The following is a 72,089-nucleotide window of genomic DNA, read 5'->3' on the forward strand; positions in this document are numbered from 1 at the left end:
GTCGTTCACGTACTGGACATCTTTCAATGTATTGTTTGAAGCGAAGTGAAGCTTCCTTCACTTTTTCGTGTTCTCTCTGTTTAAAAGCATATATTTGTGAGACCGTATTGTGCTTAATCCCTCGTTTTGAGAATTCCTCAGCAAACTCTCTTAGGAAATGGTCAATGTCATGGAATCCCCCTCTATTCAGTGGTTGAAACCATGTCAATGCTGTACCTTTTAGAGTAAGACCAAATCCCTCGTATTGTGTATGGAAATCTTTTATCTGCTCAGCTCTTAAGACTTGCTTAAAGAGTGACACATGTGCATACGGATCTCCTGAACCACCATACTTCTTTGGCATACACTTGGCTACTTGAGATGGTCTCATACGTCTATGGTCTGCTACCAATCTCATTGCTCCTGTGTCCCGGCTAAATCTTTCTCTAGCATCATGGACCTCATGGGTTACCCTTGTCGGTTCCCCTGCCGTGAATCTACTACTAGAAGGTAAATGTGATGGTTCCGCTTTGAACCTTGGACTTGGAGTGGTATATGTGGGGATTGAAACTGCACTACCTCAATTCGTATCCATTGACTCTCTGGAATGTAATGATCCCATTGGTCCGGGCTTCGAGTATTGAGGTTGACTGAAAGAGTCAGCAACCTGAGTTCTTTGTCCTCCTGTTGTCATTGGGTCTTGCACTCCATTTGTTGGTGCTGGTCTTTGTGAGCTAGAAGTAACATAATACTGATATAGTGGTCCCCCAAAGTATGTATATCCTTCTAATTCTTTCTTGCCCATTGTTGAGTATTGCCTCCCATACTTGTCGTAAGCGGCAATTTTCACTTCCGATCCCTCTGTGTAGGTAAAGACATAAAGTCTTTTTTGGTCTGTCAACTTTCCGGTGTAGGGTTCTTCACATCTATGATAGAGATCTTGCTCCCCATTATTATATTTTTATAGCCCCACATAGATGTTATCAGTGTTGATCCTTGTAGTTTCATTCTCTCTTCTTAACTTCGTATCAGGGAAGTTCATTATTGGTGCTTTCTCCTCGAGTTCTTCATCTACTTTGGCTTTGGTTCCCATCAATCCCCACTTGTCCACAATGTTAGGGTTTAGGACTACCAAGTACATGGTACCCTCGTCATCTAGATATCTATCTCCGCTATAGCTCACAGGAACTAAGTCCTTGAACTCACTAGGTCTATCTTCTATCTTTACTCAATAGCGGTCCATTCCATCTTTGTAGATCTTGGCACCTTGCTCATTGTCGTACTGATATTTTATGAACAATAGCTTCATTGTGGCGGAAGGGTTTGATGATCCTGCTGCCATATTTTCTCTGTTGTGCAGGTTCAAGTGTTCCAAGTGTTCGGTGAAAATCTCGTAAGATCTCTCCGAAGAAGTATCAGAAACACTTCCTTCAAAGATCGGCTCTAATGGTTGCACCCAACTTTGGTTTACACTTCCCTCGGTTGATATGACACTTGCTTGTTCCCCTTGTTTTGGTTGGTGATTCTGGAGATTCCCGCCCGATCTCAAATTCATCAATTCCCCTAAAGGACTTTAACTTTTCCGTCTCGGCAATTTGTTTTCCCAAGTTTTTGTGGTCAGAATTGATCCAAACTGATTGATACTTGGTCAATTGTTTAATCTTGTCAATTGGACAACTTCTGTTTCATCAAGTGAGAATTTTGTTGCAGTTATGCTGAAAAAGACATTATACGCGTATGATGTATTTTCTCACAGATTTGGACTATTTTGGTTATGCTCACTCTCAGTAGCCCCCTTATGCTCTGTCCACTCACAAAATTCAGTTTGAACTCTGTTTAAGCAAGTTATGGCTGATTTAGGCTTTTCTTGGCAATTTTCCGCTTTTGACTTGTTTTGGGTCAATTGTGATCCAAATGGGATGAAACTTGAAATATAACCTCTAGACAGCTATTAAAATGGATCTGTGTTGGAAAAGTATCAAAATATGTCCAAAATTAGGTCAAAGACATCATACGCGTATGATGTCTTTTTCATCAATTTAGGTCAAGACTTGATATTTATGCTTTCTACAGTGTTTGTAACAATCTTATCAAGTCAGATATAAAAAATAAGCAGTGGATGTGCTAAAAGACATTATACGCGAATGATGTCTTTTGTCCCAGATTTTGACTATTCTTGGTTTTAAGCCTTCTCCAATGTTTATAATTGAGTTTCAAGTGTTTTTGTCAGGTTTGAATGTAAAAACAAGATCTGAATCCAAAATTTCCTGTTCTTTGCGTTTCTTGGGCTCCGACTTGTCTTTTTGGGTTTCTTTGAGTGTTAATGCTCTTGTTTTAAGTTGAAATTAGGGTATAACCCCCCTTTTGAACACTCTGGTAAAGTCAAAATTTTTGTTTTGGTCTCTGTTTGGTCATTTAGACATCATACGCGTATGATGTCTAAAGTTGCAGATTTCCAGTTTTTTGGCACAGAATCCTTCCTAAAGCTTTCTCAAGTGCTCAGCAGCTCCTAGATACACAGAAAATTTCTCTGACTTTTGTTTATTGCAAGTTTCACTACTAACTCGACGGTTTCGTGATCTAACATGCAATCAACCATATCAAGCAAATACTCCAATGATTACTAGCTCTAGATCAGGATCAAATGAAGTCCTATCTAAGCTATTCCTAATCATAAAATGGGTTTGGTAATTGTGATTTTAAAGAGATCCACTGCCACTCACGGACTAGCAAATTCTTCTTCTATCAACAACTACTCAACACCAACAAAACAACAAACAAATCTAAACTAAACTAAAAATACTGTCAACACGGAAGACCCAAGAATACCCCACTTCCTAGTATCTCTCGAGATCTTTGGAGTCCACCACTCCTAGATCCTTTCTAACTAAAGCATACAAAGTAGTTTATACGACTCACCTCGTAGGCTTAGTCTAAGGTCACCTACTTAGGGCTCTCGTCCCCGGCAGCGGCGCCAAATGTTATGGCGGTTATGCCGCTAGCGGAAGCTAAATAGCGAGAACTCAACCAACAAGATAATTTGTCAGACCAGGACGGAGCTTGACATGCAGGCGCATGGAAACAACTAGGTGGGTGTCAAATCACCTACTCGACCTTCTAATGACAATCACTACCAAGGAAATCAAATCTAAGTTCTAAAATACGCAAGTGACTGAAATCCGTACTACGAACGAATGCTATACGAAACAGGATCTAAAATCATTGAATCGATATCAAACTCAAGGGGAAGTCTATACACTAGGTAAGAACAACACCCTAAAGACCTGAACTGCAAAATCAACCTATAACCACTCCGTGCGATAAACGCGTATGAAGACAGGCCAAAAAATACAGGTGATCGAAACTTGACCCCGATGGTACTAATGTGTAGCTCTACTCGTTGTGGTTCTATAGATATGCTGCACGCTCAATTCCGACACACGAGTTGGAAGAAAACTCACACCGAAGCTCGTAGGAACTTACCACACATAGAAGCCGATAGCGCGCACTCTTGGTATCTGTGTGTAGCTCTCGCCGTTGCTAACACAATGGCGGTGTCGCTTCTCCAATGGCAGCTCCGTAGCTCGCGTAGCAAGTAGATAAGACTCTCTCTCTCTCTCTCTCTCTCTCTCAGACACAGTCACGGCGCTCAAAAACTCACTTTGATTAATAATCCGCCCCTTAGGTTACAAAAACTTTGGCTTATATACCTCAGCCTTGGAGGTGAGAACATCTCTAACTAATTACATCAGCAAGTGAAATTACTTCGGGATTACAAGCTGGAAACTCAATTGAGCCCCATTACTTAATGAATGGCTCAAATCAAAATTAATGTCGGAAAGACATTTATTACAATCAATGGTTACAAAATGATGAGTGTGAGCAAAAATGTGGGTGTGATCCTCTGCTGGCTCAACATGAAGAGAGAGAAAAATAGAGCGCGTCCAATGAGCAGGAGGGCTATGTTACGTAGGAAAGTACGTGGAAAGACTCAAAAAATAGGAAAATAGCCTAAAAACTTTCACGAATTTAGGATTGTGGCATTGTAACTTCCTTGATTTTACCGAGTTGTTAGGTGCTTGCCAGTGGTCCCACTGCTAATATTCTCTTATGGTCATTAACGTATTGGAGGGTGACCATTAAGCCCGCACAAGATATTGGAATTCTAAAACACTTTCCCTCCATTAGAATGCTTTCAAAGTGAATCTCCCTCCACTAAAGCTTTTCTCTGAGAGCTATGGCTTCCACGTCTTCTCGCCCAAGAAGCTCTAGGTGTTTACTGTCTCTCACACCAACAACCAACAACTGCACTTTGCCTAGAAGGCCAAGTAGTAGCATATCCTCAATTACAACATCAACTTCAATAAGTGCAGAGAACCAATGGGTTGGACAAAGGATAAACAAAGGTTCATGGGTCCTCATGCAACCAAGAAGACCCAAGAGGTCTAGTGGTATCAATGTTTACCGCTCAGCATGGAAGGCCAGAGTGTTGAATTTCAAAGTTGAAATTGGCAAAAGATCTGTAAAGGAATTCTTCTTCAGCATGTGTTTACCCATCTAGACGTGATAGCAAACGATGGAAATGTATTAGATATACATCAACCACGTTGCAATTGTAAGTACTCTTGACATCTGAACTTCATTTGATTTGTCATTTCACTTATTGATACTCTCATTATAACTTTTCTTATATATTTTGCAACGTTTATCTCTCTTCTTATGAGCAATGTCTCCATTCTTCACAGCTCAACTACATTAGATTTTTCATTTTTACTTATTGATACTCTTAGTTTAACTCTTGTTATGTAGTTTGCAGATGTTTATCCCTCTTCTTATGAGCAATGGGAGCCTGTGGAGTGCATAATAGGCCTACTCCTTGTTGTTCATGCCCACATTGGTTCTCTACAGTATTCAGGGAGGAGCAGCAAAAGACTGGCTGATGAAGGAATATTTTTCTATGACCACTTCTACCAACTCAGATTAGGGAATAAGAATGGCATGTTGGTGAAACTGCCTCTACCAACCGATTGGAACACTGTGGACTGGCCAGTTCCCGAGGAAACAATGGTGGAGGCAATGCGAAGTAAGCTCTACAAGGATATACAGAGGTCTCTACGTAGCTCTATTCCCACCAAACTAGTTAGAATTGCAAACTTTTGTCCTGCTGCACTCTTCATAGAGTTGTTTCATAGTTGCAATATCCGTGTTACAAAAACTATGTTCATGTGCAAGTCATTTCAGCAGTCATCATGTGACAAACTTCTTGACAGAGGATGGTATGTAAAGGAAGAGATTGGCATACGGTGCGAGGTCACGCTTGATACTCTAGTGGTCAAGTACATGATTGCAAGCCAATCAATGTTAGTCTCCTTTTGGCATATGCGATCACAAATGCTCAAAGGTAAGTACATTCCTATGGACCAGGTTTCTGCAGGTTTGGAAGATAATCCTGTTGTGGATGTGGAAGTGATTGATAAAGAGCATGGCCTAATGTTGGTGGTTGCAATAAGGGAGCTATGCAGTCTTCCGCACTTGCGGCATGACATGATTGAAGAGTCAATGGACAGGGACCTTTCAGATTTTTCCTTTTTCCTAGCTGGCCATAAGCTGATGCGGCGAAGGGATAAAGATATTTTGTGCAAAGAGTTGGATGGTCGGGTTGAAATAGTGTCAATGTAACAGAGATTCTTGTGAACCCAAGTGTATACGAATGACTTTCAATACATGAAGTTTTTTGAGCTCATTTGTCAATTGTGCCCTGTGAATATAAGTGTTCTTGAAATACATTTCTTTAGCATGTCAAATCTTTCTCTCTCGCTCTCTCTCAATGTTAGACAAGACAAAGACATGATAGAAGAGTCATCTTAATTCATTAGAAAGTACAAATTCGTCCGTGAACAATGGACTGAGATACAATTTCTGTAAGTATGGAATCAGAATGTCTTCAAGGTAAAAATCAAACGAATGCCCCTCGAAAGAAGGTGGTGAGATAGTTGTTCCCGATGGATTTAGTTCTCCCTTTTCAGGAGTATCATCAATTAGTAGTGTATTAGTTTCATCAAAGGGGTACACCGATTTGGCTAAACGGTTTGTACAAAAGAGGTAAATGTGGTTTTTTAGGGTGGTAGTGGCCCTCGACGGTAACACATTTTCTTTGATCATACAAAAAGGCAAAATATGACGTGTGAGCGCCGCATACACCGCAAACTATTGTAACTAGTGGCGACAAGTTTTACCTTTGCATTGAAGACCATATGGCAACTCTGAAGCGCAGAAGAAGAAACTGAATAAATTCTTTGGTTCCTGGACAAACCACGACTCGACAAGTTCCCATCCAAAATGTTTGCAAATCCTCAAAGGGTTCAGTGTCACCCAGAGGCACGTGCATCAGCAGAAATCCATTGAGGTCCAAGATAATCAACCTCTGTAAAAGTTGACAAGTACATATAAGTAGTTAGAAGCTGAACATATTTTGCTATACTTGAATAGACATTACCGGAACAACCGTATCTACAGATAGCAAGGGTCCATACTGGGTCTCTGTAGTGTTGTTGTCGTTGGTTGTTGCTCTCCTCTGCTTTAGCTTCATCATTCACATCTTCATAGTCATCATTCACATCTTCATAAAGAGTCTCCCCCATGGATCTTTTTGCCTCATTCAGGGTTTCCTCCAAGGTCTTTTCCTCTGCCTCGGGTGGTCGGCTTGCATCATCCATAACCTTGTGCTCATCCGTATGCCTGCTTTCCTCATCCATCCTTGCCTCATCCATATCAGTTTGCTCATCCCTAGGCCTGTATTCCTCATCCATATCCTTTTGCTCATCCGTAGACCTGCTTTCCTCATCCAGGGTTTCATCCATATGCTCTTTTGGCTCCTCCACTGGCTTACTTGGCTCTTTCATTGTCTCCTCCATAAGCCCCTTTGGTTGTACACTAGCACCTTCCATATGCTCATTTGACCTTTCTTCATCCTCGGCTCTTTCATCTTCGGTTGATATGACCCCCTCGGCCCGTTGTGATTCCACTGTATCTGATGCAGGGGTTTGTCGTGGTGGCACGTCATGTATTGTCATTTCAATTGTGAGATGTCCAAGCCGCTATCTTCAGGCTCTCTGGGGCTCGACATAGTAAGCAGGTGTTGTATTAGACTTACCCGGTATCTTTGCAAATAATCATATGTGTAGTTTTTTAAAGCACTCTGCAAAATTGAAAGACCACATGGTGAGAAGTCTTGTATAAAGAAAACCAAAACTGACTGAATGCATTGCCAAATGGTTACCTTAGTCATGAAGGGTTTTAATGCAAAGTAGCTTTGCAGGAAATATTCTGCATGGAGAAGACATCTCCAGCCGCAAGAATTTCCATTGGTTTGATTTGGGATAGGTACATCTTTGATTGGGGCCTTGTATAGTTCATACCTTCCACATAGCTTGCCATAAGCAAGCAACAACCTCTTTATACAACTGCACAAAGCAGTATCAAGATGTTAGCTTGAGGCTTCAAATTTACATGGATATCTATAAGAAAGATACATAACACTTACAGCCTAATTTCAAGGTGGGTTCCTTTTATTGAATTGAACACCCACACTGCTGGTTGGTCAACATCAAGGCATATGAGACTCCAATGATGGTTGTTCTCATATGGAAAGATGATGACAGTTACTTCTAGCATAGCACAGTGGAGAAACCAACTCTCAAAGGTCCCAGATGGACTGTTCTTCTGTCTAATAATCACTAACATTTGTGGATCAAGAAGAAACACCTCCAGAGAGTATACCTGAGTTAGTAAACCTATGATCTGAGTTTTCAAAGTTAGCAAGATAGTAACACTTACTTAAGACAAGCATAGATAATTGTGACTGAGATCTGAGCATCTGGATTCAGTAGTAAATTAATGTCCACTTTTTCCAGAGCCAGCTTTCTGGCTCCATCTACAAATGGTATCTCTGCAAGCAAACCATCCTTCATTGAAAGTAGAGTTTCTTGATTGCTTGCCTCTATGGACAGGGTCACATTGCATTCTGTTGCCTCTGGGACTCCAATGCTACTTTTGATTTCTCCTTAAGCTCTGCTTCCCTCATGTCCTCTTTTTGGTGAGCAACAGTCTCTGCCCTTGCCCTTGTATTCACATCATGTGTGACATCTACAACTGTGAGTTGTGGCAATAGCTCAGGGGGGTATAACAAAATTTCCCTCATTTTCTTATCCCTGCAGACATTGGGGACCAGTAGTTTGTCTCACTATCTTTGTCCATTACAGTCACCCTGTGGGCATGGGCTGCTACAATGGTCATGTCACTGAAGTACTCGAGTAGGAAGTCCTATACTGCTTCTTGTAGAGCCATCAATGCCACCACCTTCCACCTTTTAGTAACCCAGTTAGCTTCTTCACATATGGACCTCACCATCCTCTGAAAGGGCAGCTTTGGTATGCACAAATCTACACATTTCTGTGCCTTTCTGATTTCTCTGAAAAGTCCCATGCAGCTCTATAACTTCTTCACCCTTGGACCTTTCAAAATTTTATTTGGTTTTCCAGGTCTCTTCTTTGGGGTTGCAGATCTGCTACTTGCCTTAGCTGCTAATCCTGGTCCCTTGCCTGCCTTCCTTGCAGTGGCCTTTGTTCTAGCCATTTCACTATATAAAAATAGAGGAGTCTCTCTCTCTCTCTCTCTCTCTCTCTCTCTCTCTCTCTCTCTCTCTCTCTCTCTCTCTCTCTCTCTCTCCTTTCTATAGCCTAGCATATTTAAAGAGAGAGAGTGAGAGACTCCCATTACTAACGGCGCGCGTGAAACATGTTTTAACCCCAAAATACATGTCCGTGCGCCGTTAGTATAAGAGTACAGAAAGAATCTCTCTCCCTCTCTTTCTCCCGCCTTCCACAGTCTCTACACTTCTTCCTCTCTCTAAAACACACACACATACACAGACAAAAACACACACTCATGGATACACACAGTACTAAAGGCGCGCAAAGAGACATACAAACCGGAAAAGCCTGTCTACGCGCGCCTTTAGTATAGAGAGAGAGAGAGAGAGAGAGAGAGAGAGAGAGAGAGAGAGAGAGAGAGAGAGAGAGAGAGAGAGGGGCTGTGTGTGTGTGTGTTATATTTATGTGTCTATGTGTTTGTGTGTATGTTATATTTGTGTGTGTGTGTGTGTGTGTGTGTGTGTGTGTGTGTGTGCTCAGATGTTATATTTGTGTGTCTGTGTGTTTGTGTGTGTGCATGTGTGTAGCTGTTAAATTAAATAAATAACACACCAATTGAACAAGATGTTCAAAAAGACGACTGGCTAAAGATGTCAATGCAAAGATATGTACAGAAACAATTCAGTCTTTGAATCAAAACTGTACAATATAGTAAGAATGAAGTATCATTCCAAAGGAATTTGTACAAGGGTATCAAAAATTATCCCAATTGCATCATCAAGTGCTTCCAAAGTCGGACTGCAGCAAGCTAAACCTCTTTAAGCCAAGATAGAATTCTCACGTGCATCCATATAGTCAAGACAACAGACATGTTAGACTTGGCTACATATGGCAGGCTTAAAAGAATCTATCAGTTGTTATCCATGTCGAACTTAAAAAGTTTTACTAGCTACTGTCCTGCACATTTAAAGTCTCGAGGATTTTTCATGCTTTATTTTTTTCTAGAGTTATTCATATATTTTGCTAGAGTCCCATTTCGGTAGCAGAACCAGTAGTGCTACCAAGCTTTTAAACATCAGATTTAACTAAGGTTATCAAAGTAGGATCCAGTCAGAAACTAATAAAAAACAAAGCAGTAGATCCAAGTAGGATCCAGTATGCAATACTCAAACCATGAACCATAAAGTAAGCTTGAGTAACTGTCAAAACTTTAAAATATCGAGCAACCCTTGCATCGGGAATCTACTTGTATCTGCTATATTTCAGCCTAGTAGCAGAGGATCAGTTAGTATCAGAAAGAGAAGAAAAAAAGCCTCATATACTGATGTGAACCAATCTGAACCAGAAAATGGCATACAAAAAACCAGTGTACCCTATGCAGTGTTCCTTTAGATTAAGCCTGAGTAACTTGCAAGTATGACCAGCTACTGATGTGAACCAATCTGAACCAAAAAATGGCATAAAAAACCAGCACCATCACTAGGTATTTAGCCAGGATAAGTTAGATGTTATATTCTAGCACAGTAGAGAATTAGAGTTAATGTATGCAGTCAGTATCAAGCAACAAGAAGAAGGCCCCATTTGTAAGGGTCAATTGAATCAGCCAAGCTCTGTTAAATGAAAAAACCAGACCCTGCTATTATTCAATCATACCAAAGATTAATGTAGAGACTGTGTAGAACTAGCTAGATTAGGCTAATTAAAAGCTCCCCCCCCCCCCTTTTTTTGAATGTAACATCACCAACTGCAGCTATCTCAGAATGGCATTATAACCCTCCTTCTATTACTCAAAAAAAGCATGTATACCTAGCAACTTACCAGGCTTTCAGCCTTAATATTCCCTCATCAACACCAAACATCATCCCATACTGATGTGGATATAATTGTACCTAGAAAATGGCAGCCAAAACTAGTGTACTATTTTGTAATTCCCTTACCAAACTGATGTCATTTTATGCCAAGCAACCAAAGACCTAGAGTAAGTAATTAGTGCTATGCATAAAGAAAGCCCCATCTGTATAGATCCTTAGATGTATTGTAGGAGGCCATTTTTAAGCCAGAAATCTAAGTAGAATTGTAAGTCAGCACCAGAGCCAAATCTGGCTATCCTCAATCGTTCCCAAGAGAGTATGATTATGTTTAGAAAAAAACCAGATTTATACCAGAAATTTGAGACCAAAAAACCAATTGGTGGCCAGTAACCAGGCAGTAAAGTTTACCAGTTAGTGGGAAAATCTTTACAGATTCCTTCATTCAGTGAACAGGACTGGAAGCCAGCAAAAAATTAATCATATTCTTTCACTATGTCAAAGTAAAACAGCTTGTCATCCTTAGCACCATCACTAGAGTTTATACATAACCAACACCATCACCAGGTTTTTAGCAGAGGATCAGTCAGTAAAAGAAGCCCAAACCAATACCATCACCAGAGTTTATGCATAACCAGTACCATCACTAGATTTGATGTCATCTTTTATCATTCAAGCATCCAAAAAAATGATCCTTTGCTGATGTGAAAAGACAAAAGAATCCCAAAAGACCAAAAAAAGTTAAAAAACTTGTTTTATATTTAGCTATCAGAGCATGAGATTAACGAAACCTGTGAGCAGTCACCATGCCAATCAATTTTCCAAGCAGCTAAGGAAGACCAAGCCTAAGTGAGGGGAAAACAGCCTCACCTTTTATAGTGGAGGAGGCAGGGATGCACTCCAACAGATACTCATTAGTGGTGGTGCCACGGCCGCCTAGCATTTGATGAAAGTAAGAGGTAATCCAGGTAGGATTCCATCCATGAGTGGGCAGTAGGGAAGCCAAGGCAGGCAATCTTTCATTATGCGAGATCATCTGCGCGGGGTAGTGACTCAATATGACTGTCGCGATAGCATGAAGAAGCCCTAAGTAAAAAATAGTGATGTTAAAAACCACCCCGGTTTTTGAGGAGCCAAAGAGTAGGTTTTTAGCTAAAAACTAAAACTGGTAGGAGGTAGATTAGGGGATGGTACCCATAGGGTAGCCAAAATAAGATGCTGGGAAGGTGTTAGCTTTATGGTAACTAGCTCTATCAACCAATGTGATCCAAATCAAGACTTTGTACAGCACAAGGTGCTACCTTATCAGGCAACATCTCAATTTAATCTCTTGAGCTCAGACAGTGATTTGGAGTGTATCCTACAAACCCCCTCTAGATGAGATGCTAGAGCAACCACAGCCCCAAGGCAGTAATTTAGCATGTAAAACATAAGGTAAAAATCCCTTACAGCCACAACTCAGAAAAATATTCGAGTGTTTGGAGGTCATATATTGTGGCCAGAAATGGCGATTTAGAACATTAACCGAGCCCCATAGATACTATCCAGCTCAGAAGTAGTTATGGTCAGCTGCTGTGACACAGTGTGTGTGTGTGCTTAGATGTTATATTTTTGTGTGTGTGTGTTTGTGTGTGTGTGTTGTATTTGTGTGTGTATGTGTGTGTTGTGTGTTAAGACAGAGCTAGATATACTCTGAGAGAAACAGAGAGAGAGAGGGAGTGGTAGAGGGACATATAGAGGGACGTTTTAGAAACAGAGAGAAAACCATAGCCTGACCTTTTGGAGAGAGAGAGAGAGAGAGAGAGAGGGCCAAACCTTCTAAGGACGCAGACCTACGTTATGTCGAAGACGGGTCAAGTCAATCTTACAGGTGGTTTCTGTCAGAGACGCAGATGACGGCTCTCTCTCTCTCTTTCTCTCACTCTCTTTGACGCGGTGTGGTTTTTCTCTCTCATCACCTTTATATGTGACGTACAAAAGTATACGGGCTCAATAAATGACCGCACGTGCGGTATCATGCAATTATATTCTATTTTTAAGTAACGCGTGGGGCGCCGCCGTGTGTATCTGTTATAAGTGTGATTTTGAGAGAGAGAAATAGAGAGAACCATAGTAAGAGAGAGAGAGAGAGAGAGAGAGAGAGAGAGAGAGAGAGAGAGAGAGAGAGAGAGAGAGATAGATAGATTTATTATCGTCCTCGGAGGTCAAATATGACCTATGGGACCAAAGTTACATGTGATGTAGTATGTGTATGGCTAATGAGTGACTCTCGATGCTCCAAAATTATAGTGATGAGAGTCGCAATGGAGAGCCCACACTTTGGCTGGGAGAGGAAAGTGTGTAGGTCTAAGTTATGGCTGAAAATGTGAGAGAAGCAAGTTCGGATGTGATCAAAAGCTGAGCACTCTAGTAGTGTGTGGTACTCAGACTCTCGAACTTGCAGTGAGCATAATGTGCACAATCGATTTGACTCTTCTCCATTGCCCCAACGCCCTATCTCGCATCGAAGGAAATGGGAGCTAAGCCGAATTGCTGCGATAGTGCGTATCGTGGACAAGGGAATAGGCTCAAGCATGTAAGTGTGAGTACGGTTTCCTCTCTCAGCGAAGAACATGGTTTTGTAGTTGGGGGCAATATAGGTGGTGTAATGTATGAAGCGTGACCCACCGGATTTCTCCCAAGCCGTAATACATTGGCGTTGTAGAAAAGCTTCATTCACTTGAGAGTCAATTGAAGCATCATGTAGCAAGTGTAATGCATCCCATCTCCCAAACCACTTCTTTATGTCTTGAATCCATCCCGTGCTCAAGATCTTGCTTTTATGCGTCTTTTGAACTTTTTTGCTTGCTTCCAATGCAATTGTAGGAAGTCGATGTGAGGGGTTTTGACGCATCTTTATCATGTACTCCACAACCCTTTCCATGCCCATAACCTCAATTGGAAGAGATCCCGACTCAAGAAGTAGGAGCATATATGGTGTTTGTGTCTTAACTTGGAGAAAGTTTGTACGAAAACGCTTTTGGTCATTCTCAAACTCTTTCCAAGTAGACTTTGAGATGCTCCCGCCCCACACTTCAACTCCATAAAGAAGAACCGGTGTCACCAATGCATCAAAAAGATACTTCTTGAGAACCCAACACTTGATGTTTCCCGCATTACACATGTTCTCAAATGCATACTATGCTCTCTTTCCCGCTTCCAAACGACGCATAGCACATTCATGCCACTTGTGATTGGATGAAACCTCAAGGCCAAGGTACTTAAATCTCTCAACAACTTCAAGTGTCTCGTTGTTGTACACAATGCATGGCTTCTCCTTATGGTTGGTTTTCACAAGCATAACGTTTGTTTTGGATTCATTTACAATCAGCCCACTATGCAAGCAAAAGTTCTCAAGGACAACCATAAGCTTTTGTGCATCTTCTAAAGTGTGTGCTAGAAGCACTACATCATCCGCATACAACAAAAGCATGACTACCGCATTGCAAATAGTGACCTCTTCAATGCCTTCTTCTTGCATAAAGTCAAGTACCATTTGTTCCAATTGATCGATGCATAGACCAAAGAGAGTTGGTGACAATGGACATCCTTGTTTAACCCCAATAGTGCTTACAAAAGTTTCTAAAATTTATCTTCCCATGCGCAATTGACAAATCACCTTCTCATAGATTCGAGAAACCGCAAGCATAAACTCACTTGGCACTTGGAGTTCTTCCATCCTTCTCCACAAATTGTTACGTGGAATCATATCAAAGGCTTTCTTAAAGTCCACAAAACAACAGTACAATCGCTCTCTCTCTCTCTCTATGGTTCTCTCTCTCACTCTGTCTCTCTGTATTTCCAACAATAGGTAGCAAATTGTGTGTGCGTGTGTGTGTGTGTGGAAACAAAGAAAAACCCATACTGTTGTTCAAGACACACACACACACACCTAAACAAAGAAAAACCCATACTGTTGTTCAAGACACACACAAACACACACACACACACACCTCAACACATACTTACATAGACAGACACACACACACAAACACTCTCTCTCTCTCTCTCTCTCTCTCTCTCTCTCTCTCTCTCTCTCTCTCTCTCTCCCCTCTCTGTCTGTCCCCATGTACTAACGACGCGTAGAGCCAACCAAACACTGGCTACGGCTCTCTCCGCGCGCCTATAGTACATTCATGACACCTGCCATCTCTCTCTCTCTCTCTCTCTCTCTCTCTCTCTCTCTCTCTCTCTCTCTCTCTCTCTCTCTCTCTCCCTCCCTGTCTCTCTCTCTCAATTGTACTCAAGGCGTGCGTAGAGAGTTCCAAAGAGTATGTTTTTGTCTATGCGCTCCTTTAGTACAAAGAGACACATAGAGAGAGAGAGAGAGAGAGAGAGAGAGAGTCTATGTGTGTTTTTTTTATGTTCTTTGGAGAGAGAGAGAGAGAGAGAGAGAGAGAGAGAGAGAGAGAGAGAGAGAGAGACGTGTCTGTTTCCATGATGAATAGGATTAAGGTCCAGTAGGCAGAAGAGGCTGAAACCAAACCTAGAGCTTGTGCAAGGATTTCAGCCTTTGCAGGCTCAGTTGCTTAATGTTTCTCCCAAAAGAACTGTTGACTTTTGTCAGGACATATCTGAAGAAGAGTAAATTGGTGAAGATGAGTCAGAGAGGTCACCAGGCCAAGAGGATCACTCACCCTACAAGGCTCCCTCATCCTCTACAGTACTTGTCAAGAAAAATACAAGAAAGAGGAATATAGACTTCTCAGATGATGCAGATGTCCCAGAAAGCAGTCCCTATGCAAGTAAAGGTAAAGCCAAAGAGGATGTTCCTTCTCTGGAAGACCCAGCTGCAACTGATGAGAGGCTGTTCGATTTTGTAGCATCTTGTGGTGCTGGGGACAAATTTGATCTATTTCATTCTATGTTTAACCCAAAATTTGACATTGAAGACCTTTTAGCTTAGCACAGTGAATTCTTGCAGTCCTACAGAGATAAATTTGAAGTGATGGTGTAGGTAAGGAGGGTTTTTCTGCCCAGTATGACTGTTGTGTATTTAAATGACTGTGGTGGAAAGGGACAGGGACTGAAGAAGTATAGGGAATTACCACCTGCCTGCCAACATTCAGCCTGCCCTTTGCAACAAAAAGAGTGCAAACTTATTCAAGAATCCTTTGGCTTTATGATTTACCTGAATAGCCTGTTTGGATTCCTCTTGCAGAATCCTGATGAGGTGTTAGAGGAGCAGGATGCAGCACCAGATGAAGAATGCGAGGAGACAACACATATACAAGAAGTCGAGGAGGTTGAAGATACAGTCGACCTTGAGGTTGAGGCAATTGAAGTACAAAGAAGTAAGATGCTCTTTGTGTGAAAACCACAGAAATCAAACTACCTTTGGATGTCAGTAACTTCACTGAGAAGCATGCTCAGATGATGCTTCCTGTTGTGCCTGACTTCACTATTGGAGATAGGACCTATATCTTTTTACATGATGTGCAAAGCATCTTTTATTTAAGGGAGGACTTCTCTCTGGCTATCATTTCCAGAGTCCAAGAGGAGAGGAGTGGATTTGTTTCAGAGGATAGTAGTGATGATGAGGCAATGGAAACATCCAGCTATCCAATGGAATGCCTCCGAAGATGCTTTGAGAAAGCTGAAAAATACAAGGAGACACTACCTGATGAAGCCACCTTCCAAGCAATAAGACAAAGCCTAAGACCATCAACAAGTAACAAAGAAGTGGAGGATTGGTTTAACCATTCAGGTCACGGGTCAGCAGGATGAGAGCTTCATGGTAACTTTCTCTCTCTCTCTCTCTCTCTCTCTCTCTCTCTCTCTCTCTCTCTCTCTCTCTCTATGTGTGTGTGTCACTTACTCAGACATGATATGTGCATTCTTGGATTGCTGACAAGGATGAATTCCTTTGAAGGCGGACTCGAGAGTATCGTGGAAGGGATGCGGCCCTAGCGCAATACCTTTCAAAGCTTTGCGAGTCGCCGATAGTAGTTTTTCACAATTCCATGTCACAAGAGGGTTCAATAGAAACTTACACATTAAAGACACTATCACGCTTCTTGGGTGGACCCATGCTGCCCAAAAGTGCAGATAAAGTCATTCTTGTGGACAAAGTGTTTGCTAGAGATTGTTTTGGTTACTGCCCGGGCTATACAGGTGGTCGGGCAGCGTATTACTACACTTACACAGCAATGGCACTAGCTCTTGGTAGACAAAACCCATATGAACTTTTAGAGTATGGCAAACATCTCATGATTCGTTACAAGGGTGATGTGCCAAAAAACAAAATTGAACCTTCAAAATCTTGATACACTTCAAGTAGCAATTGTATAAGATCATGTATTACAGAAATTTTGTACAATGTCATCCACTCAGAGTATCTTTCTCCACTTGTGGTTCACATACACCATTGTCTCTCTCCACCTTCGTTGACTTTCACGAGCACCGGAGTTGTTGTATGCCATTGATCTTTTAGCTTTTTGTTGTTGTAAATGTCTGATGGCTTGTGCTGTTGTTGAAGAGGCCAAGACTTCTTTTGCCTGCATTCGATGAATGATTCTACGATAGAACCATTCAAATAGTTCTCTCAAACTGTTAGCCTTGATTCGAGAGCCACCATGTCGTGTGTTCCTGAAATAAGCATTTCTCGCCATGTAATGAGACTTTTCCATCCCTTGGGTATTCCATATTGCCGGGTTCCCATACTTTTGTATAAAATATGGTAAATGATTGAAAATGATGTGCTGGATATGAAAACAGATTAGTTAGAATGTTTTACACTCACATAGTTGCACATAAAAGAGAATCAAGTACACCATAATACCATGTAGTGAGTAATCTAGGTGTCTATCCATGCTGTCTTGAATGATTTTTTGAGAAGGTTGAGATTCTCTTTGAACTTGTTCATATCACCTTGTGACCAGTCATCTTTGTCGCACATCAAAAATAGGATGTCTATTGATCGCCAAACCTCAGCCTTCGTGTTACGAGTAGTTGGTTTTTGGTCTTTGACTGCAATATGTAGCTTTTTCCAGCTCTGATACTCTACCTTGCTAACATAAGATGTGTTATATATTTTTCCATGTTTTGTTAGCTTCAGATCTCATATTCCTTGGGGTTTAGATAAAAACCTCCATGCCTTCACCCCACCGATGGATGGTTTGCATGGGACATCCTTCTCAACAGTTGATCTCTTTTCATCCCGCTGGATTTTCACATTGCCACCATGAAGCCCCATATCCGACAGTACCAATTCTAAGCACTGCAGGGCTACTTGTCGCTCTGCTAAGTTCTTAATTTTCCAAGCAAACCCGATATATAAGTAGACCAATTTCTCCACAATTCTACAAAGGGCATGCATTGTACGGATGTGGACATTCACACAAGTGGTATTTTCAAAATCGGTCAAAAAGCAGGGTCATCAATGTGACGTGCTGGAGCTTTTCTCCACCACTTTGGGTCCATGACCTTTGTAGGCTCCATGCAGAACAAACACGGCGACTTTGCCATTGCACCCATTCCACAATTATACATGCACTTTAATGTTTTGAGGTCACCTGCAAGATGCCACTGAACTTGAAAGTCTCCCCTTCCATCTAGACGTAGTACCTCTCCCTGGTTAGTCTGTCGATCAATCACCTCCGGAATATTAGTTCGATGGAACACCCAATATAGAATCTCATGATCTTCTTTCTTTACCTGCAACACAAAATAAATGAGACTTAAGTAGATGTGAACATTTGAGCTTACCTGAGAATTTCGCTTACCTCAAACGCACAAAGCCACCATATGTTAGATTCTGATTGAACACTAAAATACAAAGGATCATCACTGGGACACTTTGAGAGGGCTCTATTCATTAAAGTAATAGTAACACACTCTAGCTTTTTCTCTTTAACAAGCTCACACTCATCCAGTTTTAACACAAAATGTAATACCGCTTGTGACTCTTCAAATGTGATGTTGTAAAACTCCACCATTCTCTTCTGTAACATCTGCAGGTCCATAAAAATATTATTGAACTCATCATATGCCATGTTTGCTCCATGGCCACTGTAAGTTGCTTTAATATGAAAGGGCTGTCCAAGATAGTCTCCCTGTGCCTCGTTAAGCTGAAGCCTCTCTTTCCAAACACTTGAGGCTGATGGTAAAAGTTTGGATTTTATACCCTTATTAACAAAGATGGATGAGAAAATTTTTTGTATAGCCGAATATCCTCTTTTGCTTACACCAAGTGAATCAAGTGTGCCTTGTATCTCTTTTGCAGGCACTGAGTTCTTTGAAATAAAGCTGTCCACTACATTTCGTTGTAGGACCTTAAACTTCTTGTCATGTACTATATCTACTGCTAGGCTTCTACTTATAAGTGGCTTCAATCTCTTTCCTATATTGGCTTTGGGGTCAATGTTTTCCTTGTCAGGATAGATTGAATCTCTACATGAAGACAATGCATAAATAAATAACAGAAAATTTACTTCACTAACACTATTTAGGCACATGAAAACAATGCATAACAAGAAAAAACAAAACGATTAGTTAACTAAGACAATGTAGCCAACCAATGTAGCTTCCCTTGTAAGAGATTTACAATAACCCAGAAGGCCCTTTTCTCCATCACCAACAAAGGTCAATAAGCTTGTAGGATTGACAAACGGTGGAGACGCATTAGTCATTGGATTCTTAGGGTAGAGAGAGCCTCTCGTCCAGATATCTATGTGTTTAGCTCCCTGAGCTCTGAGCGTGTCTATGGATGTGGGAGGTATATGTGTGTTTGTTTTACTACGCTTAATCAATGGTTGGTACTCATTGTCCAAATCAATGTGAAGGTGATATTTGGCTCGTTTCTGCGTAACATTTGTGCCATTTGAGGAGTGCGCCATTAGCCAAATGTGCAGGTTTAATGGAAAGTGAGTAGCGGCTGTGCCTTCGTCCCTCCATGTTAGCCTCATTCCCTCCATATTGACGAGGTTCATCCAATGCAACTGAAAAGAAGATTATCCCTCAATCATTACGAACGAATCTTCAGAAGAGTAAGGAATCTACTTAAAGTACACTTTTTGAACTTTTACCATGAAAGAACCACCTCTATTATTTGTCATTTTTTCTAGAGAGAGAGAGTGCAAAAAATACATTTTCTTAGAAGGCCCTCCAAATGACCTCCGAAATTTCCTAATGTGACATTATCGAGTGAAGGTTTCCCACATCTAAAGTCTACTTTGCTTGACTCAATTTAGTGGCCTTACACACCAAAGAATTTTCTTTGTTTTCTTCCAAGTATGAGGATATGATTTTGAGTGCTTGACATTTGGAAAGGCTTGACTACTTTGATCCCCAATTTTTGTATCTATAGATTGTTTGTCCAGTTCCACGGGTGCATGGTCAAGCCTGCTTCTTCAGATGGAGCTAATCTCAGGGTCAATCTCCCATCAATAACCTCTCTTAACTTTTTCAGAGGTGTTCATCCCAATGTTCCTTCAGTAAGGGGACTCCCTCAGCCCATCTTCACTATATCTGGTACTATGATTTTAGGTTCCTTATTTTCAACTAACTCTTTAATGTCCTATACCTCCATCGGTTCTAGTTTTGTTGCATCTTTTGTTGGGTTCCCAATTGTTTCCATTTTTTGTTTTTGTGCTTTGAGCATGCTTCTTACTTATATGGTTCTAGTTTTATGCTTCCATATTAGGAGTTGGATAAAGTTTTCATTTGGTATCCATGGTTTGACCCACTTGGAAGGCTTCTAAGGTTGCATTGATAAGTTTGTAAATTTTATCTACAAGTACTAAGCCTCCCAATTTTGGTTTTGGTTCGTTGAACTCTATGAAAATTGACTTTGTTCTTTCTTGGAATAACCTTTACGCTCTCTCCTCAATTTTTTTCTTTATTTTTGTTTCCTAAGCTCATACCACTGTCGTCTCCCTTTCTTGGAATCTTTAGAGGATTTTTTTATTGTTTTTTTGACTCACTCACACTATTTGGCTTGTTCTCCTTGGCATCCGTACTTGTCACTGCTTTGACTAGAACTATTGGTTTACAAAGGAGCTAACTGGCAAGAAATTCACTATGTCTGTTATTTTTTTCCTTTATTTGATGGGTTCTTGGGACAGTCCTTGGGATAATGATCCCATTTTCTACCACATTGCATGCAATAAGATTCAATTGTCTTGGCATTTTTATCAAGTTTTGGGAGCTCATTGTTTCAATGATAATATGATCCATAATTTAGGAAATTTTTCATTCTTGGTTTAGGTATTGGTTCCATCATAGGTGTCCTAGTCCCTTGATTTGCAATCAAATACGTAGGTTCTACATCTAGAGGTTCTTGATAAATTGGCATTGCCATGGTAGTGGTTGGGGGTCCCATCGTTGCAATAGCTCCAATGACCAACAAAATTATCAATCCGGAATGAGCTACCTGGCTAGGGCATGGAAACACTCACACGGTGAGGAGCTAATTGTGGCAACACAAATGGTTACTCTACAAGGTGAGCTTCTCTGCCTATGGAGGATCTAAGCCGCAATGAAGGGCAATCTCCATATCCACCTCTCTTCACCTCTAATCAGCCCAATCACACACTAATGATTGCAAGACGCACACAACACTAATCGCAAGCACACACACATAGATCTATAGAGCATCACACTCCAATCAAACCTACATGCACACACAAGAAAAAGAGGGCAATCACACAAGATTAGAGAGGGATTAACCACTAATTAGTTGAGATCTAGTTAATCTAAGCATCATAGGCAATCATAAGAAGCATGAGAGAGGCATAGTGAAAGACAATGAATCATTGATTAGTGTTAATCAAGTCTCATGAGCAAGGACAAGCTCAAGGACTCCATAGCCACACACCTCAAGAGATCTCACCAAACAGTGCTCTCAACAAATGAGCTTGAGAACCCTAATTTATTTTTCACACTGCCTTATATACCTAGGGTAAAAGTATGCAATGTTCGGGCACCCAAGGCGTTTAGGGCTCCACCACTTACTGAATCTGCTACCTAGGGACACTAACTGACCTTTTCTTTACAGCTTGTGTTGGGGTATAAAGCCCAATGTGGTCGCCCAGGTAAGTGGGCGGGCGGCCAGGTATGTACACATATTCTTTTGTTAAAACCTAATAAGAACTCACTATGCTCTACACATTACAGTAGAGCGAGTTCACCATATCGTCGTGCTCTTCTTCTCGCACTCTCTCTCGCGTCGCACTTCCGCTCATACTCCTTTAATTGGTATCAGAGCTCAGATCGAGGCTCGGGACAGCACTGTAGGAGGCTAGAGTCACCAACTCAGATTGGAGTGAAATTCGACAGGCGATGACACGGTGTTGTCAGAATGTCATTCTGAGGTCATCTCGGTCACCGTTCGGCTTCGACAAAGGTCTGCGCAGGCCATTTTCGACTACGTGGTCTCGACGGGTGCAGATCCGACTCTGCAAATTTGGGATTTTCGGCCTACGACTGCAGGTGCTGAGGATATCGACACTCCCAGAGTGTTGATTTGTGGCTGTCTACATATCGAAGGACGGCTCACAGTTCTTGGAGGCATGTCACATACGACACGGGCGTATCTACACACAGACTGTAGGCGACATCCACTAGTTCATCAGGTAGCTTGTGTTTGCTGCTTGATATTCCATATTTCATCCTGACATTGCAGGTACTTCCACATGGGATGTATTGTCAGAGATGATGTATGTCTGTTGAGGGTTTGCTGGTTGTGAGTCACGCAGCAAACAACCGCCGCAGCGGTTACAGCATACAATGGGAAATTTGTGGATGTATGACTTTGTGGGAAGTCTATGTACTGTCAGATTTACTGTAGCCTTTGTTGAGGGTCGAGTGAGGTTTTATTGAGCTGGGGGATTCTCGAATGTTGAGATCCTTTCGGTGATACAGGTCTTGGAGCGATCCCTCGAGCACCCTTAGATAGGCAGCTAGGATGTATTGACTGTGAGTTAGACAGTTGGGATTGCATCTTTGCTTTACTGCCGTTGAGGCATTGTTGCAGTCTATGCTTACAGGACAGTGACAGAACAGTCAGAGACAGTATCGGTGCAGGACAGGTTTACCTGCAGCTTACAGTGTCAAAGAGACAGTGTTTTTTGAGCTGTTTTTTGGTCTGTTTTTGAGTACACCAGAGCCATTTTACAAAGGAGACTCTGCCAAAATTTATGCAGAATCTGAAGCTTTCTTGGTTCATTTGACAGGTTGATATTGGTTCAGAGGTCAGTTTACAGGGGAAACTCTGCCGAATTTTTCCCAGGAAAGTAAACCATTGTGAAGCGTAGCTATGGCTGGATCACAGGACACTGCTCTTTACAATATCAACAAGCTGGATGGAACCAATTTCCCATTGTGGAAGCAGCAGATTTGGCACGTGTTGGTACAAAAGAAGCAGATAAAACCTATAAAGCTTAAGGGGATAAAACTAGAAGATATGGATGAAGATGAATGGAGCGAAATGGATGAATTGGCACTTTCTACCATTATGCTGACTTTGGCAGAAAGCGTTTACTTCAATGTAGCAGACGAGATGTCGGCTTATCAAGCATGGTTAAAGCTGAGTGATCTTTATGAGAAGCAGAGTGCAGCTTCACAGGTATACTGGCTTAAGAAGCTTGTTGATTTGAAGATGAAAGAAGGGACACCTATGTCCAATCATCTGAATGAATTCAACACAATCTATAGTCAGTTGTCAGCTCAAGGTGTCAAGTTTGATGAACCTGTTAGAGCTATGTTCCTGTTGATCACATTGCCGGAAAGTTGGGACACTTTTCGCACAGCTTTGAGTAGTTTTGCACCTCCAGATGGTTTGAACATAGCAGGTGTAGAAGGAAGTCTGCTTATTGAAGAAACCAATAGAAAGACAATGGACAAAGGCAAAGGAACAACCTTAGTTGTCAGGGGAAGGACCAAAGAAAAGTACAAAGGTGGAAAGAGGAATCAGTCTCGTAGCAAGTCCCGCAGTGCTAACGGCAAGAGTGACATAGAATGCTACCATTGTGGCAAGAAGGGTCACATGAAAAGAGACTGCAGAGAATGGAAAGCAGAAAAAGGCAAAGAGAAAGCTGAAGACCATGGTGAGAAGAACAAGTCCTCAGTGAATATTCAAGAAATAAATGTGACAAACACTGTTGGAGAGGATGAAAGTCTAGTGTCAGGAGACATATACTTCTTGAAGAATACAATGGACTTAGCTCTTCTTACAACATCTGATGGAAATGCACTGAGTGACTGGATTATAGACTCAGGGGCATCACTTCATGTGTCTCCAAACAAGGAGTGGTTTACCTCTTATGTGACCACTAAAGATCATGTTCGGCTAGGCAATGGGCAGACATGTGAGATCTTAGGTGTTGGAGATGTTCAATTGAAGTTTCAGAATGGCTCTTCTTTCACGTTGAAGAATGTGAGACATGTTCCCGCAATTACAAAGAGCTTGATTAGCACAGGTTTACTTGATGATGCTGGCTACGTCACCACTTTTGGATAGAACATGTGGAAGATATCCAAGGGTTCTATGACAGTAGCACATGGAGTAAAGTCTGGAGGACTTTACATGATTTATGTATCAAATGTCTCTAAAAATGTAATCAATGTAACCGAGCAGCCGAACGTTTCTTTGTGGCATAGCCGGTGTGAGCGGGATGAAAACACACACAGCGCCTCTATAACGACCCGACACACACTCTTGGAAAGATACACACACACACACACTATGGGGCACCACTCGGCTTACACAACACACCTGGCCGAGACAGGACACACACCTATGGAGTGAGAGGAGAGAGACGATCCGTTTACCCACTCCACACAGAGAGATACACACACACAGACACCCAAAAAACTCAGCTCCAAAGGGGAGAATTTCTGATGTTTAGATACAATTGAGCTTGGTCCAACACCATTGGGGCAAATAGCTCACACAGTATGGGTAAAATAAGCCAGATATAATCACAAACTGGAGCAGAAACTTCGCTCATAGGAGAAACTTACACAGAAAAACAGAAAAAAAAGAGTGAGGAATTTGGAAAAATGGACAGCGCCATCGCGTCCGGAACAGCCCAAAACCCCAGTCTACAATGTCAAAATGCTCAAATCCGACCTCGGATGAGCAGTTTACGGCCAAAACAAGCTCCAAAATGAGCAAAAACACACCTGCGGCTGTTCCTCCTCTCTTCTCCATGTTTTTTCTGGTCTTATCTCTGTTTTTTCAGTTCCCACACTTAGCTTTATTACTTGGGCACCCTTGGCCTTTTAGATGACCTCAAACGGACCCCGAACAGGCCAAAAATTGACCTCGCAGTGCATAGTTGTCACCTTTTTGCATCATTTGCACACCTGGCACTCAGCTTTTTTTCAATAATGCATCTCACCACCACGTGAAGTGGCCCCAAAAAGTGGTCCTAATGATGACCTTTCTGCATAACTCTCACCAGAAAACACCCACGTTGTGTCCGTACTCATCCGCGTGCAAATATTGACCTCGTTCGCCCTCCTGACGCCACTAGATGCCATCTAACGCACCTGCTTACCTCATGTCGTCGGCCCGTGGATAGCTTCCTCGAAAAGTTTACGCGCTATAAACTCCTCATTATTGTAGAAAAAACATACTGGTACTGGTGATAGTGAAAATCGATGCACTATGTACACCCTGTCCTACCTGTACACATGTGGGCCCCACATAACCACCTGGCTAAGAAAAATGGGAAATCCTTTATTTGATGCACCATGCATGTGTATGTACATATGCGCAATCCCTTGCTCCAAAAAACTCCTGACATAATTTGCCCATCCCCTAGCCTGCTAGATCATTCATGATCAGCAGCAGCAAAGAGAGATATGAGACTCGCCGCATCACAGGTCTCCTCATCCCTCACCAACACTCCTTGATCCACAGACAGCTCATCTTGCTCCACCATCATCAATCTAGCATGATACAATTTAAGACGCAACCCATTTACCCTTGACTTATGTAGAACACCATCCAGGTTAGCCAGCTGATATGTGCCATTTGGAAAACACTCCACTACCTTGAAAGGGCCTTCCCACAGTGTTGTCCAGCTTACTGTTGTAGCGCAAAACCAAGCATGTTTCTTGATACCCTTACTTTTGACCTGTTCATTTATCTTTGCCAAAGCCTTATCCTGCATCTGCCCATAATGCTCCAATGCGCTCATCCTATCCAACTGGACCTCTTGTAACTGCAAGAGCCTCTCTTGGAATGCATCACTAGGCGGCCCAAGCAACTTCTCTAACATCTTGACCGCAGGCAACTCTACCTCCACCGGCAATAGTGCTTCCTTTCCATACACCAAATGAAATGGAGTAAACCCAGTACCTGTCTTCACCAAAGTACGGTAAGCCCATAATGCACTAGGCAATTCCAAATCCCAATTCTTTCCTTGGTGCTCTGTCACTTTAGAAAGAATTTGTACCAACTCACCATTGAATCTTTCATTTAAGCCATTACACTGCGGGTAATAAGGAGTGGTATGCTGGTGCCTAATCTTCATCTTTGTGCATAAGAAGTCTAGCAGTTTAGATCTAAATCCTGGCCCCTTATCTGAAAGTAGCTCTAATGGCACCCCAAACTTGCAACATATTTCATCATACACAAATTTTGCCACATCCTTTGCAGTGATCTGTTTTACTGCTAAAGCCTCTGCCCATCTAGAGAGATAGTCCACTGCCGTCAAGATATAGCTTTTGCCCCCGCTTGTGATAGGTAACGGGCCTATTGCATCAATCCCCCACTTTTCAAACACATCAAACGCCATAATGGTTTTTCGTAGCTCTGGCTTCAACACTCTCTTCCCAAATGCTTGACACCTATTGCAAGACCTACACCAATGGTGAACATCCTTGTGCAAACTAGGCCATACATACCCCTCTTGCAAAATCTTATGCAAGGTGATCTTTAGAGCAAAATGGCCACCACATGCGCCTTCATGATTCTCTTCCAACACTCTGTAAAGCTCCTCCCGCCAAGGTACACGTCTCAACACGAGATCAGCCCCTTTCATGTATAAGACATCACCAATCAATTTGTACCTGTATGCTCTACGCACAAAGCCATACTTCTTAGACTTCTGAATCTCCTTTGGAATGATTCCTGTTAGCAAAAACTCCTCTTCTTGAGCCAAACTTTCCCGGCCATGATAAAGAGGTAAATTGGTCCTCAACACGAATAGCTCCCCAATCATGCCTTGAGCTGCTTCATGTGCCTCTCCATTTAGAGCACGTTCAATGTGTCTGATGCTCCATGCTTCAAACTTTTTTAACAGGCCTTTAATTCTGAAGCACATTTCCTTCAATGAGGTGTTCTTGCTCTTCCACACACCCAGCAATTGCTTCACCACTAACAAGGCATCACCTTTTATGCTCAACCTTCGAACCCCATGCTTCAAACAAATGTGTAATCCGGCTTCCAATGTAGCATATTCAGCCTCATTGTTACTATGCGCATCCAATTTGAACCCTCTCTTGCATACTAGCTTCCCCTCTGGATCATAAAGTGCTATACCCCCTGAAGCTGCATCGTGGCTCTTTCTGTATGAACCATCAAAGAACAACACATGTGCACTGCTGATCTGTGGCACTTCTTCAACTACCTTTCTCACCACCTCTTCCTTAACAATAAGGGGATTCTCCTTGTAGTGAGGAGGTCCGGGGCGGGCAACAAGAGAGGCGACCTCTAAACACCCCTCAAGGCTCCCGTGCTGCTCAATTGGGGCTGGGGCAACCACAAGCACAACACAACAACAAACCCACAGCCAAAACCAAACAAGATAGGGGCACCACCTGGTTATGGTATGCGAACTAGGACGCAAGAGAGATTTTGGCACAACCAAGAAGATGCACCACACAACACACACAAACAACCTCACACCAAGACACACACAAACTAGACCAGAGAGAGCTAGAGCAAAGGGAAGAGAGAGAGAAAAGGATCTTGCGTAATACCTTATTTGTGACTTGCAAATGGAGATGGTTTGTTATGATGCTATCGTAGAACTTGTATAAACTCACTCAATGCTTAGTGATTGCTAAAACATTGCCAAAACACACACACACTGTCTTAGGGTGTGGGAGATCTCTCACCACAATATCCTCTTACAATGGACACAAAACTGGCAATGAAAAGCACACTAAAACACTTTCTAAAATCAAGATCAACCGATAAAAACTCAAATACACAAGTCACCTTGAATTCACCAAACCGTATTGCACAAATGGAAGGACGAAGATTTGAACGTCGAATCACGCCTTTGATGCACCAAACCTCAATTTATTGATGATGAAGGAGCATATACAATAGTGGTTTGAGGCTTGTGGAACTCACGCTCTCTCACTTGCAATGTGTAGCCTGAAGGCTTCTCTCACACCAAGAGTGAAGCTCACAAGTGGTTGCTACACCTAAGTCTCTCCTCACGCATAGAGTGTTGGGGTGCTATGTGAGATGTTGGAGGTTGTTTTACAAGAAGGAGAGGGGCCTATTTATAGGTTGGAGACCCCTCATTAAGATTATTGGAAATCCTAATTTACAAGCTAACAAATCAGGATTATGATTTTTTTGAATATCAAAACATTGTGGGCCTTCTTTGTCTGCTTGAGTCATGGGTGTGGGCTCAAAAATGAGCATTATTGATGGTAGATAAGGTGAAAGTAAGTAAGGAGAGAGAGAGAGAGAGAGAGAGAGAGAGAGTGAGTGAGAGAGTTACTTTGTACATGTTTTGAGGTGAGGTGTCTTTTATGGTTAGGTCAATGCTATTTTGTGTTAGTATGTTAGTGGTTAGTGTTAGTAATCACTAGAAAGTTAATGTTACATTTACAATGGGTAGAATGAGGTGGATGGTTGAATGAAGTGAGGAAATCCTTGTGATGGTGAAGCTTGAAGATGTTTTGGACTTACTTGTGTAGGTTCTCAAAATGACTATCGATCTTCTTCTTCGTCTTCTCTTCTTTACGCCACCGCCGCCAAGGTTGATTATCGTGATGAAAATGGTAATTCCGTTGATGAGATCTCTTGATTTGCAGAGGTTAAGCATGGTACACATGCTGAATTTATGTATATATATAAGGGTTAAGATGGAATTGTACTTTGGAAATAATAGAGAGAGGTATAGAGATGGTGTATGTACATGTGGAGCTCATATGAGAGCTATGGAAGTAAGTGGGGAGGTTAATGGTGAAGAAGGTGAGAGAAACCATTGAAGGTGCAGGTTTGAGTGAGGGATTGAGAGGAATGTGTGTGTGTGTGTGTGTGTGGAAAGAGGTGAGAGAAGACTAAAAGCTACTTGTGAGAAAAGTGGGCAGACTGGGGTCCACTCAAAAAATCATAGCTCACCGCTGGTAGCTCCAAAACTCATGAAAAAATTTGAGGTGATTATTCAGGGCGTGGGCTACATTTTCTCTTTTGACCACCATTCCAAATTCGGAGTGGAGATAGGTGTCAAAATTCTCACCAAAAAACCTGTTTTTTATGCCTGCAAAAGTCTTTTAGTGGCCCCCTCCTTTGTTGAATTTGTACAATGCATCCAAGAGTGAGCCCCTCCTTTGTCATATTATAATACAAAGCATCCAAGTTGCTCTTGACCCATGCATGGAGGAGGATTATTGGTGAATAAAGAAATATATACATGGTGGGACTAGTGTATGGACTATTCATGGACTTTAGCTCAATGAGCACATGGTGTTAGAATAATGAGTAAAAATAATAATAAAAATATGGAGGAGTTATGGATATGGAAAGGTATTGGAATCATATGATATGGTCCCTCCTTGAATTATTTTGGGTGAAAGAGGAAAAGGTATGCAAGTAAATAATATAATAAAAGTAGCCAATGAGTAGAAATCAATTTTTTGTTTTCACGAGGGTGAGGGTGAAAATGTGGGAGTGATTTGTATAAAAGAAAAATATGAGGTTAGAGTATGTACAATATTGGCAAAAAATATAATTATGGTGTAAGAGAATGAAAGAAGGTGTACATAGGTTTAATAAAACACACACCTAAGTAGAATATTTAAATAAAATACCAAAATAATTATTAAAAATCCCTATATTTAAGCCATATATACAATGAAATATTTACACACAAAAAGGCCATAATATACTTTTATTTTTTTTATTTTTTTTATTTTTTTGGCTCAACTAGCCCAGTGAGTAGCTAGCTGAGGGTTTTTAAGAGGATATGGTAAAAGCCCCCTAACTCACACACGCCTATGTACAGTGAAATGGTAGGGATAGCCATTGCGTTTGGGTCAATTTGGTAGGGTGGAGTAACTTACTATGGCAATTATGGAGAGCCAAAAAACGGCTATCATTGGCCCTCCCCAGGATGATGGTATATTCATGTACCATCATAGAGCATCTATTCCAAAGAGAGTCCTCAGTGGGGGCACCAATTTGAGGCGGTCCGGGGCGGGCAACAAGGAGATAAACCTCTAGACACCCTTCAAGGCTCCCGTGTTGCTCAATGGGGCTGGGGCACAACACAACACAAACCAAAACAACAAACCCACAGCCAAATCCCAACTACACAAGGGGCACCACCTAGTTTAAGAGCGAACTAGGACGCAAAAGAGGAGAATCGTTAGAGCAACCCACAAACAAGCCACGAATTTACACTAACCCTAACACCAATGGAACACTCTCACACACTAAAACACGAGAGAGAGAGAGAGAGAGAGAGAGAGAGAGAGAGAGAGAGAGAGAGAGAGAGATGGTGCTCGGGCTGCTTTGAAGTGTATCGTTAATGATCAAGCAAACATAAATATATATATATATGTAAGAAAGAGAGAGAAGGGGGAAGGGGGTGCTTGTTGCACTAATGCCTTCTTACAAATCTGTCATGACCAATCAAAGTGAGATTAGTATTTGTTCAACATAGCCTGAGTAAATTACACCACAACACATCACAAGAAAAAAGCCACCCCAATCACTGTCTTAAGGCCAGGGGAGTCCTCTCCACCCTGTCGCCCTCTTACAGCATGTGGGATTTATGGCTAAATTGATAACAATACCTGGAGACAAGCTATCAAGAACTTAAATAAAACACCAAGACACTTACACATCATTATTGTCCATGACTTCACGTTGGAAGGGAGACAAGGTATCCATGCTTAGTCCAAATTCACCCTCCTTGATTCAGCAAATGTTGGGCTTACACTAGTAGGAGAAATGATAGTTTTCCTACTCTCAATTTAATGATCACTCTCTCTTACAATGGCATAGAGTTCCCTTGCTAATCACCCCTAATACAACACACACATATGCCTAATGCCAATGAGATTCCACTCAAGAGCTCCTTCTCAAGAGGTTGAGCTTGGCTTCTCAAGCTATAGCATAGTGCTCTTTCTTCTCCCCCCTTTTGTGCTAGCTACACCCTCCTTTTATAGCAATTTTGAAGGCTAGGGTTAATCCTCTAACCATGGTTGGGTTAGATTTTCAGCAATTTATCTAATTTCTTTTGCTTGGAATTATCAAGAAGTTGGTGGGGAAAGATAGAGGAGAGAAATGGAGGTGATAGGACTTTTCATAGTGGGTTAGTGTTGGTAGAGTTAGTATTAATTTACAAATGGAATTGGATATTTACAATGGGAGTATCGATGTAGAATACAAATAAGGAAGAAAAACTCTTAAGAGGTAAGAAAAGGTGGATTTCTTACAAGGTTGATGCTCCATGTGTCTTGAGTAGGGCCAATTTTGACGCTTGTTGACGGTCCACTAGCTTTGACGGTACATTTTTTCTCCACTCTTGACCTTCCTTGAGAGACAAGGTAATTGAAGCTGAGTAATCAACCACCATGATGCTGTCTTTTAAGAGAATAGGCTGAATTTTGTGGTTTTTTTGATAGATATGGGTAATTTGGAGGAGGAAAAATGAAACTAGGTGGTCAATTTTGGAATGGAATTGTGTGTGGGAGGTATGAGTGGAGAAGTGTGTGTGAAAGAGGAAAATGATAAAGTGGAAGAGAGAGTGTGGCTGCATAGCATGGGAAAACTGGGGTCCACTAATAAAGTCATAGCTCACAGCTCGTAGCTCAAAAAAATATGAAAAAATTTGTCTAAAAATATATGTACATGTCAAATATAAATAATATAGGTGGAAAAAATATAAAGGGGTCAAAATAAATCTCTCTCATCATAAGTCTACCATTAAAAAATGAATATTTTTTATGGTCTAACTTATGAGAGTAATAGAGAATAGATGTAGGAAGGAAAAAAATCACAATAGTGAAAAAATATACACATAAATAGAACTAGTTTTTTTGGTTTTTTGTTGGGATGGAGTTACACCAAAAATAAGAGAAGCTTGCATGAGATTATTTTTATATGGAATAAAGAGTATGCAAAATGGTAAGAAAAAATATGGTAATGGTGAGTCAATGTACATAGCATAAATAACACACCCTACGTAGAAATATTTAAATAAATACCAAAATAATTACAAAAAATCTTTTTATTTAGGCCTTATATACAATGCAATATTTACACACAAATGGGCCATAATATACTTATATTTTTTATTTTTTTATTTTTTTGGCTCAACTAGCCCAATGACTAGCTAATTGAGGGTTTTTTAAGAAGATATGGGAAAAGTCCCGTGACTCACGCACGCCTATGTATAGTGAAATGGTAGGGATAACCACAGTGTTTGGGTGATTTTGGTAGGGTGAGGTAACTCACTGTGGCAATTACAAAGAGCCAAAAAACGGCTATCAGTAGGTCAACAAATCAGCTAGGGTAGCCCTTGTACTATCTTCCACTAGAAAAGAGAACTCAAACTCTTGCAGCTCAATTACCCATTTCTTCACCACATTTGACATGTTAGTACCATTAATTAACTGTGGCAAAAAGGCATAACTCGTCAAGAAAACAAAAGGCCGTGGTAGCAAGTAATGACGAAATCGTCGACAAGCAAATATTACACTGGCCATCACTAGCTCTACTTCCGAGAACTTTCTCTCCGCTACCAACTTCACTCGGCTTGCACAATACACTGGCCTCATATAATGGCTGCCCTTCCCCTTTTGCAATAGCATGGCTCCAATGGCATCATCCCCTACTGATGGATTTACATAAAAAACTTTCTCCCAATCAGGAGCCTGCATGGCTGACAAACCCCCGAACACCTCTTTCACCTCTTGAAACACTTCTTCACACTTGTCATCCCATTGCAATGGATCATGCTTTGCCACTTGTTGTAATGGATACATAATCTGAGAAGACAATGGAATAAACCTTGCCATGTACTTCACTTTGTGTATAAAGGTTGCCAATTGCTTCGTACTCGTAGGTGATGGAAGAAGAATAATAGACTTAACCTTGTCTGGATCAGCCTCAATGCCATTTTCTGACACCATGTGGCCCAATAACTTCACCCTTGGCTGTGCTAGATGACATTTCTTTGGATTTAGTTGTCCTCCACATTCATCATATCGAGCCAATACCATCTGCATCTTCTCATGGTGATCAGCCCTACTGCTATAGACACAGAAGTCATCCATAAAAGCTTTAACACAACTACCAATGAATGGTTCCAACACCCAATTTGCTCTCTCTTGATAGAAGGAAGGTCCATTTGACAACCCAAATGGCAATACTGTGTAACAATAGCAGCCCCATGGTGTAATAAAAGTTGTCTTTGTGCGGTCTTTAAGAGCAATCTTCAATTGAAAATAGCCTGAAAAACCATCACACACACTGTACCTCTCATAACCTGCCACTGAATCCAAGATCTGATCGATGAATGGAAGAGGATATGAGTTCTTCTTAGTGGCTGCGTTTAAGGGTTTAAAATCCACACAAATTCTCCACTTCCCATCCTTCTTTGGACTGACTACAACTGGACTCACCCATTCTGTGGTCTCCACTGGAACTATGAACCCTGCCTTCAATAACTTGTCCACCTCTACCCGCAAGGCTTCCATTTGCTCTTGACCCATCCTTCTTAGCCTTTGCCGCACTGGCTTATGTTGGAATTAGGGTTGCAGAGAAACACACACAGCTTGGAGAAGACGAAGGAAGCTCAAGGCACACAATAGAGAGTGTGTTACTTAGTGTGCAATGGAAAGATAGATAGCCCTAGAGTGATGGGCGTATATACAATGCACGGGGGAAAAAACCTCCTAAAGAGGGAAAAAATGCCCCGGCGGTCCTAGTGTGTTCACACACATCACTACCACATGTATATGGTAACAAATCCCCCCTGGAGTGATGCGGTGAACGAGAGCTGGCACATGAGTAAGGGGAAGTGCCATGCCCTGAGGACAGGATCAGTCCACAAAGGGGAGTAAGCCCAAAGCTTTGCGGAAAGCTTCAAGCTTCTCACGAGACAATGCCTTTGTGAAAAGATCTGCAAGGTTGTCCTGTGTTGGCACATAAGCCAAGCTGATCTCTCCTTCTGAGAGCCTCTCCCTGACATAGTGGTAATGCACCTCAATGTGCTTTGTGCGAGCATGAAAAACTGGGTTCCTCGCAACTGCCAATGCGCTTTGACTGTCAGTGTAGATAGTGTTGGCAGTGTCCTGTCCAACACCCAAGTTAGCCATAAGGCGTCTGAGCCATACACACTCAATCGTAGCTGTGAAGAGTGCCCTGTACTCAGCCTCACAACTCGAAGTGGTCACAGTAGGTTGCTTCTTGCTCAACCATGATATACATGAACTACCAAGCATGAAACAAAAACCACTTGTGGACACTCGCGTGTCAAAACAACCAGCCCAATCTGAGTCCGAAAAAGCATGTAAGTCTGGCGGCAATGATCCCCCCTTGGGATAAAACAAGCCAAGATGTAAAGTGCCACTAAGGTAGCGGAAAATCCTCTTGACAGCCTGCCAATGCTTAGACCCTGGGCTATGCATAAATCTGCTGACCTGCGAGACTGCAAACTGAATATCTGGCCTCGTGTTGCATACATAAATGAGGCAGCCAACAGCAGTTTGGTAAAGAGTGACATCAGCAGGATCGCCAGCATCATGTAGACTCAACTTCAAACCTGTTTCCATGGGAGTGGCAATAGGTTTGCAATCCTCAAGTCCAAACTTACATAGCAATGTCTCTATGTAACTTTTCTGACACAAGGCAATACCACCATCACACTGCTTAAACTGTATACCCAAGTAATGATGCAACAGCCCCAAATCTTTCATCTTGAAAGTAGCATTCAAATCAGCCTTAAATTCAGCAATATGTCTCTCATTTGGTCCAGTGATCAGCAAATCATCAACATAAAGAACCACAATGAGAAATACATCATCCTCACGCTTTACATACAATGTGCTTTCTATTGGACTGTTACGAAAGCCTCGTTTAACCAAATGAGTGTCAGCTTTCTCATACCAAGCACGAGGAGATTGCTTCAACCCATACAAAGCCTTCTTACATTTGCACACTTTGTCCTCTTGTCCTTTTATGACAAAACCGCGAGGCTGCGTTACATAAACTTCCTCAAATATGTCACCATTCAAGAAAGCAGTAACAATGACTGATTGATGTACATCCCAACCAAAATGAGCTGCCAATGCACATAGAAAACGCACAGTAGTCATACGACAAGTGGGAGAAAAAGTCTCTTCATAATCTATGCCTTTTTGTTGTGCATAACCCTTTGCAACAAGTCGTGCCTTATGGCGATCGATCTCACCATCCGGCTTGCGTTTCAACTTGTAAACCCACTTCGTACCAATGGCCTTTTTGCCAGGAGGCAAATCACATAAAGTCCATGTGTCATTCTCTATAAGTGCATCATATTCTGATTTCATGGCAACAATCCAATTTTCTGAATTCTGTGCTTCATCAAAAGACAGAGGCTCCTCAACATCATGTAAACTAGACACAGCCAAAGCATAACAATCTGATGCATAAGATGCATGGCGAGAGCCTGAACGAGTACGACTAGATAAAGGTGCATCCAATTTACTGTCACGCAAAGTGTGCACCAGCCATTTTGGCATACCTCTAGCCTGCTCATTTTCAGCCCTTTCCTCATCAAGTACATCATGTACATCTGCATCAGTAATAGGCTGTTCTAAAACATTTTCAGAAACCCCCATAGGCTGTACATTTGCCTCATTGGAACTTACATTCGTATTTCCACCACTGAAAAGAGGCAACAAAGTGTCATAAATGTCCTGTGAGCTTACATTACTGTCTCTAGTACATGACAGCAAGGGCTGAACAGAATCTTCCACAAACACTACATCCCGTGAAACCAGAATACGTTTTGTTTGCGGATGATACAACCTGTAACCTTTGCTTTCAGCACTATAACCAACAAAAATACATTTGACAGCCTTATCATCCAATTTTCTGCGCTGCACTTGTGGCACCAAAGCATATGCCAAACAGCCAAAAACATGCATGTGCTCAATAGAAGGCTTTCTATCATGCCATGCTTCATATGGAGTAATAGACTGCAAAGCTTTCGTAGGACACCTGTTAAGTACATAAGTGGCACACATGATGGCCTCAAGCCAAAAAGAATGCGGCAAAGCTTGACTTTTGACCATACATCGTGCCATTTCCGTTAGTGACCTGTTTCTCCTCTCAGCAACACCATTTTGTTGAGGTGTATAAGGCACTGTACATTGGTGTTTTATCCCACGACTAGCCAGAAATGCATTAAATTCATGAGACATATACTCCCCCCCTCGATCGGAACGGAGGGTGCCCATAGTACATTTTGAGACATTTTCAGCCATAGCCAAAAATTGTTTGAAGCACATAAAAACTTCGGACTTCGCTTTAAGCGAAAATACCCATGCATGCCTGGAGTAATCATCAATGAAAGTCACGAAGTACAGGTAATTGCCCAAGGACGGAGTTTGCATGGGCCCACAAACATCACTATGCACAAGCTGCAACCTGCATGTGGCCCTAACTGAACCATCCTTTGGAAACTTAGAACGCTGCATTTTACCCAGAATACAGCCTTCACAAACATGTTTGATAGGTGCTTCAAGAGGCGGCAAAGAAGCAACCATATTAGATTTCTGCAAACGCAGCAAACTGGCAAAATTCAGATGACCAAAACGTGCATGCCAAAGTTTTGCATCTGAAATAGCCCTTGAATGTGCAACAGCATTTGCAAAATTTTGTCCACACTTGTCATACAAAGTGAGCTTATACAGCCCACGGCACAAAAGCCCAGATGCAACAATTTCATCACCAAAACTGAGATCATGAACTGTACATCTGTCATCCACAAATTTGACTACAAGTCCAAGTCTAGGAAGTGCGGATACAGATAAGAGATTCTTCTTGATCCCAGGTACATAAAGTGCATCAACAAGTGTGAAGGAACTGCCATTAGCAGCAGTGAGCACAATCTTTCCAACTCCCTGAACTAGATAAGAGGCGTTGTTGGCACAAGTGACTGAATTCCCATGAGGGACAGACTCGAGAGAGGTAAACAATTCACGATGTGAGGTAATGTGCTTTGTAGCACCACTGTCGAAATACCACACATGTGAATCTGCAGCAACTGACAAGCATGCATCATGGACAGCAGGATTGTAAGTGCACTCTGCGCTAAAATCCCATTCTGCATCAACATCAGCATCACAATCTCCTTTCACAGAAGACTCAACAATGGCTGCATTTGTAGTGGAACCAGCATTTGCAGTGGAACCACCCTCTTTCTTCTTAGCCTCTTTGGCCTTCAACTTAGGACACGACTTGATCAAGTGATCATTGGCTTTACAATAATGGCAACGCATCTTCTTTTTGCCCTTATCACCAGAATTGCTAGACGAAGTGCTGCCACCAGAAGCATTAGGAACAGAATTTTTGCCACTCGCAGCAGAACCATAAGAAGTGGTTGCATTACTGTTACCACCCTTTCTTTGAGAAGCAATAAAAGCCTGTTCAACTGCATGCTGCCTAGTCCTGTTTTTTCTAGAAAGTGACTCTTGCAACAGCAATGTGCATAATGCATCAAACTTGACAACTTCAGGATTTCCTTGGGTCATGAGTCTCCAAGTACTAGCAAAAGTCTGGTAGGAATCTGGTAAGGCATCAAGAACAGTCTGCACAAGGGAGCTGTCCGAAATGACTTCACCTGCAGAAATGAGTTGCTCATTGATATCCTTGACACTAGCAAGGAAAGTGTCCATATCATCTTCCTCATGCATAATCTTCGACTCTAGCTCTTTACGCAGCAAAGCAATTTTAGCCTCATTGCGGCTTGCATAAAGACCGCTAGAATATCCCAAGCCTGTTTTGCAGATTTTGTTGAACGGATGTGAGGAATAATGGTGCGCTTCACAGACAACGCAATCAATGCATGAGCCTGCGCATCCTTAACATCCCAACGAGCTTGTTCTGCCGTAGGCAAAACAACTCTAACAGTTGCAATCCTTGCAGCAAGACCTGCAACATCCTCAACATCGCCTACATCTTCAGAACCAGGACGTACATCAATGCCCTGCACAATGTTCCAGACACCTTTTGACACAAGAACATGTTGCATCATATAAGCCCACATAGGGTAGTTGTCCCCATCCAACCTGTCCTCAGCAGCAAACATCTTGAACACATCTGTGTTGTTGTTGTCAGCCATGGTAAATGCTGCACCTGATGTGAAAACTGCCCGAAAATAGGAGAAATGGAGGGGGAACAACTTGTGCTATATAGCACAAACCGTAGAAGACTATAAGGCACCTGTTATGCAGAAAACGGCACTGACAGAAAATCTGCACAAAATGACGAAATAGCCTGTGCAGTACTGCCCGTAGTGGAAACGGAGGCCGAAATGAGCCCAAATCAAAATTCTGAGCAGACCAAGCTCTTCGAGCTTACCCAAAATATTTGTCGACCTGCGAACGCTCGCCAAAGCTCACTGAAATCGGAGAAAGTGAGCAGGCGTGTGCTGGAGCAGCTGGCGACTAAGCCCGGGAGGACGTGACCTGCTCTGATACCAATTGTTGGAATTAGGGTTGCAGAGAAACACACACAGCTTGGAGAAGACGAAGGAAGCTCAAGGCACACAATAGAGAGTGTGTTACTTAGTGTGAAACGGAAAGATAGATAGCCCTAGAGTGATGGGCGTATATACAATGCACGGGGGAAAAAACCTCCTAAAGAGGGAAAAAATGCCCCGGCGGTCCTAGTGTGTTCACACACATCACTACCACATGTATATGGTAACAGCTTAACACCTTCTTTCAGCTCTATATGCATCTCTTCACCCTTGAACCCTCTGATCTCTTCATATGAAGTAATGAACAAATCAGGAAAACTAGCGAGCATATGCAAAAATATATCCTTCTCCATAGCTGAGAGGTCTCCACTAATCATTTGCGTCATTCATTCCTGCTTCTTTGACAACTCAACCTTGGTTTCCATCAGCCCTTCAATCACTTCATAAGGCCCTTCACTTTCATCTTCAACCTCATTCGCAAATGCAACTAAACCAATCTCCTGGATTTCTTTGTCCATCAAAAGAAATGCAACATCAGCATCCTCATCACTGCTGGTAGTGCTATCACTGTCCTCATCTGTCACCGTGGAAGAGTCTTCATCACTAGACTCATCCTCATCTTCATAAATCTCCTCTAATCATTTCCTTGTGTCCATATTATAAAGCTTCTTGGTACCTGTCTTTCCATAGAGGCTAATCGTACCATGTCGCCAATCTTGAATAGCTCCCACTGCACGTAACCATGGTCTGTCCAGTATAATAGGATATGCTCCCAACCTTGCTGGCATCACATGAAAATCAACCACTGCCTTTGCATCATATGCCTCCACTTCTAAGCTCTTTACAACACCTAAGCATTTTACTTTTTGATGGTTTGCCAATCTGATCCGAAAACCTGACACCCCAGCCACTGTGAGACCCATCTTCTCAACGCATGAGTGTGTTATGACGCATATTTGGGCTCCGCCATCCACATAACCTTGTCCCAAATTTTTCCTTTTATGCCACACATCTACTATTGGACAAATGTCTGGTAGCTCATCCATTGCCAACACCTTTATTGAACCTCTCTCTGGCTCTTTCTCCATTGGGTTAACCATCCTCTTCCACTGTCGCTTTAGCTTAGGCACCATCTCTATAAGCTGCCCAAAAGTAACATCTGCCTTCCTGCTCGTCAGATCCTCCTTCAAGTCATAGCTTAATTGCCCATCCCCTAGTGGAAAATGTGAAACATGAAACTTTCGACGAGCTCTGCTTTTCCTCTTGGCCTTGACATCCTCGCCTTCATGGCTCTTTCCTTTCTTCTTACTAGGACCTGGGGCACTTCTTCCTTCCTTATCCTCTGTGGTCCTCTTCCCAATAGGCATCACTAATGTATCCTCTAGCTTTGATGCCTTCTCCAAGGTGACTACACTTAGCACTTTTGTCTTTCCCTTTTCCTCCTGGGTCAGTCCACTGGTTCCTTCGTCTCCCTTAATTTCGATGCCATAATCATTTGACCTAGTTAGAACCTGTCTTGGCAATGGATACATGTCTCCCCCCATCCTTGGTGGCTTATCACATTGCGGGCTGATGTGACCCAACTCTCCACAATTATAACATGTGGGCGTCTGCCTCCAAAACCTACCATTTCTTTGTCCAACACCATTCCTAGGCCTTTCTTCACCTCCTGGCTGATTTGCAAACCGCCCTCGACCTCGATTATTTCCCACTTGACCTAGCATGTTTAGGCTGAGATTCTTCATCAAATCAACCACTTGCCTCATGTCTTGCCTTAGGCCATCATCTTGCACTGCTGTAGTGACCACTGCTAGCATAACCTGAGTAGTAACAGGAACCACTGGTTCATGATGAACCCCTGACATACGACCTTGTAAAGAGTCCATAGGCTGAAATTCAGACCTCATTGGCAAAGACTCCACCCCTAATTGGCTCATTTTCCTCAGCTTCCACTCTTTGTTCCTTGCTACCTCTAGTGCATCCTCATATGTCCTAGGCTTCTTTAGCTCCACTCTCCAACGTATATTCTCCCAAAGACCAGCCAAGAACCTATCCTTCTTCATCATGTCAGGCGGGGGTACCTGTGGTGCTAAAGCCTTGCACATTCGCTCCCATGCCAATGAAAACTTACGTATGTACGCATCTACTAGCTCACCTTCCTTTTGCACCAAAACTTGTACTTCTTGCCACACTTTGTCAGGATCTTCTATCTTCACAAACTCCACTTCCAATCCATGCCTTAGATTGTCCCAACTCAATCTTATAGGTGGATCTGCTGCACGCAACTCCTCTTCAAATGCCTTGGACCAAACTCGTGCATCACTCTTCAAACAAATTTGGAGAAGGCGTAACATTTGCGTAGGGTCATGAATCTGGTTGCTAATGCAGGCAACCTCCATCTTTTCCAGAAATTCCTCCACATCTTCATCACTTCTTCCATGAAACTCCAGAAAAGAGAAAGCCATGGCTAGAGGACCCCTTCAAACACACGTGCAAGAACCCAAAACTTTTTACTACCCAATCCCCAGAAACTTCAATGGAGCTCAGCTTTAGATGAGAACAAACACATGCACATCAAATGAGTTTTCATAGTTGATCATCGGAATTACAACAGGCAAAGGACATTCCAGGATCTCTCTCAATCTTCTTGGCCCAAACATAAAGACACTGCGCTGCTGAAAAAAGATCTTCCTGGACACATGAACATTAATCTGAATTCTTTGAGTTAAATGAAAAGAAGTGAACTGAGGGCCATTTTGATCATCCATTAAAGCCAACCATGAAGCTCCCAAGAAAGCACACCTGTCTTATCCTCTGATTTTGCCAAAATTTCAGCAGAATAACAGCATAAAATGGCTCAAAAGACCAAAAGACCAGCCATCATAACTTGGAAAAATTTTGACAGAGTTTCCCCAGAAGCAGAGCAATGAGAACCCAAAATATAGACTGTATCTGTATGCATAAACTGCCAACCATAGAACCCGAGCATCAAGTAGGACTCACTAGTACATAGCCTATGGCGAGGTCACAAAAAGGGTGCTCCAGCTACCTGTATCACCGAAAGGATCTCCACATTTGAGAATCCCCCAGCTCAATAAAAACCTCACGCTATCGACCCTCACACGAAGGCTAATGCAAATCGCATATAGTCAAGTCTCAGAAATGACTATCTTCCAGACCAAGTCTCAGAAATGGCTGGGACTGCCAAATACAACCAAGTATGGCTCCACAAATGCGTACAATGGCAGTTTCCACAAGTAACGTACAATCCAGCAGACAATGCGCTCAAATAGGCGCCAAGTGATGCATTCCCACAACAACTGCAAGTGACATCACTGCTAGTATATCACTGTACTCCAGCTACCTGTACCTGTGTTAATCACCTGTACCTGTACCTGTATCTATAACCTGTAACCTGTAACCTGTAACCTGTAACCTGTAGTCTGCAACCTGCAACCTGTAATCCCGAAGCTTGAAGCTTGAAGCTCGAAGCAGAAGGTACTCGAAGAAGATCCTCCGTGGGGGCACCAAAAGAATGTGAGCGGGATGAAAACACACACAGCGCCTCTATAACGACCCGACACACACTCTTGGAAAGATACACACACACACACACTATGGGGCACCACTCGGCTTACACAACACACCTGGCCGAGACAGGACACACACCTATGGAGTGAGAGGAGAGAGACGATCCGTTTACCCACTCCACACAGAGAGATACACACACACACACACCCAAAAAACTCAGCTCCAAAGGGGAGAATTTCTGATGTTTAGATACAATTGAGCTTGGGCCAACACCATTGGGGCAAATAGCTCACACAGTATGGGTAAAATAAGCCAGATATAATCACAAACTGGAGCAGAAACTTCGCTCATAGGAGAAACTTACACAGAAAAACAGAAGAAAAATAGTGAGGAATTTGGAAAAATGGACAGCGCCATCGCGTCCGGAACGGCCCAAAACCCCAGTTTACAATGTCAAAGTGCTCAAATCCGACCTCGGATGAGCAGTTTACGGCCAAAACAAGCTCCAAAATGAGCAAAAACACACCTGCGGCTGTTCCTCCTCTCTTCTCCATGTTTTTTCTAGTCTTCTCTCTGTTTTTTCAGTTTCCACACTTAGCTTTATTACTTGGGCACCCTTGGCCTTTTAGATGACCTCAAACGGACCCCGAACAGGCCAAAAATTGACCTCGCAGTGCATAGTTGTCACCTTTTTGCATCATTCGCACACCTGGCACTCAGCTTTTTTCCAATAATGCATCTCGCCACCACGTGAAGTGGCCCCAAAAAGTGGTCCTAATGATGACCTTTCTGCATAACTCTCACCAGAAAACACCCACGTTGTGTCCGTACTCATCCGCGTGCAAATATTGACCTCGTTCGCCCTCCTGACGCCACTAGATGCCATCTAACGCACCTGCTTACCTCATGTCGTCGGCCCGTGGATAGCTTCCTCAAAAAGTTTTACGCACTATAAACTCCTCATTATTGTAGAAAAAACATACTGGTACTGGTGATAGTGAAAATCAATGCACTATGTACACCCTGTCCTACCTGTACACATGTGGGCCCCACATAACCACCTGGCTAAGAAAAATGGGAAATCCTTTATTTGATGCACCATGCATGTGTATGTACATATACGCAATCCCTTGCTCCAAAAAACTCCTGACACCGGTTAGGACATATGTCCAAGAAGGGAATGGAAATCTTGTCTCGTTCTGGTTATTTGCCTGGCTTTTCATTTAATGATTTTGAATTCTGTGAACATTGTCTGTATGGTAAGCAAACACATCAGCCACATAAGCATAGAAGCAGTAGAAGAGATACACAATTGGCACTTGTTCATAGTGATTTGTGTGGACCTATGCCTAACCTATCTCTAGGGGGAGCTTCTTACTTTATGACATTTATAGATGATTACTCGAGGAAAGTATGGGTTTAGTTTCTCAAGCACAAGGATGAAGCGTTTAGTGTTTTCAAAACGTTTGTGACACTTGTGGAGGATCAGAGTGGCAAGAAGCTTAAATGCTTACGCACTGACAATGGTGGAGAGTATGTTTCAAAGGCCTTTCAGGACTTTTGTGAGTCAAAAGGTATAAAACGTGAACTTACTGCTCCTTACAATCCTCCTCAAAATGGTGTTGCTGAGAGGATGAATAGGACCATACAAGAGAAGGTCATAAGTATGTTGTCTAATGCACAGCTGCCAAATGGGTTTTGGGCTGAAGCTGTATCAACAATTGTTCATCTTGTAAATAGATCTCCTAGCAAGGTTTTGCAGAAGGATTCAGTGCCAGAGATGGTATGGTCAAGAAAAATGCCCTCATACAAGCATCTCAGAGTCTTTGGCTGTGAGGCATATACTCACGTTCCAAAGGAATTTAGGAACAAACTTGAGCCAAAGAGTAGAAAGTGCATCTTTCTAGGCTATGGTAATTCTGGTGAGATGGGGTACAGACTTTGGGATCCCGAATCCAGAAAGGTTGTCCGCAGCAATGATGTTCACTTTAATGAATCCAAATATCATTCTAAACCAGAGAGGGTTGAGGAGATTAGAAGAGTTGTCTTCCATGAAGATGGACCTGCACGTGCAAGACAAAATGTCAGGGCTCAAGAGGAGCAAGAACAGGATAGAGTAGAACCACAGGTTGTGGCTGAGCCTGAGCCACCTATTGTGCGTAGATCTGGACGTGTCACGCGACCTCCTGATAGGTTTGTTCCATCTATGAACTATTTCATGTTGACTGATTGCAATGAGCCTTCATGTTACAAGGAAGCAGTGCACATGAAGGACTCCGGGAATTGGCAATTGGCCATGCAGTCAGAGATGACAGCTCTGCATAAAAACAAGACATGGAAGCTAGTTAAACTACCACAGGGCAAAAAGGCTCTACCTTGTAAATGGGTTTACAGGTATAAGATCACCGCTCATGATAGTCAGCCAAAGTAAAAAGCAAGGCTTGTTGCCAAGGGCTTTAAGCAAGAACAAGGCATTGACTTTGATGAAGTCTTCTCTCCGGTGGTCAAGATGACTACATTGAGATGCTTTCTTGCATTGGTTGCCATATTAGATTTGGTGTTGCACCAAATGGATGTCAAGACAGCGTTCTTGCATGGTGATTTAGATGTGGAAATTTACATGCAGTAGCCAGAAGGGTTTGTTGAGAAAGGCAAGGAAGATTGGGTATGCCAGTTGTTAAACAGTCTTTATGGCTTAAAACAATCACCGAGGGCATGGTACCATAAATTCCACAAGTTTATGCTTTCTCAAGGCTACAAACATAGTGAGTTTGATCACTATCTCTATACAAAGAAGGCTAAGGATGGTAGTTGGCTGATCCTTATTTTGTATGTGGATGACATGTTGATTGCTGGCAAGCACTTGGAAGAAATTTTAGCTTTGAAGTCAAAGATGGCAAAATCATTTGACATGAAAGACATGGGTGAGGCAAGTCATATACTTGGTATGCGCATTGAGAGAGACAGATCAAAGAAGTTGATTTGGTTATCTCAAACAGAGTATATTGACAAGGTTTTGCAACATTTCAATATGGAGAAGGGAAAGGCATTGAGTGTTCCATTGCCACCATATGTGAAACTTAGCAAACAAGATTGTCCTGTGTCTGAGGAAGAACAGGCTGAAATGGATAAGATTCCATATGCGTGTTCAGTGGGTAGTTTGATGTATGCAATGATTGCTACTCGCCCAGACATTGCATTTACAGTGGGAGTAGTAAGTCGATACATGTCAAACCCAGGCAAGAAACATTGGGAGGCAGTGAAAGGAATATTGAGATACCTGAAAGCTACAAAGAGTATGTGTATATGCTATGGGAGTTAGGAGCTAAGTGTAAAGGGTTTTACAGACTCAGATTATGCAGGTGACTTAGACAACCGAAGGTCTACGTCAGGGTATGTCTTTACATTGGCTGGTGGAGCAGTATCATGGCGTTCTAGATTACAAGATTGTGTTACTCAGTCTACTACAGAGGCTGAATATGTTGCAGCATCAGAGGCATGCAAAGAATCAATTTGGCTTAATCGACTAGTAACAGATTTGGGAATCAAAGAAGAGATGCCTGTGTTATATTGTGATAGTCAAAGTGCTATACAATTGGCTCGCAATCCAGTTTATCACTCAAAGACAAAGCATGTGGATGTGAAGTATCATTTCATCAGGGAAATGCTCGAGGATAAGCAACTTCAGCTTGTCAAAGTTCACACCACAGAAAATCCTGCTGATCTACTTACAAAAGGACTTCCCTCAGAGAGCTTTGCGCATTTTCGCAAGCAGTTAGGTGTAGGGTAGTACATCACTTCTCTACATCTCTTGTATATTAGCTTGTATAGTAGCTTCTCTCACACTTAAAGTACCGCATTGGACTTTAAGTGGGAGGTTGTTGGGGTATAAAGCCCAATGTGGTTGCCCAGGTAAGTGGGCGGGCCGCCAGGTATGTACACATATTCTTTTGTTAAAACCTAATAAGAACTCACTATACTCTACACATTACAGTAGAGCGAGTTCACCATATCGTCGTGCTCTTCTTCTCGCACTCTCTCTCACGTTGCACTTCTGCTCGTACTCCTTCAGCTTGGAACTCCCATTGAGCCCGTAACACATAAAAATATTACAATGGCTTGAAATAAATCGGGAATTTATAATACGTGACCATTTTGGAAAAACGTGGAAAATGTGTAACTCCAATCTTTACTGCTTCTTCGTATTCATCCTCGATGTGCATCTGTACGTCTTTGGTCTTTAGCAGTTCCTATTAACTGATGTTGACTCAGTAAACATTCCCCCCTTTTGATTTTAGTGCCCGTCCTTGGGCACTATTGAAAAGTGTCCGTGGAGGTTGTGGAAGGTTTTGATTGGTTGTTGATGGGCTGATTGTCTTCATTTTTTGATGAGGTTCAATTTGTTGCATCATCTTCATTTGTCCTAATATGTCTGATGTGAGAGATGATGTTGCATTTGTTCGTTGTAATAGCATAATGATGAGTCTTATATTTATTTATGAAAAGTATATACAAGGGAAGTAGAATGATGAGGTTCTAAATTAGGATCTAATACCTGGATGACCAAAGGGAAAAAACCCAGTGGGAAAAAAGTGCCTTTATGATACGCGCACTATTGGAGTACTTATTAGCATGGTAAATATTAATAAAGAACTGAAGGGATTATTTACTAATAGTAAAACAATGTGACATCTGTGGAAGATTACTGGGCCAATGCCAATTTTTCAAGGTCAGCACCAAGCGATGGTGAGCGTTGGGTAGTCATAAAGCCTCTTATTTTCTCGGTGTCGACTCCACTATCGCATGTAATGATTTTAACCCCAAGGTCAGTACCGAGCGATGTGGAGCGCTGGGTAGTTCCCAAGAGTCCTATTCGCCCCGTATTGACTCAAGTTTTTTGTATGTAATGACTTTAAGAGCAAGTTCAACACCAAGCGATATGGAGCATTGGGCAGTCTCCAAGCTTCCTATTCGCCCAGTAGTGACTCAACTATATTTTTGTAATCACATCACCATGGTCTTGATCGTCGATTACACCAAGGTCAGCACCAAGCGATAGGGAGCGTTGGGCAATCCCCAAGCTTCCTATTTGCTCAATATTGACTTCATTGAATTTTGTATTTTTGTTGTCTCCTATCATTCCTCGAGGTCTTTTCGGTCGCTTTAACGGATTTAACATCAAGGTCAACACCAAGCGATAGGAATGTTGGGCAGTCCCCAAGCTTCTTCTTTGCCCGGTATGGACTCCATTGAATTTTGTTCTTATCGTTGTCGATTGTCATGCCCCAAGGTCTTTGCCGTCGCCTGTAATAGCTTTAACAATAAGGTCCACACCAAGCGATGGGGAGTGGCAGTCCCCATGCTTCCTAGTCACTCAGTATAGTGACCCCACTACATGACTTGTTGGTTAGCATGACATTGGTTTGTTGCCTGTTGTAGTCCACTCAAGGTGCATAGGTGGAAGCAAAAAGAGTGTCTAATGCATATGTCCAACAATAGGACATCCGATTTATGCATACAAAAAAATGCATGGAAAACAATATGCTGTACAAGAAAGATTTTGAGGGGTTCTTCAAAAAGATGGTATAGCTATAAAAGCATATGACATGGCTTTGCAAGCTGGCACCCCTTTAAGAATGATTTTTGTTGACAAGGATATGTGCTCTCATCTTACTGTGCAGTGTGCGTGAGTGTTGGACTCTACGACACTCCACCAATTGTAAATTAATAGACTTCGACTCTTCTGCTCATCTCATCCAGCATGAGCAACACGACTTAGATATACTCAACCCTTCCAGCTTGAGCAAAAGCCTAATAACTACGACTCTTAGTACAAAGTTTAATATGACTTGAAGCTTTGGGAATAATGCTTTGCTCATTTTATGGTTCAACAGCCCGACTCTGACTATGCGAAAGAGTGTTTTTTGCACCCTGGCAACTAGACTTTTTACATTTTTGTGCTTACTACAAACATTTCTTCAGGTAAAATTAAGCTTGAATCCTCAAAAACAGGATTAGTGAAGGACCAAGTTGGCATTGAAGGTTTCTTTTGCCATACCTATTTTATCATCTTTGAATTTGCATTCTCATTGGTTGGTTTGTCCTCATTCTCGTTGGTTGGTTTGTCCTTCTTGACTATGAAGACTCCATTATCTGTTTGATTCTCCAATTAGGCGTGTTGTAAGAAGTCTTTGATGTTGTTGTAGGCCTCTGTTGATCATCGACATTTGACTTCTGACTACGAGCATTGGAAGACTTAGCAATCCAAATCTCTTGAGGATTTTTGTAGCTCCTTTGTTGACTTTGATTTGCTCTAGGTCTTGTTGAGCTCTTAAGATCTTCATGCAGGTCTAGTGTAGTTGCAGTTGGCTTTTGGTTGATTGGTAGCCAAATCTTTTTATACCTTGTGTAGAATCCTTGTCTAAGAGGAAGATTCTTCATTAGGAGAAATATGAACCTTGCATGGGCCTTGTAAGGAATCCTAATTTTTAGGGATTAAGGATAATGGTGTGTAGGGTTAAGGGGACAAGGGCATTCAAGAAGCTAGTTTTGAGTAGGCTTTTCTAGCCTTTTTTTTAGACACATGTAGGATGTGGACCTAAGAGGTCACCTTCTCTCTCTAGCTTTTTGAAAGTGAAGGGAGTAAAGAGGTGTGGCCACATCATCAAAAACGTGGATCACTAAGAGCCAAAATTTGACTTTTTTAAAAAAAAGTTATTTTTGACTTAAAACTCCCCCCCAACATATATCCATATCAAAAAAGTATTTTTTGACATTTTTTTAAACTTACAAGCACTAAAAGTCCAAAATTTCAAAAAAAAAAACTCCCCCCAAAAAAAAAAACCTTTCTTCTCTCTTCCTCCTCCCTCCTTTCTCCCTCTCCTCTCCCTCCCTGCCCCTTCTCTCCTCCTCCTCCCCTCTCTCCCTCTCTCCCACTGTCCCCTTCTCTCCTCCCATGTTCCTCCCTCTCCCTCCCTGCCCCCTTCTCTCCTCCTTCTCCACTCTCTCTCTCTCTCCCCCACTACCCCCTTGTCTTCTCCCATGTTCCTCTCTCTCCCTCCCCCCTCTCTCTTTTCATCCTTTGCTTCCTCATGCAACAACTACCTCTAAAACAGTCTTCTTTGTTACATCTTGCAAGTAGGTGCTTCAAATCCATGTTTATTAGGGGTGGTAGTTTCATCCTAATGTATATTTTTATATTGTTTATTCCCAGCTAGATATAAATACTTGCAAATTTGTACAACATATACTTAACAAGTGTCTTCATTATATAGCTTGCAAATGTTGAATTCATACATGTTTTTGTTACAAGGTGACCTCTTGCTATGCTAGTTGTGTTAAGTATGGAGCCTGATTTACCCTTGTAATTTTCTGTGGTAAAAGCGCACATTTGTAAGGCCCCCATTATGAGGAGAAGCCATCGTGCGTGAAGGAAAATCACTCACCGAAAACCAAAATTTTCACGGACAAGAACCAAGGGCAACTTTAAAGGCCTCAGGGGCGGAGGCCCCCGAGACTTTTTTTCGCCGGAATATTATGGCTGGATGGCGGCCGGAAAGTGGTCGGAAAACAACCGGTCGATTGGCCGGTGGCCGGTAGTCAATGGTCGATGGCCGGTGGTCGGAAGTCAATGGCCGGTGGCCGGTGGTCGGAAGTCAATGGCCGGTGGCCGGTGGCCGAATTCAATGGCCGGTGGCCGAATTCAAGAGCGGACTTGTCTTCTCAAGGGAGGCCACACATGGGCGGATTGGAGGGTCCGATTTGGACTTATTCGCACAAGGGCGGCTACACATGGCTGTCTCTCATAAGAGAGGGCAGCCCTTTTGGCCTATAAAAAGAGGCCATTTCTACACACATTTTATAGTGTGTGAAGTTGATGCAACAAGGTGAGTGTGAGGTGGTGAGAGTGAAGCAAGGTGGGAGCTCCATTAAGGGTATAATCCCTTTGTAAACTACTTCTTATTTTGAAGTACTAAAGCCATTGAGTGGCTGCTTTCCCGTGGACGTAGCCCACATTGGGTGAACCACGTATATCATGTGTACTCTCTCTCTCTCTCTCTACTCTATAATCTCGTGTATATAAATCTGTCTCTCTCCATTAAGTAATCTACTCAATTATCTATTTAGCTACGTCTTATTTCCTAACAAGTTGAGTGGCGTTGTTTGCAAGAACGTCTCAAGGAACTGGCATAACATGAAGCTTTTACGGTGGCACAACGCTCTCCTCAGCGGCAATGTGGCTCCCACTACACCAAAAATCATTAGGCTGACATGAAGAGATCCCTAGTAGGACAATGCAAAAACTTTTCATCAGCAGCAACACACTCTTTCCTAACATGAGGGCACTCCTACCAAAGATATTTTTATGTGATAGGTCACTCCAGGAGCATACCATGTCATGGAATGGATGTAAGAACTATGACCACACTACTCCTTGTAAAGTGTTCACAGATGTATGTTTATCAAAGTTAATGAGAAGAAATTTGGACTTTTTTGTTTGTTGATGTGTAAGAGCACTCTAGGTCTACCATATTTTAGATTGTTTGATAAGTTAAATAAAATTTGTAGTCATTTAAAGTGTAAGTTTGTTTTTGTTTGGTAAGATTGTACATGAGAAGACATAATAAAGTATAAGAGATCTTGACGGAATAAGCCTCGATTAGATTCCTACCATGCACTTGTGACACCAGACCTCTCCTTGAACCTTTTGATTTCTATCATTGTGGGAAGTCTAAGGGTGGTCTATTTTCAAATTTTTAGCAATAAATTTTTTAAAAGGAAATTTTGGTTATTTTAAAGCTTGTACACAGTCTAGGAGTTCATTCTGATTGTTTTCCTTCAGTTTCAATTTTTGATCGAGGGCACTCCTTGGAAGCCACTTTTGAAGGTGTTAGGGTGAGATTTTGAGAAAGTTTTGTATGTAGGAAATGCAGTTCTTAACACAATAAAAAACATTGGTTCTCTGAGTATTTTCAGATTCCATGGTTTTAATGCCCGTTCGAGCCCGTAGATTAAGGAAAAAGTAAGAAATGTCTGTTTTACATCATTTTTTAAGAAATTGCCAACTGGCACGTTGATTTTTGGAAAATCCGAGTAGGATATGATTTTTTTGCATCACACGATAGTCGAAGAGCGCAACGAGATGAACAAATTTATGTGAGACAAGCCCAGACAGATTCAGAGCCAATTGAACACTAGAAGCTCTTGAAAACAGCCTAAAAGTCTAACACTTAAAAAAAAAAAAAACTTACCACTTGAATTATGACCATGCATAAAAATAAAGCCTATACTTGTCATTTTAGGGCCCCAGGGACCCTCAACATGAGGGGCCACAAGGGCGCGCAAATCGGCCATCCAATTTTTTGGATGGCCGATTTGCGCGCCCTTGTGGCCCCTCATGTTGAGGGTCCCTGGGGCCCTAAAATGACAAGTACAGGCTTTATTTTTATGCATGGCCATGAGATAGAATTGGGCAAATTGATGTATTCATAGCAAACTCCCCCCCCCAAAATGGCAAATAGCTAAACATTGTATCATGCCTTATTTTTATGCATAGCCATGAGATAGAATTGGGCAAATTGATGTATTCATAGCAAACTCCCCCCCCCCCCCCCCCACAATGGCAAATAGCTAAACATTGTATCATGCCATGCATAAAAATAAATCTTGTACTTGTCATTTTAGGGCCCCAGGGACCCTCAACATGAGGGGCCACAAGGGCGCGCAAATCAGCCATCCAAAATTTTGGATGGCTGATTTGCGCGCCCTTGTGGCCCCTCATGTTGAGGGTCCCTGGGGCCCTAAAATGACAAGTACAGGCTTTTTTTTATGCATAGCCATGAGATAGAATTGGGCAAATTGATGTATTCATAGCAAACTCCCCCCCCCCCCCCCCACAATGGCAAATAGCTAAACATTGTATCATGCCATGCATAAAAAAAAATCTTGTACTTGTCATTTTAGGGCCCCAGGGACCCTCAACATGAGGGGCCACAAGGGCGCGCAAATCAGCCATCCAAAATTTTTGGATGGCTGATTTGCGCGCCCTTGTGGCCCCTCATGTTGAGGGTCCCTGGGGCCCTAAAATGACAAGTACAATTTTGGATGGTTGATTTGCGCGCCCTTGTGGCCCCTCATGTTGAGGGTCCCTGGGGCCCTAAAATGACAAGTACACGCTTTTTTTGATGCATAGCCATGAGATAGAATTGGGCAAATTGATGTATTCATAGCAAACTCCCCCCCCCCCCCCCCCCACAATGGCAAATAGCTAAACATTGTATCATGCCATGCATAAAAATAAATCTTGTACTTGTCATTTTAGGGCCCCAGGGACCCTCAACATGAGGGGCCACAAGGGCGCACAAATTAGCCATCCAAAATTTGGCCACAAGGGCGCGCAAATCAACCATCCAGAAATTTTGATGCATAGCCATGAGATAGAGTTGGGAAAATTGATGTATTCATAGCAAACTCCCCCCCCCCCACAATGGCAAATAGCTAAACATTGTATCATGCCATGCATTAAAAAAAGCTTGTACTTATCATTTTAGGGACCCAGGGACCCTCAACAAGAGGGGCCACAAGGGCGCGCAAACTGGCCATCCAAAATGCTTGTACTTGTCATTTTAGGGGCCCAGGGATCCTCAACAAGAGGGGCCACAAGGGCGCGCAAACTGGCCATCCAAAATTTTTGGATGGCCAGTTTGCGCGCCCTTGTGGCCCCTCTTGTTGAGGGTCCCTGGGCCCCTAAAATGACAAGTACAAGCTTTTTTTAATACATGTCCATGAGATAGAACTGGGCAGTTTAATGTGTTCATAGCAACCCCTCCCCCCCCAAATGGCAGATACCTAAACCTTGTATCATGCTTATCAACCATTTTTTACTTCCTTGTGTCCATCCCCTGTTCTTGGAAATATCTTGGTCCCTATTTGTGCCTGGATAGGCATTCTACGCGCCGTTGTGGTCCCTCTTGTTGAGGGTCTCTGGGCTTCAAAATGACAAATAGGGGCTTTGTTTTAATGTATGGCCATGAGATAGAGTTGTAGTGTTTGATGTCCGGAGTATTCACTATGTCAAATTTTCCTATATCATGTCCGTTCACCACAATGGATTGAAAGTAGCCCTTATAGGCCTTACCTACACATGTTTCTGTAACTTTACAAGAATATAAATTCCCTTCTGTTGAACACATGTGCTATGTTACATATACTTTAGTGAACTCGCAAGGTCAAAGACCTCACAAATTTTGTGCACTCAGAACATTTAGCACTAGAAATCAACCAAACAAGGAGCCAATTTTGACTTCCTTGTGTTCACCTCCTGTTCTTGGAAATGTTTTGGTTAAGCCATTGCTTTGGTATTTAAAACCACATGTGACCCCTATTGTTATAGTATCCGACCAAAGGTTTCTTGATTAGCAGTTATATAGGTTCGAGTGATACATATCTTCTATGTTAACAATGCATGTATCTATAATTTATGTTTACACTTTCTCTATCCAAATGAGCTACATAGTAAAAATCAAATCCGCAATTCAACAATTAAGTTCACAAGGTGATAGATATTGGTATGATCTTTAACAATACCAAATAAATAGCTACCAATAGCGAATAAATAGGGATATTTAAGAAGGTTTGATACCAAAAACTTGTCAACACTACTCAAAAAGGTGGAAACTCGAAGGCTTTATAATATATATGATGAAACAAGAATCAATAATAATTCACCCCTATATATCTACACCTCCATCTCAAGTTGTCATTTCTCTAAGTCAAGCTTGGCATAGGAATAGTATGGAAACAATAACATTTTGGAAAGCAAGAATTTAGCTTTCTCAACTTTTGAAATGTTGCTATTGATATATATTCAACATCCCCAAATGAGGACATCTTGACAAAGGTTATGATCCACTTAATAAGAATAACCATTAGTGATTAAACTGAAATCAAAATATTGCATGAATTTCTTCATGGTGGAATGATTAAGACTTGAAACTTCAAACATCTTACAGACAAATTAGAATATCCAAAAAAATCAACAATATTTCTCAAATCTGTATGAAACTCCAGTAATCTAAATAAAATACTCTCACTCAGTGCGACACCATTTAACAAAAAGAAATATTTATATTGCATTTATAGAGGAATCCAGCCTCATAAAAATAATTACAAATGGAGACAATGTTGTTCCTGTTACGCTTCTCTTACAAGTATTTGTCTTTCTCATCTAGAGATTCATATACACGAGTATTTGTGTGTCTATGACACTAGGGAAGATAGTAGTACTATTGGGATGGCTTTTCTAAGAGCTCCTAGAGAGTACCTATTGGTTCAAGATTCTACAAAAATCCTATTATTCTTATCAAAATCTTTTAACACGATAGTGAAAGGTTCCTCACAGAACAAAAATAGGGTGATTTCCATCTCTGCACATGGTTGCTTGCTCATGTCCTCTCAAAACAAGTTGACTCCGTAAGTAAACAACAGATTATGTGAGCACAAAGTTATAAAGTACAAAATGATATCATTCTAATAATCTAATGACAACTATACAAAGAATAAATTATAAGAAAAATCTTTGATGACTCTCCATAGATAACACAACTTACTTACATTGTGAGACTCAATCACATGCTACAAAACTATAGATGGCGCACCAAAGCCATCAACAAAATAGCACCACCCAATGTTATGAGGTGTGAAGCCTGAACATTGAAAGCCATAAAAAGGTTAATTCCCTCCAGCATGATAAACTTAAAGATGGAGATGATCTTAAGCTCTGAATGTAAGCTACAAGGGTAATTTTCTCACCATTCTATCTTTATGTTGGAGATGAATCCTTGCAATGCCCATGCACTATTCACACCTCCTGTTCTTGTGGTATGCAAGTCATGTGAGTTGATGCTTTTTCCGCCTTCGGGAGTAGAGGTTTCCATGTAGTGCGAGTGAATGAAAGTAGAAGGAGGAGAATCTTGTTTCATGCTGTAATGGAGGTGAGAGAAGGGAGAGGAGCTAGCTTGGTGTGGAACTATGTGGTGGGCAAGGGGAAGAGATGGGGAAGAAGCTTGCTTGGTGCTACAATGGAGATGGGAGAAAGCTAGTAGAGAGATAATGTTGGACTATAGGGGGTGCATGTGGTTGTTGCAGCCATGGAGAGCTTGGAAAAGGGTTTGTAGAGAGAGAAAATCACTTTTAGCTATAGAATAGGTTTGGAAAGACTTTGGAGGGTGGAAAATGATGTTTTGAAATTTTTTGAAAAAATTTATTTTTTTGGAATTTTTTAGTGCACATTTTTTACTTTTGGAGGTCAAAAATACTTTTTTGACCATGAAATAGGTTAGGGGACCTTTTAAGGAGGAAAAACTTGAAATTTGAAATTTTTTGAAATTTTGAAATTTTTAGTGTATTTTTAAATCCGGGCCAAAAAGTGGGGGGAAAAAGGTCAAAGTGGTCCCCCCCCCCCCCCCTCCCCCCCCCCTCCCTTTCCCCTAGCAACCTCCCTTACCTTCTCACTAAGTAAGAGGCCATTAAGAGGTGTAAGGCTACCTTGTCCCCCTACTTTTTTGAGGGTATAGAGTGTGTCCACCACTCTCTTCGTATTGGCTGGCCTCTAATTAACCTTAATCCCAAAGGGCCCTTAGAGGGTTCATATTTTTCATAATGTTGAGATCCTCTTTGTTCTGTATCCTCTTGAAAGTTGTGGTTGACTTTAGCATCTTTTGATGTAATTCTGTTGTATACCTGCTTCTTAGGTATCCTAGGATATTGTCAAGGTTGATACCTAATGGGACTTCTTTCTTGGGAGGGATTTGATGTTACTTCATAGGCTCTAACCTGCGGTTTTTGATACCCATATCTGTCTGTTACCTCTATAGTATTCCTATTATTTTAAGATCCATTGTGATGCTATCCATCCCATGTGTTTGTCTTTATGCGTTGACTTCCTGTCCTTAATCCAAACTGGATCATTAACTTTGACTAAATTGCTCGGAACAACTACTTGCTTGACTTTTCTTTGATTTCTTGAGTACTTTGGCTGATATACCTTTGATTTTCTGGGTGTCTCCTTAGAGGTTTCACTTGGGTCAGCAATTGACTTGAGACTTTGAAAGCTTGACTTGCTTGAAGAAGCTGATCCATGAGGGCTCTTTGATATAGAGGCATATGCTGTCACATCTTCTTTGCTAATGAGTGGGAGGTCCACTTTAGCTTTACCTTTGTCTACAAGGTTTGTCTTTGACTCTTGTGACTCTCTTTTAAAGAGTTAGCAAGCAACAGTTAATGCTCGCCGTTCCTCTTTGAAAAGAGAGTATTAAGAAATCTAGCATTAATGGCATCTGTTAACTGTTGCTTGCTACCTCTTTGAAAAGAGAGTATTAGCATTTTATCTTCTTTGTAGGCCTTGTGTTGATCTAACCACTGGTGTCCAAGTATGATGTCTGCAAGCATTTCCATTGAAGGCTTCACCTAAAATTTTACCTGCTCTTCATGATTCTAGATGCTAAGGGTAGCAACCATTTCTTCTAGACATGTATGCAATCCTAGAATTGTTTTCCTATCATGTTTGCGTGGAGTAATCTCTAGAATACTCTGAATGTGGTTTGCAACCATATTGAAATTTGCTTCTTTATCCAATAGAGCATTGCATCTGACACTTGCTCCTTTTGTACTGCTGAGAAATACAACTATTCTCATTGCTGGTTCTATTGAAGATTTCTATCCTGATTTTGCCATGGTCTTATCTTGATCTAACTGTGTCTATATGGAGAGTGCTTGAGACTTTGTTTTCCAATCTGAATTTCATCAGAGCTGATTCAATTCGCAATGTCTGGATATTTGGACTTTCTATTGCTTCCTGGTTGTCTCCACCTCGTTCTTCTTAAATTCTTGCTTTGATGGCATTCTCTGCTTAATAGCTATCGTGGTTTCTCTTTGCTCTGTTTGATCTGCACTTCTTAATGAATAAATTGCTTTAAGCTCTTTTCAAGTTCTCATTGATGGAGATACCATATTCAATAAGATTTGCTTTGGCATTGGTCTCCATTTTAACTATGCTACAGGACTTTGTGCTGTCATCTGCGGGTGACCAGTCTTGGTCTTCATTCTTTGTTTTCTCCGAAGACTGCATCTTGAACTCTTTATGTCTAGGATCTTCTGGGCCATTGGCATTCCCATTATGATGGTGTCTGGCATATCCCTTGTTGTAATCACTTGGAATTGAGCTTTGATGAACTTACTTCAATGGTGATGGAGATGATTTCCCAGCATTCTGCTTGTTTGTCTCCAGGTATGCTCACAAATTTAGGAGCATCTTCCATCTATGCTTGGCCACATCTTTTCCAAGTGCAAAGAGACTTGAGGTTCTTGTCTAGTTGAAAATCTAGCTTTACTTATCTTGACAACTTTTCTTCGTTTTCACCAACAATGTTGCACTTGATCGTCTCACGATTAGTGTCTAAACTGACTTCTTTTGCTATGGCAACATCCTTTAGTTGAGCTTTATTTGCATTTTCTTTGCTTTGATCACCTACTTTGATTGATGTTGACTCCATTGGTTGTAATAATGCACCTTTTTGCAATTGTTGAGCATTATGTGCCTGCATCTGGTTAACCCTTGATCTTAATAAATCACTGTACTTTCTGGCAGAATTTGTCTCTTTGGAGGAGATTTTGTTGGTGACCTTTGTGTAGCTTTCTGGACTGTAGCTTCTATTGACTTTGACTTTTGTGCCACCTGTTCTGGCAGCTTGAGGCTTTGCATCATCTTCAGATGGTCTTTGACTTCAGTCTTACCATCCAAATGGGTTTGTACAAGATCGTGATCTTGCTGATATTCGTTACCATGTGCATCTTGATATGCATATGTGAACTTGATCACATGTAACTGTTTGAACACTATTGGATTTGTCAACTTTTGACTTTGACTTGTGGAGATTAGCTGAAACTTCTGTCCTTAATGATCTTCATAGAGGCATTTATCTACTGATTCTCATGGAATCTTGGTCAATTGGAAACTTCCAACAACCATATGATCTTTCAATGGTTTCTGCTTTGAAGAGGTTTGTTGGCTAGAAGCTCTAGGGCTTCTAACTGCTGTAGCATTTCTTGGTATTAGAGCTGAGCTTAATGGATTTACAGCTCCTCCCTTCCTAGGGTGATCACTATAGCTTGCTTCATTGTAAGCGTTTAAAATTGTTTGTCTTTGGTTTAGTCTCACCTTTTGGGATTGTGAAGGTACACTTTGGGTAGCACTATTGATGTTTGGCATCTGTAAACCTTATGTATAGTTTCCTATGTATCTCCTTGAAACATGACAAATTATTCCCCAAGTCAAGCTGTAGATAGCATTGTCTTTGCCCTGATATTGTCTATCCCATGGGTCTCCTATGATATGAGCTTCGTAATTTCAGGACCCAAGGCCGCCATAGATGCTAGACTCTCGTCTATATCTACGACTGTTTTGGTCAAAGTATATGCTCGTTTGGTCACAACATCGAAGATTGATTTCTGATGGAGGAGAGTTTGGCTCTGAACAGATTTTTGGGTTCACTCAGGTAATATCCTTTAGCTTTAGAGAGGATGGGCTATAATATATAATAAATTCTTTCCTCTGAAATGAACCATCCTTTTTTATCTATCACTGGACGCACTTCTATGAGTTGGTATGTGGGTCATTCAAACACTGGTTGATCATGTTTGTACAGTTTCCCTTTTTGGTCTACGTAGTGTGCATATGAATTATGTGTATCATACAAAGCTAACATCATTCTGTTTGATGTGTCCCTTAGACTCATGAATGATTGCACACTTGTGGCAGTGGATGCAAAATCATTTGCAAATTTAACAATGTTTTCAATGTTTGGTGATATCTCGACACCTTGACCAAATTCGTGTAGGAATTTGTTGTTCAAAGAATCAATTTTAAGCTTTTCAAGTGCCTGTGCATCTTTATGCTCATTTTGAACTTGCAGTAATTTTATTAGTGTTCTAATGGTAATGCAGAATCATTTGATTGCATTAAAAGTGACAGGTTAGTTGCACTTACATCAAGATTCACATTTCCAATTTGCTATGTACTTTGCTTGGCAATTCATGTGTCCTTGTTGTTTGGATTTCTTGGACAATCTTCAGCAAAATGTCCACATTTTCGTCCACAATCTGAGCAATACGCCATGACTGGTGGCATTTCATTTGGTTCTTTCATGTCAAGATCCTGCTGAGGTGTTTCTGCTTCTATGCTGACCATGTTGTTGGCATCTTCTTTTATAACACTAAGCATCAAGTTGTAGAATGCTCCATTTTGACCTTTGTACCGTCTTTGGCTCACTAATTATACTTGCTTCTATTGGCTGATCTATTGGATCTTGCAATTCTGGTTCTCGATTATAGATCTGACCACTGTAGTCCATGTACAATGACCTTGATTGCATATGCACTAAATGGATGCTTTGCGGACTTGTGCAGGTTTTTGGATAACCACTTCGGTTAATTTTTTGCACTTCTAACTGCACTTCATCTTTAAACTTGCAATACCTGGCTCCATTGAAGTCTGTGAACATCTGGGAGTTTTCTGAGTCTGGCTTTACTCTGATCAATAGGATTTTGGCTCCTGTGCTGATTTTACTGCTCATAAGATACCTATGACCTTTTGCATCTGTGTACAGTGCACACGTGGGGGTGCAGGCGAAACGTTAGAAAGAGAGAGAGAGGGAGAGTAAGAGGCAGTGTTCGAAAAAATGTGTCTCAGCTTAAAATCATGCCGTTTCCAATTTCAAAAATGCCGGTTGAAGGCAAGGGGGAGAGGAGAAATTCCCTCCCAAAATAGAGAAAATTAGTCAAAAAACCCAAAAAATAAACCTAATTTTCTAAAATTTCCTCTTGGAAAATTCAAAAAGGGAAAATTTCTATGTTTGGTAAAATGAATTTTTCCGAACATTGGGCCCAGAGAGAGAGAGAGTGAGAGTGAGTTATTAGAGGGAGGGGTTAGAGAGAGAGCGAGTGGATGGCAGTGTGTGTGTGTGTGCGTGTGTGTGTGTGACGGTTGATGTTCACCTGGAGAGAAGAAGAAGAAGAGAACAATTTTATTGTCGGCGATAATTACCCCAATAGATCGTAAAGATCTACCCACCAAAATTTTATGTGCCGCAAGGCACGTGCATCGAGCTCAAACCGGCCTTTCTATTATTTTATTATTTTAATAATTTTCAAATTTCCAAAATGCTAAAATTTTATCAGAAATTAGCCGAAACTCCAAAAAATCGCCAAAAAATCCCAATATTTGCCAGAAAAATACCAAAAAATTCCCTTTTTTTTTAAGGAATCTTAGAAAATCATCATCACTCACAATCGAGCATTTTCGACATGCAAAAGAACACCAAAAGTAGCAGATTTTTTCAAAAATGCAATTTGAGACACAATCGTCAACCCGGTCCCAGAAATAACGAAATGCTCAAAACTCGACCACGGAAGGCACAAATGCGAACAAAATGATGCTTAAATATGCACACATAAAATAGCTCATAAAGATTGCGAAATATCAAATTTTTATGGAATTAACCGAAAATTAATGCAAAAATGAGCAAAAAATTACCAAAAATTTACAAAAAATACCCAAAAAAATCTACAAATTCTCCACACATAGGGGAATAGTTCAGCTAAATAAAATTGCAAAAATCACATCAATTCAATTGCCAAACAATTTCATCAATAAAATCAAAACTAAGCAATTAAACCGGCAAAATTACTAACAAAATTAGGTAAAAAATTGACGCAATTGGAGTGTGTAAATGCCTATTTGAGCACAAAAACACAGACATTAATCATTACATACATCAATTTTGCAATCAAAATTAAAAACAATCATGCAAATTAAACACTTTTTTAGGCACACACACACACACACACACTAATAAATGGCAATTTTCACAAATCTTTAGATGCGCACACAAAAGGGTTAAATTTGTCGAATTTTCAATATGAATTCACAAATCAATAGTTGGGCATGAGCACAAATCAATCATCACAATTGAAAATTCATAATGCACACATTGATTTTTAGGTGCATAAAAATGGACAAAATAGTGCACACACACCTAAAATTAAGCATACACACACTCAATTAGAATGCACACATACTTGATTTTAGTGCACACACACTTGAATTGACCATCCAACCATACAATTAACTAAATTAGGCACCCAATTAGCAATCCACAATCACCAATTAGCAATTGAAACTTGTCAAATTCATGCGCCACCAGATCTTTTTAATTTCAGCATTACGACGGCATGAAAACAAATAATCGCAAAATTTTCAATCCATAACATCACCATTGCATTGCATCAACATAGCATAGCATTACATTGCATCATAGTGGGATCTATACACAATTCTACATATCCTTAGATTCTAGGGAGGTGAGAATACCACCTTAATTACCTTTCATGAAGATCAATTGAATGGTCGAATGCTCCAATCCTTCATAGCAAATTAATAAGTTATCAAAAATTAGTCAAATTAGCAAGGGGTTAGTGTGAAATTAGAGTGTGTAAACACACAATTGGCAAGATACGGTGACACATTAGGGAATTATGAACACATTGCTTCATGCACACATATCCAAAATCCACAAAAACATAAACACACAAGTGAAATTAGTGAGGGAACGCATTTGATTATGCCACAATTACACCAGCATAGGCCATCGTCCCTGGAAACTGCACCAAATGTTGGGGGTTCCATCGTTGCAATAGCTGCAATGAGGGCATGGAAACACTCACACGGTTAGTGAGCTAATCGTGGCAATACAAATGGTTAACTCTATGAGGTGAGCTTCTCGGCCTATGGAGGAGCTAAGTCACAATGAAGGGCAATCTCCATATCCACTTCTCTTCACCTCTAATCAACCCAATCATACACACTAACGATTGCAAGATGCACACAACACTAATTCTATCATGCCACATTATAATCGCAAGCACACACAATTAGAGTGTGTAAACACACAATTGGCAAGATACGGTGACACATTAGGGAATTATGAACACATTGCTTCATGCACACATATCCAAAATCCACAAAAACATAAACACACAAGTGAAATTAGTGAGGGAACGCATTTGATTATGCCACAATTACACCAGCATAGGCCATCGTCCCTGGAAACTGCACCAAATGTTGGGGGTTCCATCGTTGCAATAGCTGCAATGAGGGCATGGAAACACTCACACGGTTAGTGAGCTAATCGTGGCAATACAAATGGTTAACTCTATGAGGTGAGCTTCTCGGCCTATGGAGGAGCTAAGTCACAATGAAGGGCAATCTCCATATCCACTTCTCTTCACCTCTAATCAACCCAATCATACACACTAACGATTGCAAGATGCACACAACACTAATTCTATCATGCCACATTATAATCGCAAGCACACACAATTAGAGTGTGTAAACACACAATTGGCAAGATACGGTGACACATTAGGGAATTATGAACACATTGCTTCATGCACACACATCCAAAATCCACAAAAACATAAACACACAAGTGAAATTAGTAGTGAAATTAGTGAGGGAACGCATTTGATTATGCCACAATTACACCAGCATAGGCCATCGTCCCTGGCAACTGCGCCAAATGTTGGGGGTTCCATCGTTGCAATAGCTCCAATGAGGGCATGGAAACACTCACACGGTTAGTGAGCTAATCGTGGCAATACAAATGGTTAACTCTATAAGGTGAGCTTCTCGGCCTATGGAGGAGCTAAGTCATAATGAAGGGCAATCTCCATATCCACTTCTCTTCACCTCTAATCAACCCAGTCACACACACTAACGATTGCAAGATGCACACAACACTAATTCTATCATGCCACATTATAATCGCAAGCACACACACATAGATCTATCGAGCACCAGACTCCAATCAAACCGACATGCACACACAAGCAAAAGAGGGCAATCACACAAGATTAGAGAGGGATTAACCACTAATTAGTTAAGATCTAGTTAATCTAAGCATCATAGAAAATCATAAAAAGCATGAAAGAGGCATAGTGAAATAGAATGAATCATTGATTAGTGTTAATCAAGTCTCATGAGCAAGGAGAAGCTCAAGGACTCCATAGCCACACACCTCAAGAGCTCTCACCAAAGAGTGCTCTCAACAAATGAGCTTGAGAACCCTAATTTTCTTTCACACTACTTTATATACCTAGGGTAAAAATATGCAATGTCTGGGCGCCCAAGGCCTTTAGGGCTCCACCACTTACTGAATCTACTACATAGGCACACTAACTGACCTGTTCTTTACAGCTTGGAGCTCCCATTGAGCCCGTAACACATTAAAATATTACAATGGCTTGAAATGAATTGGAAATTTACAATGAAGTGCGCGAATGAGAGCGTGTGTGAGTGTGTGCAGCAATGGAGAAGAGAGGAGGAGAAGAGACCTTGTGTTTGCAGGGACTAAAACTCACTCTCTACATGTAAGCCCCCTTATTCTATTATGTAAATGATGAAGAAGTATAGTGGGCGGGCACCTAGCCTAACCGGCCACATGGGGCTTTACCCAAACAACCTCCCACGTAAAGGCAAATGTCACCGTGAGAGAGAAAATAAAACTGTACAAAACGTGTACAATGCCATCACAAGTATGACCTCAGCCAACGTCCACTGGCTCACTAAATTTGTGTGCATCTAGCTCTAATTGTAGAGGAAGCATAGAGCGATCAATACCATACTCCTTACCAAAGCCGCAAACATCATGTAGGTATCTCACCATACGCTGCAAAGTACCCCTATGCTCAAGGCCAATGTCAGTCACACTGCACGACTAACTACTCCCACTGCAAATTCATTCTCGGGTCTTGAGATGAGTATCTCGTACATGAGACTCCCGAATGCTGATGCAACATTGGCAATCTCTGCCAATTTGACCATCTCAGTCAAATCTGGCTCAGAACTCCATTCATGGAAATCACCCTGACACCCGAACTCCGGTCCCTGGAATCCATCCTCGTGTCCATCGCATGTCACATGCGCACCAAGAGCATCTGTCTGTCCTTGACCCTGTGTGGTAATAATGCCTAGCTCTAGCTCACATATAGCAGTCTCTGGCCTAAGCATATCCATGAATGACTGAATCACGGCTGAATCCTCAGCACTCAAGCCATCAATATCCGTCATCGTATCCACAAATACATGCGCTATTGCACAACTGGCTCAACATGCTCAGAAACTGGAGCATCATGCAATCTATCCGCAAAGGAGACACGCCTCGTCTCTCTACATGATCGCGTACTCACAAAGACTGTGCCATCTTGTACGTAATGTACTCCAATCGCATGGATCGTGCCAACACTAGCACCTCTCGCTATGACTACCTGTCCACGATGCAATCTGAAACTGTTCTCATCCAGCACTACCTGGCATCTGCTCTCTTGTAACTGACTCACAGAGATCAAGCTCTGCATCAAACCTAGCACATGGCGTACATCTCGCAACACGTATGATGCACCACTCGGCAACGATAGTCTGACATCTCCTGCACCAACTATGTCATGCACTGAACCATTAGCTAGACACACACGCCCAAGCATACCACTAGCATATGTGCTAACCACTCACAACTCGGCATGACATGAAATCTAGCACTCACATCTAGTATCCAATGTGAAGGTAATGTGTCGTCAAAAACCGACATAAGAAAGTCAAGAGTAAACATGGAAGAAAAGGTGGCATCTCTATCATGCATAACCACATATGCTACATTTGCTCCCACATCATCCAAAGTGATACCATCCCTCTTGTGCTGTCTCCTACGCTGTCTCATCCGTTGAAAACAACGCCTACCTACATGCCCTGTATGACCACAATGCTAACACACAACATCTCTATGTCTGCAAAATCGTCCTTTGACTGTAGGCATCTCTCTAGACTCATTTGTTTCAAAAGCATTGCACAATCTTTGCCATAACTCTCTAATTTTACATGCATCCAAACCAATGCAATAGACAAACTCACCAAGGTGTAACATGATCATTGAACGTGCAAACTCATCCAAGTCCTCCCACTCATCGTCAGTCATAAACTCTGGCCTAGCATCCATGCCCTGTAGTGGCAACACTTGGCCCAACTGAGTCAATGCATCATGCATACCTGCTTTCCAATGCTCAAAGTTTGAACCATCAAACTTTGTATAGAAAAGCATAAACCCTGACAATGATGTACATGCCAAATCCATGGTGATAACATGTGACAAGATCAAGTACAAGTCGATCAATTGACAATAGCCAAAGCCTGGCTAACTCATACACCAAGTACTACCAAAATACAACATAAGTTGGCATAAGCTATCTAAGAGAAGTTTCAGCAAATACGGCGATCAATGTAATGAAACAAAATGAGGAAAACCACTCAAATGATGCCAAAAAACTGCTCTAATCCAAGAGCACTATGTGGTAATCAATGAAACTATCATCAACAATCTCCCTCCTGCAGAGATTACCACCTGTATGTCAAATGACATAATCCGGTGAACAAACACTCTCACAATGCAATGCCAAAACACTATGGCAAAACAACCACTGAGTGCCACATGCAATCAAAACACGATTGCGAACCATGCGCATAAACAAATAAACTCGTAAGAAAAATCCGGCAGAGTTTCGACAGTTTTTGGCTATCTAACCATAATAACCATACATGCCATAAACATGCTCAAAATCGAAAAAATCATGCGCAAAATCCGCAGTCAAGCATACATGAGCTGCCCCAAAGTCTCAACTCTCTAAACTTGGAAAAAAATCATGTAATCCGAAACACAAAATGCATCAACGGCACTCTACAAGCGAGGCATATACTAACATAAACTTGGATACAACCAACCAAAATATGGCACAAATTGATGCTCAAAACAGCTGAAAATCAGCCCACAAATGCCATTGCAAGGCGAAGAATACCATCCGCCGAAAAGCACACATCATGTGCATCCACATGGCAATACAAACGAGCATCAAGCATGTACCAAATGTGTAGCAAATGAACATCCAAATCAGCTAAAAATTCAGCTCATAATTATGCCAGAAATACTTGCAAAACTCTCTGCAATTCTGTGCACCACACTTTTTGAAATCTGCTCAATCGCATAAGTCAATGCGCATTAACCTGTGATGAAGCCACTCTTGAACCTGAGAGTCCACAATAATGCATACATCCACGAAGTGTTCTCAAGGTATGCGCATAAATGTGTTGAAAATATCAACCCACACTCTCTCCACTGAGAGCAAAACATCATTGCGCAAAACAAGAGAATGACAAAGCCCAATCCGAACTCTCTGAATGTGGCAAATCACCATAATATGCATACATAATCTTCAATTTTTTGAATGCCCTGCAGCCTGTGCCAGCCCATATCTCTCAAACTGTTTAGAATTTGCAGAAACTTTCTTCTGCAAAGTTGTAGACCACGTGAAAACAGTTGGGACTTGAGAGAATGAACCTAAAATGTGTTGTTTTTACAGGGTGAAACAGATCTATAAAAATCTGCACCTATGTACCCTGGACGTGCAGGCAGTCTGAGTGACGTATCTCAAAATTGGTGAAGATTTTGAGAAGCTAGAAGCTGTGTGCCCTAGACGTGCAGACAGTCTGAGTGATGTATCTCAAAATTGGTGAAGATTTTGAGGAAACTTTCTTCTGCAAAGTTTAAGAGGAGAAAAAACCGGTCAGGTTAGATGAAAATCGTCTTGAATGAAGACGTTTTGGTAGGAAAAAACAGATCTGCAAAAATGTGCTGTAGTTTTTGCTGCTTCTCCGCGTGTCTCCCCACTGAGCTCCAATGGTGCTCCCAATCCCTGAGCTCTGATACCAGTTGAAGTGCGCGAGGAGAGCGTGTGTGAGTGTGTGTAGCAATGGAGAAGAGAGGAGAAGAAGAGACCTTGTGTTTGCGGGGGCTAAAACTCACTCTCTACATGTGAGCCCCCTTATTCTATTATGTACATAATGAATAAGTATAGTGGGTGGGCACCTGGCCTAACCGGCCACATGTGGATTTACCTTAATATACAATACGTGACCATTTTGGAAAAACGTGAAAAATGTGTAACTCCAATCTTTACTGCTTCTTCATATTCATCCTCGATGTGCATACATACGTCTTCGGTGTTTAACAGTTCCTGTTAAAACTGACGTTGACTCAGTTAACAATAGTTTGAGGTTGATTATACCATTCTTCCTTTGATACCACATAGATGAACTAGGTTTGCATCAGTTTCAAGTTTCAAAGCCAATTTTTGCAAAACAATGTTTACACAGCACTTCCAAGACCAAATTTTGACAGGAAGTGTTCTTTGGTGGTCTTTGAAAACTCTAAAATTTCAAGGAACAACCTATTGATGACAATTTAGAGAGTGAGGTAGGTAGGAAATCCATTAAGTTGTCTACTTAACATACTCCTAATCATAAAGACACAAAGGTAGTGAAAAGTGTTAACAAATACTACATTTATTATTGTTTTTGTCTTGGTCTTGACGACTTTAGTGTCATCTTTCAAACTTTGAGATAGTCCAACTCATCAACCACTTGAGAAAAACCTATTCTATGCCTAAAGGTCCTCAGCAAGTACAACTACTCCCAAGAAACCTCTAGATAGCTGAGGACGATGCTTCTCAAATATGCGGTTTTTAGAAGATGGTGTTTTTTTCCTAGTAAACCTAGAGGAAGAGATGGACAATGATATCCAAGCATTGAGTTTTTCTCTAGTTTAGGTCACCTCGTCCCTGATAACAACATCAAATGTACGTGGACTGCCAAGCCTCACTCTGTCTTATTGTTGACACAAAAAGAACCGCATATATAAATGTCAATCCGTATCACATTGCTGACACAACTAGCACATGGAGGACACAATAGGTTGTCAACGCCTCAAAAATTACACTCAATCCCTATCCACTCAATGCAACACTCAACTGTAAACAACAAAATCCAATCGTCACATTGGCAAGAAAATCTTGATGGTTTACTGAGCAAATGAGCTCCAAACATCAACAAGCTCATAGGTCGAGTACAAAGAGTCTAAATACAAGTGTGTAGGGTCTCATTTACGCATGTTATATACTTTTCAAGAAACAAAAGTCTTATTATCTATTGGGCTAACTTGATCTAAACCATTTTGGCTCAAAATGCACTCAATAGCTTAGCATTGATGCCCCAATACGCCTCCTTTAGCTAAAATGCAGTTTCTATGCTTATTTTGTGAGTTATCACCTAATTTTAGCAAGAGGATCAGCAATAGCAATTATAAAGAACCTTTACAAGAAACTTATATCAATATCTATAGATTCCACTTGTGAATGGATCGAAGTAAATGACACTTTAAACATACACTCCACGACAGAAAGTAACTTTGTTAGCATGGTGCTAATAAACAAGATTTCAATGGATCTCAAAAGGATCAAAGCCATCACAAAATTGGCAAGACCAACAATAGTTTGAGAATTACAAGCATTCATGGGACATTCTGAATACTATAGAAGACTTAAATACATGTATGCCATAGTAGCAAAGCCTCTCTATGCTTTGATTGCTAGCTTCAACTGGACTGGTGAATGGAAGGATCTGATTCAAACATTGGATGCATTGATTACTACACCAATCATAAAGACACTCAAATGCACCAATTTTAAAGACACTTAATTGGAATAATATTTTCCATGTTCATGTAGGTGCATCAGATTTTTCTATTGGTTGTGTATTAGCTCAACCTGATGAAGGCACAATGCATTTTCCAATTTTCTATGCTAGTAGGTAGTTGATTACTACAAAGAATAACTATACCGCCACTGAAAGGGGAGGGTTAAAAATGTTATATGCTCGAAAGAAATTTTGCAATTCTCGTTTGTCCAACAAGTTTACCTTCTTTGTAGACCATGAATTTCCAATTTACTATGCTACACCATCATTGAAATGAAAGGATTATGAATGATATGTGCTTTAAAGAAATTTTGGCATTATCTTTTGTCCAACAAGTTTATCTTCTTTGTAGACCACCAAGCCCTACTCTATTTAGTAAACAATGTAAAGAATGAGGATGCAAGAGAGCTACACAAGACAAGCACAAAGCACACAAAGATGGAAAGCTTCTTCTTCTTCTTCACAGAAAAGAGAGTACAAAATGACTAAGTGCTAAAGCTGAAAAGTAGCACATATGTACATGCGGTCACTAGGTGTGAACTCGCTAGAAGCGTACTAGGCTGGCACTATAAGTGTAGTCCAGCTATAGAATCACTGGCAGAGATCCTCCCTGTCGGTCACCTAACGTGCCAGTGAGTAAATGTCGTAAGCGGCCAAGACCCGTAGTGGATGCCAGCTCAAGGTGTAGAGCTAGACATCTCAACACTCCCCCTCGAGCTCTGCATGTCGCAGAGTCCAAGCATAGTCCGAAAATGTTGAAGCTTCTCAGCTCCGAGGGCCTTGGTAAAGATATCCGCTATCTGCTCCTCTGTGCTGACGTAGACCAAGTCGATGTCGCCCGCCAACACTCGCTCTCGAACATAGTGGTAATGGACCTCTATGTGTTTGGTCCTGACATGGAACACTGGGTTCCTAGCCAACTGCATGCTGCTGAGGTTGTCACAATGGATAAAAATCTGCTGGTCCACCTGCACTCCCAAGTCCTCAAGTAATGTGCGTAGCCAAGCTACCTCGCACGCCGCAACTGCTGCACCTCTGTACTCGGCCTCTGTGCTCGATAAAGCAATTGTAGGCTGCTTTTTGCTGCTCCAAGTAACAGCAGCACTCCCAAAAGAGAACATGAAGCCACTCGTAGATCTCCTATCAACAATGCTACCTGCCCAATCTGCATCTGTATACCCATACAATGCTAATGGTGCATCTGCTACATAGAACAGTGCGTAGTCAAGAGTACCTTGCACATACCTAAGTGTGCGTCGTACTCCATCCAAATGTGGCTTCCTCGGAAGCTGCATGAACTGACTCTCCAAGCCTACTGTGTAGCTCAAGTCTGGCCTCATGATAGTCAAGTAGATTATACTACCCACAATCTTCCTATACATGTTGACATCCTCAACAACATCACCCTTCTCTGCACTCAGCTTTGCATTCACATCCAAGGGAATAGAAATTGGCTTACAATCAGACATACCATACTTTGACAACATGTCCAAAGCATACTGTCTCTGTGATAGCCATACACCCTCTGGAGTCCTGATCACCTCAATGCCAAGAAAGTAGCACAACTCGCCTAAATCTTTCATTTCAAACTCCTGTTTGAGAAGACCCTTCACATGGTCAATCTCCATAGCATTGTCACCAACAATAATAAGGTCATCTACATATATGGTAATGACCACAATCCCCACATCACTCTCACGTACATAGAGTGAATGATCAGCATGAGCTCTCCTAAAACCAATACTGACAAGATACTTGGCAATCCTGTCATACCATGCTCTAGAGCCCTGCTTCAAACCATACAAAGCTTTGAGAAGTCTACATACATAATCTGGGTAACCTGGATCGACATAACCAGGTGGCTGATCCATTTACACTTCCTCTTGCAACTCACCATTCAAGAAGGCATTCTTTACATCCATTTGATGCATAATCCATCCTCTAGATGCAGCCACTGCTATGACATCTCTCACAGTCGTCATCTTTGCCACTGGAGCAAAGGTCTCCTCATAGTCTATGCCATACGTCTGTGCATAACCCTTTGCGACCAGCCTTGCCTTGTGACGCTCAATGCTACCATCAGCCTTATGCTTGGTTTTATACACCCATTTACAGCCAACGGCTTTCTTGCCACTTGGCAATGGCACCAACTCCCATGTGTCATTTTCTTCTAATGCATCCATCTCTTCATTCATTTCATCATCCCAATGCACATTTCCAACTGCATCCTCAAAACATGTGGTCTCCACATCCTATATCACCTTAGCCATGTAGGCTTGGTGATGCGCTAGATACCCATCATAAGTCAATTTTTGAACTGGATTTCTGACTCTATTAGATCTGCGCGGTCCTGGGTCACTCCTTTGCCCTCTAGCATCTTCTTGTACTTTCCTTACACCAGGTGTCCTGACAGCCGGAATTCCAAATTCCTCATCAAGACTTTGTTCAAAACCATCTGAATCCATGTCTACATGTGAAAAACCTGATGATGCATCAGCCATAAAGGGAGGTTCATCAACCTTTTCCTTTCCTTTTCGTGATACATTCCCTGTACCTGTTGGTGGAGTAACCTGTGTACGTAGTCTACCGTTCCATGGTTTCTCAACAGAGCCACGAGAAGAGGACTCTTGTGGTCCACTCAAAACCTGTGACTGTGGCCTCACATTTTATACAACCACATCATCTTTTACATCAGCCCCAATAGTGCCATGTGCATTACTGTACCAGCTGCTCATCTCATCAAAGACTACATCTCTGCTCACTCGTAATTCTCGTGTAGTAGGATTGTAGCACTTGTACCCCTTTTGTTCAAGGGAATATCCCACAAGAATACATTTCTCTGCTTTAGGATCCAATTTCCTACGCAACTCATCTGGTAAATGCATGTAAGCTATGAAGCCAAACACTTTCAAGTGTGACAAATCAGGCTTTGTACCTGTAAACTTTTCCTCAGGTGTTACATCATGCACCGCAACTGTAGGTGTCCTGTTCATAATGTACACAGCTGTATTTATAGCTTCAGCCCAGAAATGATGAGGAATATTCTTCTCATTCATCAATTCACGTGCAACCTCTGCAATGTGCCTATTTTTCCTTTCTGCGACCCCATTCTGTTGTGGAGTATATCTGCATGTAAACTGCCTGCGTATACCATTCATTCGTAGAAAAACTGAAAAATCATTGGAGAAGTACTCTCCTCCTCCATCTGATCTCAATGTCTTGATTTGCATATCTGTCTCCTTCTCAATCATGACTTTGAAGTCTTGAAAGTGACCAAACACTTCACTTTTGTTACGCATGAAGTAGACCCATACTTTCCTTGTATGGTCATCAATGAAAGAGACATAATACCTGCAACCATGTATACTTGCAGTATTGGTTGGACGCCAAACATCTGTGTGCACCACCTCAAGTGGCTTTTTACATACATTGCGCTCATGTGGAAATGAGCCCTTTGACTGTTTTCCAAACTGGCATGCTGCACACACTTTATGCATAC

Source organism: Adiantum capillus-veneris, chromosome 20 (assembly GCF_014529385.1).
Source record: "Adiantum capillus-veneris isolate H3 chromosome 20, ASM1452938v2, whole genome shotgun sequence".
Taxonomy (NCBI): domain Eukaryota; kingdom Viridiplantae; phylum Streptophyta; class Polypodiopsida; order Polypodiales; family Pteridaceae; genus Adiantum; species Adiantum capillus-veneris.